This window comes from Nerophis ophidion, linkage group LG24 (genome assembly GCF_033978795.1).
Source record: "Nerophis ophidion isolate RoL-2023_Sa linkage group LG24, RoL_Noph_v1.0, whole genome shotgun sequence".
Classification (NCBI taxonomy): domain Eukaryota; kingdom Metazoa; phylum Chordata; class Actinopteri; order Syngnathiformes; family Syngnathidae; genus Nerophis; species Nerophis ophidion.
The window spans coordinates 21622057-21694145 of NC_084634.1; the positions used below are offsets into that span (position 1 = coordinate 21622057).

Below are 72089 nucleotides of genomic sequence, written 5' to 3' on the forward strand. Positions count from 1 at the left end.
TGTTGGTGCAGTTGACCTTGTGACCTCACTCCAGTTCTCTTTCCCCTGCAGTTCCCGTCTCTCTCGTGGGTGGAGCTGCGAGACGTGCACAGCTGTTTCTAATTTTGATTGAGGATATTTAACCTGCAATTTGGCAGCTGGATGGCACTTGGCGATTCAACCTTGTGGCTTCACTCCGAGATCTCTCCTGCGTTTTGCTACGCTTGTTCCTGACTGCTCCTGGTGCCATCCAGCCTGTGTCTTAGTTTGTAGTTGCACGTCTTGCAAACTCCAGCCCAAGTTTTAGTTTAGATTGGATAACTTTTGTTGTTTTTGCCACGAAGCCCTTTTTGAGTTTACCTTTTTGCTTCGTCGTCCTTAGTTATCTCCTTTTTGGAGCACCCTTAGTTGTAAGTACATTCTACTGAGTAAAGACTGTTTTACTCACCCTTCGTGTGTCTGCATCCTTGGGTTCCTCGCCACACTTGTAATACCAAACCGTGACAGAAATGTCACAACTGCAGATATCGATGAAAATCTTGGTTTTGTAATATATATGTCCTTTTCATAGTTTCAAAACTAAGCATTTTTTTATTTTCCATTACACTACATAAAGCTGTTATACCCTTAGATATCCAGTCCTTAAATCTTGAGTCTAATTTATTAGGTGCAAACTCTGTATCATAGGCACACCACTTAAGAACTGCAATATCACACTTGAGTTTGTGTTCCTTTATGATCTTTTTCCATACTTTAAGGGTCCATTTCACCCATGGATTATCAATGTTATTTATGTGGGCTTGTAAATTGCTATCTGCCAGGATTGCTTGTATGGGGATGGAGGCCATTTCTTCTTCAATACTTTTCCATTGAGCAACATATGACGGGTTGCACCAGCATATCACTGCTCTCATCTGGGCTGCAAAATAATAATATCGGAGGCAAGGTAAACCCCATCCTCCTTTTTGTTTGACCAATTGTAAAGTTTTGAGACGAACTCTTGGCCTTTTACTTTGCCATATAAACCTTGATAGCATTTTGTCCCATTCATTGAATTGGTTTTGGTTCATCTCTATTGGAAGGGTTTGGAACAGGTATAGCAGTACATTCATTTTAATGGAATCAATTCTAGAACTATGGCTAAAAAAAGGAATTAAGTTCCATCTTGCTATATCATTTTTTATTTTATTATGTATGGGTAGATAATTGTATTCTGATCATTTTGTTAGATCTTTTGACAAATTAACAGAGGTGGGACCAAGTCATTGTTTTGCAAGTCACAAGTAAGTCTCAAGTCTTTGCCCTCATGTCTCAAGTCAAGTCCCAAGTCAAGACAGGCAAGTCTCAAGTCAAGTCCATGTCAAAACTGAAAAGTCTCAAGTCAAGTCCCAAGTCCTGCATTTTGAGTTTCGAGTCATTTCAAGTCATTTTAACCACAGACTAATATATTTACACGGATTGTGTATGCTTTTAAAACGCTGTATGTATTTATTATAAAAGAAAATAGTGCTGACATTGCACTTCATAATAGCACTATTAACCAGTTATTTTAAACATGAAACTCATTCCTTTAAAGAATAAACACGTTTGAAAAAACAAGTGCAACTTTAATTATTTGCACAAAAGTGTTATCATTGTATTTCGATGGCATATTGCATTGGAACTAATTCCACAGCAGTTTCCATCCTGTTTTTACCTTATCTCATTGATCTCATCTCATACTGTATGTGTTTTAAAGTGTGCGTACGCATGAAAACCATGCATACATGAATATAACAATGAACAGAGTTGTACTTTTTAGATGTCAGGGCCCTATGGAATTTGTACACATATTCTTAATATAGTATACATTTTAACTGACCTTTATTTGACTATGTTTGTCTTTCTGTAGGTGGCTAAAATACGCGGTGCTGCTGACCGCCGTCTAACGTTACGTTACTGTGTGTGATACATTCACGAACGTAACATTATGTGTAGGTACCTCATGCAGCCCTGCTTAAAAAAAATCACTTGACAAAAAGTATGAATAAGGTAGCGAGCTGCAGTGGACGCAACAGATTGTAGTGTTTGCAATGACTTATAACCATAGACATATTATAAGTAGACCCAGCATTGGCTGCTGTGACGCGAGCAATTTGGCCGCCATCTTTAAGTGGTGATGAGGAGCTGGCGAGCAGCCTAAACTGACAGTTGAGAGGTAGAAAACAAAGATGCCGGGCTGGAGTTCAGCGTTTTCCTGCTCAAATGAGCGGACTGTTGAAAATAGGAATCGGGGGATTACTTTTCACAAGTAAGATTTAAATAAATAAATAAATAAATGGGTTGTACTTGTATAGCGCTTTTCTACCTTCAAGGTACTCAAAGCGCTTTGACACTACTTCCACATTTACCCATTCACACACACATTCACACACTGATGGAGGGAGCTGCCATGCAAAGCGCCAACCAGCACCCATCAGGAGCAAGGGTGAAGTGTCTTGCTCAGGACACAACGGACATGACGAGGTTGGTACTAGGTGGGATTTGAACCAGGGACCCTCGGGTTGCGCACGGCCACTCTTCCACTGCGCCACACCGTCCCAATTTAACATTAAGATACTATTGGTGGTATTTTGTGAAAAGAATATTATCACAGAGTTGTGAAGGAGCAAAGATCTTCAATATTTGGATGTGAAAATCACAAAGAAATCTTCTGGAGGAGGATGACCCCTCTACTGGTATTTGGTTTACAAACTTTCAGCCACACCTAAAACAAAATTCACCAGCCACCACTGATTATGATGCATTCATCTTTTTAGGCAAAACATAAGACAATACTCTCTTAACAGTATAATTGTAACCAGGAATAAGTCTTCAAGTAACAATATTCAAATACTAACATTGTTGGGTAAAACAGACTTTGGTTTTATTCTGAATCCAGTGAAACAGATTGGTGGCTTTAGCTGACATAAAGACTTTCAGGCTTTTATATATGTTTAGGTATTTGGCAGACACTTGTATCCAAAGCAACATACATGAAAAATACATATAAAACAATCACTGTAAACATGATTGTTTAGGGGAAGAATGTCCTACAAAATATCAATACAAAGTGTCAAGACAGAATAAACTCTCAGCTGTTGCAGCAACAGAGATAAAGTCTATTGGTCCGTAAGATATATAGATATCTAATATATTCATACATTGTTTATGTAGGATATACACATGTGTATATAACCTAATCATATTGTTTCTTCAACTTAAAAATAGCTGACCGTTTTTTTCCCCCTTCTCTGGGATTATTATTCCTAATTTTGATCTTGGACGTCTGGTCACTTATTGCATATAAGAATATTATATTACTGTTAAGCAAACTATGAACATGCCAAAACATGTGTCCTTTATCGTAGTTAAACGTATGACGAAAAAGCGTGTGAAAATCAGTGGTATTCAGTGAGGTAAAATGCGCTGACAGTTCATTGCTCCGGCCAAATGAATTGCACTGAGTGGAGTTGATCACCACTCCAAGATGGTGGCCAAGCGTCTCGTCTCGTCAGCGCCAATAGTGGTCGATGCTGCGTCTACTTATAAGATGTCTATGGTTCTAACGTTAGCAGTGAGTTTACAACCTCACTGATTTAACTACACAGCCAATAAAAGTTACGTTACTCAGCCAATAAACGTTAGCTTACATTCAAAACTTACCCTTGATTGTACCTCTTCAAGTGTCTAACGAAGTTGGAAGTTGTTGTGTCTCCGTCTGTAATCTTCCAACCACATGTTTTGCATACGGCAATTCTTTATTTGTTCACCAAGTCGTTGTTTTAATACCCGAACAAAACTATTTTTGGCATAATTTTTCCTCACTGGCGCTTTTGTTTAAGAGTTCTTCTTCATTGTTTTTTCTGCAATTTGATTGGATGAATGCTGTGTGACAAAAATAACGGGGATGTAATTTGATTGGCTGTTGTACTGACAGGTAGCGCGCACACTGTCACACACACTTGTACATGATGGAAGATACGGAGCGCTCCTGAATAACTTTTTATTCGTTGGGTTTTGGGGAAAGTAGCAAGTCATGTCAATTCAAAAGGCTCAAGTCTAAGTCAAGTTACAAGTCATTGATGTTAAAGTCTAAGTCGAGTTGCAAGTCTTTTTACATTTTGTCAAGTCGAGTCTAAAGTCATCAAATTCAGGACTCGAGTCTGACTCGAGTCCAAGTCATGTGACTCGAGTCCACACCTCTGCAAATTAATACCCAAATATTTAAAAGACTCTGTTTGCCATTTCAGAGGGTAACTACTTCAGATTTCCCCTGGTGGGTTATAATTATATGAGAGTAGATGGGTTTTACCTATACTAATTTTATATCCTGATAATTGACCATACATTTCTAGTGATTGCATTAACATAGGGTATGGTATGTGTCCAAGATAGACCAAAATGTCGTCCGCATAACAGGCCAATTTATACTCTCTTCCTTTAATCCTAATTCCCTTAATATCTTCATTTTGTCTGATAGACTGAGCTAATGGTTCCAAATATAATGCAAAGAGTAATGGTGACCATGCACATCCCTGTCTAGAGCCCCTTTCTAGGGTAAAACTGTTTGATAAGTATCCATTGACTTTAATCCTAGCAGTAGGATTATTATATAATGCCTGTATAGTTTTAATGATTGTATCCTGAAAGCCAAATTTGTATAGAACTCTGTAGAGAAAATTCCAACTGACCGAATCGAAGGCCTTTTCAGCATCCACACTTATAACAACTGCTTCGATGTTTTTTCTTTGTATATGATCCATAATATGTAGTGTCTTTCTTATATTGTCTTGTGTTTGGCGTTGATATATAAAACCTGTTTGATCATTATGTATTAACATAGGTAAGAAATCTTCTAATCGTTTGGCCATAATAGAAGTAAATAGTTTATAATCTACATTGAGGATTGATATTGGCCTGTAAGATCCACATTCCATTCTATCTTTGCCTTCTTTTGGTATAGCTGAAATAATTGCCTCCCTCCAACTAGGTGGCGTTTGAGCCTTTTTTAAGACCCAATTCAATGTGGGGAGTAAAACAGGTATTAATTAATTTTTGAGTTCCTTATACCACTCTGCCGTGTACCCGTCTGATCCTGGCGATTTACTTAATTTAAGCCTACTAATGGCAACTTTTAATTAATTTTCAGTTATATCTGCAGACATTGTTTTATTTTGTTTTTCATCTAAAATAGGTAAATTCAGGGAATTCAGGAAGCTGTCGATTTGGGTTATGCTCCTACTAGAGAGCTGGGAGTATAAAGTTTTATAAAAATGTTCAAAGGCTTCCTGAATTTCCTTTGGTTTAGTTTTTATCCCTTTTGTTCTTGGATCCCTGATTTTATGAATTATGTTTTCGCTATCTTTTTTTTTTTAGTTTCCAGGCCAATATTTTCATAGACTTAGAGCCACTTTCATAGTGTCTCTGTTTCAAAAACATTAGATTTTTTTTTTTATTTCTTGTGTGGCCAAACTGTTAATTTCATTCCTAATGTTTCTTATTTCCCTTAATGTATCTTGTGCCAAATCTAGTTTGTGTCTTCTTTCTAATTCGTTTAGTCTTTTTTTTAAGTCATCTGATTTTGTATTCTCATTTTTTTTCTTAAAAGAAGATATTGCTATAATTTTCCCTCTTAAAACAGCCTTCAAGGTGTCCCATAAAATGGGAGGCGAAACCTCTCCTGTCTCATTGAACTCAAAGAAGAGACTAATTTCAGATTTTATTTGTGTCTTAAAAGATAGGTCATTCAGCAGACTTGAGTTAAATTTTCATGTATTATTTTTTGCCCTCAAATTAAAGGCAATAGATAGGTATATAGGTGCATGGTCACTTAGATCTATCGTCCCAATTTCACAGGTACATATTTTATCTTTATCCTTCCCAAATGTTAGAAAATAGTCTATTCTTGTATAAAGACTTTGCGGAGCTGAGAAATAAGTATAGTCCCTTCTGTCTGGGAAAAGGTCTCGCCATATGTCAATTAAGCCTACTTCCTCAAAAAGTGTATTTACTTTCTTATAAAGGGGTTTAACATAATGTATTTTTATGCTAGATGAGTCCAGTTTTGGCTGTAAATAGATATTTAAATCCCCACCACAAATCAAAAAACCTTTGGTTTCCGTTACCATGATATTGGTGATTTTTGGGAAGAAGTTAATATCACTCCCAGGTGGTGCATAAACATTCAATAAGGTAATTGGGTTCCCATCTATCTTTCCCTTTACTAAAATAAATATACCCTCTTTATCACCAATTTCCAGTACTTTTTCAAAATGTACCTTTTTTGAGATGAGTATAGCAACTCCTCTCCTATGTCCTAATTTGTATGATGAGAAAAACAGCTGAGTGAAGCCCATTCTCTTTAATTTTACATGCTCCTTGTCAGTCAAGTGGGTCTCCTGTAAATATACTATGTGGGCTTGTTCTGTCCTCACCTTTGATAAAATTTTACTGCGTTTAATTGGGTTCAATAGCCCATTAACATTGAACGACACACATTTTACTCTGTCACTAACCATAAGTGTTTACTTGTAAGTGTACCAAAAAGGGCTTTTGTCTTAGCACCGAAAGTTGCGAACTTTATCTTGGATGTTCTCTACTAAATCCTTTCAGCAAAAATATGGCAATATCGCGAAATGAACAAGTATGACACATAGAATGGACCTGCTATCCCCTTTTAAATAAGAAAATCTCATTTCAGTAGGCCTTTAAGATGATGATATGCAAATCAATGTCCTTAAAAAAAAGAAAAGTGACACTTTAAAATTGTCTTGAGGACAGAAAAGCATGGTTGGCGATAAATTATTTAAAGATGGCAATGATTTTATTTTACTCGGAACAGAATGCTTACCCCAGTGACATGGACCCACTGGTGCCTTTTTTTAAATCCACAGTCACAAATCGTGGTTTTAAGTTTGACAATGATTTTAAATTGAAACAGCAGATTAACTATGTTGTATGATGTAGTTTTTATCATATAAGACTTTTAGCAAACATTAAATCAGTTTTATATTTTAAAAACATTGAGCGGGTAATCCATGCTTTTATTTAATCATGTTCGGATACTGCAACTCCCCGTATGTTGGAATGAACAAACGGGGACTAGCGGCAATCGCTCGATTGCAGCTAGTCCAAAATGCTCCTGCTTGCCTTCTAACTGGCACTAAAAAAACATGAGCACATTACCCTCATTTTAGCATCCCTTCACTGGTTACCAGTTCCCAGTAAAACATTGTTTTACTCTTTGGCTTTTACCAGAATTAGAGTTGTGTGATTTTCTTTTCTTTTATGTTTTCTTTTTTTTTGTCTTTGGAGTTATATGTTTCATATAATTGACTCTCCTTAGTTGTATCCTGCCCCTATATGTATGTTTTAGTCCTGTGCAATAATTTGTGAAACTTTTGTTGTTTTTTAAAATATCCATCCAATCATCCATTTTCTACCGCTTATCCCTTTAATGGGGGTGCTGGAGCCTTTTTCAGCTGCATTCGGGTGGAAGGCGCGGTACACCCTGTACAATTCACCACCTCATAATATTTTTATATCAGAATCGGAATCAGAATAGTTGTTATTGCTACTGTTTACAGAATTGTTTGAGAACGGGTTCACAAACTAGGAATTTTTCTTGGTGCAATCGTGAATATACATTAATTGGATTGGATTATAAAATGTGCATCAGAATAATTTACATTTATACTATCAATCTACTGGTGGAAGCTAATCTGAAATACAGACTTTATTAAATTTTTTATTGTGTTTTCATTGTCACCATTCCATAAGGTGGAGCCATATCCCCACGTTTTAAAAGCGATTTCACTGTTTTGAATTTTCTATAATTCTTTTTTAAACATTGTAACATTAGCATTTTACTATCAAACGATCCATTTCCTACCGCTTGTCCCTTTTAGGGTTGCGGGGGGTCGCTGAAGCCTATCTCAGCTGCATTCGGGCGGAAGGCGTCGTACACCCTGGACAAGTCGCCCCCTAATCCCAGGGCCAGCATTTTACTAATACAGAATAAAATACACAAACAATAAGTAACAAATAGAAGACAGTGTAAATACAAAGCATCCGGAAAGTATTCACAGCGCTTCACTTTTCCATTTTTTTGTTATGTTACAGCCTTATTTCAAATTGGCTCATCAACAGGCCAATTCAATATCTACAGGAAAGCATGGTGGTGGCAGCATCATGGTGTGGGATGTTTTTCAGAGGCAGAGGGAAAAATAGATGCAGCAATGTACAGAGACATCCTGGATGAAAACCAATGCTTGCCATCAAACCTGATAGAGCTTGAGCGGTGCTGCAAAGAGAAATGGGCCACACTGCCCAAAGATATGTTTGCCAAGCTTGTGGCGTCATATTAAGTTAAGTTAAAGTTAAAGTTACAGTACCAATGATTGTCACACACACACTAGGTGTGGTGAAATTTGTCTTCTGCATTTGACCCATCCCCTTGATCCCTGGGAAGTGAGGGGAGCAGTGGGCAGCAGCGGTGCCGCGCCCGGGAATCATTTATGGTCATTTGAGGCTGCAATTGCTGCCAAAGGTGCGTCAACAAAGTATTGAGCAAAGGCTGTGAATATACTCATGTACATGTGATTTTTGTCTTTGTTTTTATAAGTTTTGAAAAAAAATAAATCACATTGTCATGGGGTATTGTTTTCTGAATTTTAAGGACAAAAATCAGTCATTCAATTTTGAAATAAGGCTGTAACATAAAATGTAGAATACTTTGGATGTACTGTAAGTAAAATATGTACAAAGTACAAACACAACTACAACGAAAATTAGGACACTTTACATATACATCCATTCATCCATCCATTTTTTACCGCTTATTCCCTTTTGGAGTCACGGGGGGCGCTGGCACCTATGTCAGCTACAATCGGGCGGAAGGCAGGCTACACCCTGGACAACTCGCCACCTCATCGCAGGGCCAACACAGATAGACAGACAACATTCACACTCACATTCACACACTAGGGCCAATTTAGTGTTGCCAATTAACCTATCCCCAGGTGCATGTCTTTGGAAGTGGAGGGAAGCCGGAGCACCCGGACGGAACCCAAGCATTCACAGGGAGAACATGCAAACTCCACACAGAAAGATACCGAGCCTGGGATTGAACCCAGGACTGCAGGACCTTCGTATTGTGAGGCAGACACACTAACCCTCTGCCACCGCGAAGCCCCATATACATACAGTCACATCCAAATTGTTCTAAACACTTTAATCTCTAATCATCACAAGACTACAAAGTTACATTTACTTGTACTTTTGCTCATTTATACTCACAGGAGAGAACTAATCATAATATCGGTCCATCGCCCTGGTACTGATACCACACTGAAATCGATGTTGTCAATACTCGGATCGATCCGGTGCCTCCTTTTTCCCCGCCTTTCAATGCGCATGCGCACACGTCTGATAACTGGTACACTATTTTCGTTGCCAGACATAACGCTAGCTCCACCATCATCATCATCCTCATCACCACCTCCATCATCATCGCCACAGGTTGGTGTGAACATCTTTGTCATACATAAGGAGCATAGTTTCTTCGTCGGCGTCGTCGGACGACAAAAGGGGGCGGGCGAGCGGAAGCCGTAATAAGATGAAGAAACGTTATGCGGACGCGAGCAGGCTGCGGAAGATGAAGAAGCTGAAGATAGGCGAGAGGCTGTCGGAGAGGTAGTCCGCCTCGTTGGAGGATGCTTTTGTTGTGGTGCGAGTTGTTGTGGGTCTTTGTGTGTCTGCGAGTGCGTGACGCTCACCTGTCTGCATCACGTCACCTGCTTCCGAACTGTTGTTGTTTTTGTGCGTGTGCCTCGTACGCCTCATTGTTTACACACAAAAAAACACACACACTCAACAACAAAGCAGTAAGTTACCATCGGCCTGCACTCTTGTTACAATCATGTTTAAATATGTGACTGTGTCTTCTCACATAACACATTTTTTTACGTCAACATGAATCATTTCTTTGTCTTAAAAAAAATAATCCTGAAATAATAAGAGTCACACAAGTGTATTTCCTTATACAATTCAAAATAAATAGTAGGAAATATTTAAAAATTTGAATACGTGAATTCAAAGTATTTGTGTTTTGCGCAACACACCAATATGACTATTATAAAAAAATTGCCATTAAAAAAATTGGTTACAAAATGTATTTCGCTCATCTTCCTTATCCTAAAAAAAGCATGTTGCCGGAATTATCTTTTTAATTTCTACCTAATTCTATTTTGAAGTTAATATAATCTCAAAATAGATTGGAACCATTGCCATTTAAACCATGTGCAGGAGGATGCTGTGCCCCCCCCCCCCCAACCCCACCCCCACCCCTTTCTCGCTCCTCCAGATGAAATATCGCCATGGTTACCAAACAAAGAAGGGCCGATGTGCTAACCGCAGCCTATGGATGCGCAGAACAAAGGAGCTCTGCTTGTGGCCTAAAATGAAAAAAAAATTAAAAAAAGGAGACAGTTGCTGAAGTGGCTCCAATTAAAAATATGTCTAAGATACATCTGCATAATTCTGTGTTAACATCTGAAGGCTTTTTATTGTCTGCCTCGTTGGATTGAAAATGACATGCTGGCTACAATCTATTGATTTATGAATTCATTGATTGATCTTTGCAGTGCATACACCTTCCTGAAGTTTATGGCCATGTGGATGTTGGTGCTGTTGGCGGATTTCATCCTTGAATTCCGTCTGGAATACCTGTGGCCATGCTGGCTCTTCTTTGGGAGCGTCTACACTACTTTCCACTGCCACGGGCTGGTGAGGGACATTGCCACATGATATGAAACCGGATAATATTTATTTAACACGTAAACCTTAGGCTAAGGTGAGGCTGATTAGAAAAATAAATATGAACCAAATACACAGGAGACTCATAAATAACTGACCAAAATTTACTTTACATACAATTTTGTTGTGCTAGAATAAACAAACAAAATTAATAATGAATGTGTTTCTTAAAACTTTAGTCACTTTAGTCATATTTTTGGTGCTTAAGATATTTTTCTATTAATTTAGGTCCAGATTTCTTCTGTTTGTTTGAGATTGTCATTACTGCCATAAGTAATGGGAAAGTGTATTACACCTGAGGCCCCTACGGACTATAGCTGAAAAATACAGATATTTTTGGCAGCCGTTTAGCGTTAAGAAACACTGATGTACATCACATTTGAATTCTTTAAGCTTAGTTAATGGCAAAACAAAATGTTAAGTCCGAGCCCAGTTGCTATTTAAAGGAACCTTTATTTTATAATAAAATATTGCATGGGCCAAGAATAAGTCCTGAAAGTTTGATGGGGATCTGAATAAACAGCCCATCCCATCTGTTTAATCCTCCATTAACCAGGAAGTAACCAGCTAGATCTAACAGACCATTTATTGGCATTATTGCTGCATCCCAAAAAATTATTAAATAACATTGTTTGCCTTTTGGTTTAATTGCAATTTATTATAATCATGATGGCGGGCTCCCAAGCGAAACTCTACCCTATTGTGACCAAAAAGAGAACATACTGGATAACAATTAGTGCTGTCAAATGTTGTTTTTTTCCATCCATCCATCCATTTTCTACCGCTTTTACCTATCGGGGTCACGGGGGGCTGGAGCTTATCTCAGCTGCATTCGGGCGGAAGGCGGTGTACACCCTGGACAAGTCGCCATCTCATCGCAGGGCCAACACAGATAGACAGACAACATTCACACACTAGGAACCATTAATGACAACCTAGGTGCATGTCTTTTCAAATCAGATTAATCACACTTTTGAATTTGGATTAACCGTTGTATGATGGCATAATTTAAAACACATTTAAAAAAAAGCCCCAAACATGCAATTTTACTGTAAGAGGAACATTTATTAATGTTTTACTCGATTGTATGTCATTTATTTACTCACAGTTATATCTAAAATCCAGTTCATTTTTGGAGTTTTTTTTTTCTGCTGGCATACTGATTGTATTACAACTTGCTCCACCTTTCAGGTAACCATCCACGGTTAAGGGTAGAGGGCATGTGCGGTCAAACTAAATGACGTGATTAATCTACATACATACATGATTCATGCAATATTTTTTTGATTTGAGTTGACTTTTAATCCCTATACCCAAAGATCTTTCCCGCACATGTGCGAACACGGAAAATAAAAAATGTAGGACTGCAACGATCAATCGATTAGAAAAAAGCTTGGATGTGATATCCTGTTGTTTAACGAGTGGAAATAATAAAAACAAAAATCTAATTTAATAAGGGTCCCATGGAGTGGCTAAAACTTTAAATATGCGGACATCTATTGTAATAGAGCAGACCTGGGCAAATTAAAGCCCGGGGGCCACATGCGGACCGTTGAGCTTTTCAATCTGGCCCGCCGGACATTCCCAAATAATTTTTTTAGATGTTTAAGTTCGAAAGTGTAGCTGCCATTATAATGTGCAATGATGTTTTCTAATGACAACTATACGCAGTATTTCAATGGTTCAAATCTGTGCTTATGGATGATATACCAGTTACTATGGTAATCTAATTAGTTATAATGGCCATCTAATTAGTTACTATGGTCATCTAATTAGTTACTATGGTAATCTACGTCACAGCAGCTCAGACGAGGCACCAAGCAGCGTGGGCGGGAAGTGTTTCCACAGACGCGGAAAAAGATTTTCACAACAAAGTTCTAAAACTTAGTGATCTATAGAATAGAATAGAAAGTACTGTATTGATACCTAGGGGTAATTCAGCAAATATCAGATATATCAGATTGAAGGTGGGTTTATTTTGTACCCTTCGCGTTCATATTTCACTGTTTGTTGCATTTTCTGTTGCATTTCACTTGATTGTAAAATATGTCGATGGAAAGCAGGCGTAACATTCATATTTTTTCAATATTCAATGTTTTATCGTTCATAGAAAAATGTAAAAGTCCATTGCTTTTTTAAGGCGATCTGTCATAACGTTTTTAGCATACAATCAGACATTATTGTTAGGTTTTGTATTAGTGTTCCTAAAAATAGATATACCGGCCCCCTGACACATTTTTTTCTGTAAATGTGACCACCGAGTCAAAATAGTTGCACAGGCCTGTAATAGAGCGTACATGAAAGTGGTGGTGTGGGGGTGCAAAGATCAGTGTGGCATATTTTTATTTTTTTTTATTTCTAATAATGTGTCTTTAATTAGAGTAAAAGACTGAAGGTTATGGCAAGTGGAAATTTCTTTTGCACATTTTCGACTATTTCCCCCTATATTCGATTTCTCGATTAATCAAACATATTAATCGATTCATAAAATGTTCGATAGCTGCAGGCTAGGAATGTAGAAATATGAACTGTCAAAGTTAGTTTTTGACGAACCCCAAGATGCAGAGAAGGCGGCAGGAATTTTGCAGGTAAACATGATTTTATTAAACACTAAGACAAAAACAAACCAAAAGGGTACCAACAAAAGGCGCGCACGAGGCGGATGACAAACTTGGCTAAGAACAAAAACACTTACTGTGACACGACGGAACTATGGCATGAACAGAGTGAACAGAAGTAGACAAAGCTACAAGCGACAAGACAGGTAGTGGTGACATCGACACGACACCACACGACACGACAATAATCCAGCACTGACTGGAGGACAAAGTAGGTAAAAATAGGAGCGGGCTGATTGACACCATGTGTGGCCAGGTGCCAATCAGCCACAGCTGAGGGGAAACAGCGCTCAGGGAGAAAGACAGGAAACAGACTAAATAAGACAGGAAATACTACACACACAGAGGAAAAACTAAAACATAGACCAAAACTGTCAGGGACAAGCCTGACATGAACATTTCATATCACGGTTTTGGTGACCAAAGAGATCACGGTTATCATTAGTGTCACAGTTTTGTTGTATGTGCTTATTAAGTACTTACACACACACTGAAATCTTTGACCAAGTTATTCAAAAAAAGTTTTGTCTTAATATTTTATCTGTTTTAATGGCCAGGCTTTAATTAATAGAAATATTGGTTTGTACTGTAGCACGATAAGATTAATTTAAATAAAACGTGGATAATAAATAAAATCCATTATTATTATTTATTGTTTATATAAATAATAATGTATTTTATTATTATTAGCCATTGAGCTAAGGCAGGGCACTTGGCGGTCTAACCCTCGGATACACAAGCTAGCTCTTGGGACGTGGAACGTCACCTCACTGGGGGGGAAGGAGCCTGAGCTAGTGCGCGAGGTAGAGAAGTTTCGGCTGGATATAGTCGGACTCACCTCAACACACAAGGCTCTGGAACCAGTTCTCTCGAGAGGGGCTAGACTCTCTTCCACACTGGAGTTGCACGCATTGAGAGGCGACGAGCTGGGGTAGCAATTCTTGTTGCCCCCCGGCTCAAAGCCTGCACGTTGGAGTTCAACCCAGTGGACGAGAGGGTAGCCTCCCTCCGCTTCCTGGTGGGGGGAAGGGTCCTGACTGTTGTTTGTGCTTATGCACCAAACAGCAGTTGAGAGTACCCACCCTTCTTGGATACACTCGAGGGAGTACCGGAAAGTGCTCCCCCGGGTGATTACCTTTTCCTACTGGGGACTTCAACGCTCATGTTGGCAACAACAGTGAAACCTGGAGAGGCGTGATTGAGAAGAATGGCCGCCCGGATCTGAACCCGAGTGGTGTTTTGTTATTGGACTTTTGTGCTCGTCACAGATTGTCCATAACAAACACCATGTTCAAACATAAGGGTGTCCATATGTACACTTGGCACCAGGACACCCTAGGCCGCAGTTCTATGATCGACTTTGTAGTTGTGTCATTGGATTTGCGGCCTCATTTTTGGGACACTCGGGTGAAGAGAGGGGCGGAACTTTCTACCGATCACCACCTGGTGGTGAGTTGTCTGCGATGGTGTGGGAGGATTTGACCTGGCAGGCCAAAACGCATTGTGAGGGTCTGCTGGGAACGTCTGGCAGAGTCTCCTGTCAGAGAAAGTTTCAATTCCCACCTCCGGAAGAACTTTGAACATGTCACAATGGAGGTGCTGTACATTGAGTCCGAGTGGACCATGTTCCGTGCCTCTATTGTCGAGGCGGCTGATTGAAGCTGTGGTCGCAAGGTAGTTGATGCCTGTCGTGGCGGTAATCCTAGAACCCGTTGGTGGACACCGGCGGTGAGGGATCCCGTCAAGCTGAAGAAGGAGTCCTATTGGGTTCTTATGGCTCATAGGACTCCGGAGGCAGCGGACAGGTACCGACAGGCCAAGCGGTGTGTGGCTTCAGCGGTCGTGGAGATCCGCCCGGAGTTCCTCAAAGCTCTGCATGCTGTGGGGCTGTTTTGGTTGACAAGACTCTGCAGCATCGTGTGGACATCGGGGGCGGTACCTCTGGATTGGCAGACCGGGGTGGTGGTTCCTCTCTTTAAGAAGGGGAACCGTAGGGCGTGTTCCAACTATTGTGGGATCACACTCCTCAGCTTTCCCGGTAAGTTTTATTCAGGTGTACTGGAGAGGAGGCTATGCCGGATAGTCGAACCTCGGATTCAGGAGGAACAGCGTGGTTTTCCACCTGGTCGTGGAAATGTGGACCATCTCTATACTCTCGGCAGGGTTGTTGAGGGTGCATGGGAGTTTTCCCAACCAGTCTACATGTGCTTTGTGGACTTGGAGAAGGCATTTGACCGTGTCTCTCGGGAAGTCCTGTGGGGAGTGCTCATAGAGTATGGGGCATCAGACTGTCTGATTGTGGCAGTCCGCTCCCTGTACGGTCAGTGTTAGAGCTTGGTCCTTATTGCCGGCAGTAAGTCGGACACGTTTCCAGTGAAGGTTGGACTCCGCCAAGGCTGCCCTTTGTCCCCGATTCTGTTCATAACTTTTATGGACAGAAATTTCTAGGCGCGGTCAAGGGGTTGAGGGGATCCGGTTTGGTGGCTGCAGAATTAGGTCCCTGCATTTTTTGCAGATGATGTGGTCCTGATGGCTTCATTTGGCCAGGATCTTCAGCTCTCACTGGATCGTTTCGTAGCCGAGGGTGAAGCGACTGGGATGAGAATCAGCACCTCCAAGTCCGAGTCTATGGTTCTAAGCCGGAAAAGGGTGGAGAGCAATCTCCAAGTGGAGGAATTCAAGTACCTTTGAGTCTTGTTCACGAGTGAGGAAAGTGTAGATAATTAGATCGACAGGCGGATCGGTGCGGTGTCTTCAGTAATGCGGAGGCTGTAGTGATCCGTTTTGGTGAAGAAGGAGCTGAGCCGAAAGGCAAAGCTCTTAATTTACCGGTCGATCTACGTTCCCATCCTCACCTATGGTCATGAGCTTTGGGTTATGACCGAAAGGACAAGCTCATGGATACAAGCGGCCAAAATGAGTTTCCTCTGCCGTGTGGCGGGGACTTCCCCTACAGATAGGGTGAGAAGCTCTGTCATCCGGGAGGAACTCAAAGTAAAGCCGCTGCTCCTCCACATCGAGAGGAGCCAGATGAGGTGGTTCAGGCATCAGGTCAGGATGCCACCCGAACGCCTACCTAGGGAGGTGTTTAGGACACGTCCAATCGGGAGGAGGCCACAGGGAAGACCCAGGACACGTTGGGAAGACTGTCTCCCGGCTGGCATGTGAACGCCTCGGGATCCCCCGGGAAGAGCTGGACGAATTGGCTGGGTAGAGGAAAGTCTAGGCTTCCCTGCTTAAGCTGCTGTCCCCGCGACCCAACCGCGGATAAGCAGAGGAAGATGGATGTATGGTTTTTGGCAGGCGTAGTGGCGTTCTCCCCATAATGTTCAGTAGTCCTTGAACGCACTGTTGGGTGTTTTGCCGCTGATATTATTACCATTTATCATGACTTCTCCACTGAAGACCTAAATCAAAGCCAACATCTTATTCGGTCCGTGCAGAATTGTTTTACAAACGTTTGATCTTTTTTTAGTTTATTTCGAACATGAACAGACTTACAGTATAATACATCACACAATTTCATATGCCGTATTTTTCGGAGTATAAGTCGCACCGGAGTATAAGTCGCACCTTCCAAAAATGCATAAAAAAGAAGGAAAAAAACATATATACGTCGCACTGGAGTATAAGTCGCATTTTTGGGGGAAATTTATTAGATAAAATCCAACAAGATTAGACATTTGAAAGGCAATTTAAAATAAATAAAGGATAGTAAACAACAGGCCCTGCGATGAGGTGGCGACTTGTCCATGGTGTACCCTGCCTTCCGCCCGATTGTAGCTGAGATAGGCGCCAGCGACCCCCGCAACCCCGAAAGTGGTAGAAAATGGATGGATGGATAGTGAACAACAGGCTGTTAAATGACACATAAATAACCAACTGAGAACGTGCCTGATATGTTAACATATTATGGTAAGAGTCATTCAAATAACTATAACATATAGAACATGCTATACATTTACCAAACAATCTGTTACTCCTGATCGCTAAATCCCATGAAATCTTCGTTTTCGGTGTCGCTTCTAAACAATTCTGCCAACTCCAAAGGAAAACAATTCGCCGCTTCATCTTCTACATCGCCTACGTCAGAGTCATCGTCAGGTGCAGTTCCAATTATTTCAGCCTTTCTGAATCCGGACAGGATGGTTTCGGTTGTCACTGAACCCATGCTTTGTCGATCCATCCGATGACATCCAGAAAAGTTGCATGGCGTATTCTCCCGGTTGCCGTGAAGCTGTGCTCTCCTTCCATCATCCACTGCTCCCACAGGCTGCGCAGGACTGCCTTAAAGCTCCTGTTCACGGGGATGTTAAGTGGCTGGAGTATTTTGGTTAAGCCTCGGGAGATGATGGCAGGTATGGAGTTTACTCCAAACTTTCTTTCTGCTGCTCGATTGCCGTTTCCTGCTGCGTATTTCACTACTTCCAGCTTGTAACCTGCAGTATATGCTTTCCTTTTCGGTGCCATTTTTGTCCAGCCCTATGTTTTTATAAGTTACCGCCAATGTACCGTAGCAGGTAGCGTCTTCTTTCCCATAATGCACTTCTGCCATGACCCGCCTCCGCCGAATTTTCATTGGTTGAAGTGTGTGTGTGACGATTGCTGACATACGGCTAGTCTCATACATGAATGAGATAAATAATATTTGATATTTTACGGTAATGTGTTAATAATTTTACGCATAAGTCGCTCCGTAGTATACGTCGCACTATGAAAACTATGAAAAAAAATGCGACTTATATTCCGAAAAATATGTTAATTTCTTTTTACATCATGTCCGAAAAGGAGTAAGAAAAAGCAAAGCCTATTTAATCCTACCCCTTTCCCACTTCAGAGTGTTTACAAATACATATGTTTATTTACTGACTTCTTTTTGTGACACAATTACATCAGTCAATGATTAATACAGCAGTTCTTGTAAAAAATAATTAAGTCAGTCATGATAAACATACTGAGATGAAGAAAATCCCATTTTCAATAAGGTTGTAGGTATTTCTCATAATTCTTCTGTGTACTTTGCAAGCACTATTAATATGAACAACTATTACCTATAACTGTTATTGTTGCTTAAAAACTTTACTTGCTAATCGTGACGAATGTAAAAATGTATGGATGAAATCTCTACTCTTAAACCACTAAGCCAAATGAGATAGTCAGTGGTGTTTCTTGTTATATATTTTGGTTTTAAAAATTAAATTTGGGCAAATTACTCATTTAGATACTTTTTTTAGCCCCTGGCTGCAACAAATGGTGCCTAATTGCAAAGTGTGTTGATGTACCCAATGAATCAAATGCATTGCGATACATGACAAAACAACATGGTGTGTGTTTGCAGGTTATTTGTGCTGTTTTTGTTTGTGCCGCCTTCACCCTTGACGTCTTTTGTTTGATTTTCGTTCCGTTGCACTGGCTCTTCTTTGTGGCCAGCACCTACGTCGTATTCAATTACATCTGGCACACAGGTGAGCACCTTTTCACTCGCTTCCTTTCTGTTGTGCCGCCGCGTGACAAAATGTCACAACCTCTTCTGAAAATGTTGCCTTGTCTCCTCAGAGAAGGGCATCTGCATATCCACAGTGTCCTTGTGGATTCTTCTCGTGTACACGGAGGCTTCGCTTCGGCTCAAAGACCTTAAAAGCTCACACGCGAACCTCTCTCATCTCTTTGCTGCTCACTGGTAGGTTGACACAAACGTACATTGCCAACACATTGTCAGTGCCGCTGCTTGGCTCCAACCAGCTCAGACGCTTGTTGGTCCGTTGGTCTCAGCCAATTTGATGTCCAAAAAAGAACAACACAACATTAGCTATGAGAGGTTGAGGCATATCCACGACTGTGTGGATTATTTTGAGGCTGAGGCTCAACATTTACTTCTATTTTGCAAGGTGTCGATCACCATTAATAATTGGCAGGCGGAGCGATCACATACAGTCGTGGTCAAAAGTTTACATTCACTTGTAAAGAACATAATGTCATGGCTGCTTTGAGTTTCCAATAATTTCTAAAACTACAACTTTTTTGTGAAAGAGTGATTGGAGCACATACTTGTTGGTGACATAAAACATTCATGAAGTTTGGTTCTTTTATGAATTTATTATGGGTATACCGAAAGTGTGACCAAATCTGCTGGGTCAAAAGTATACATAGAGCAATGTTAATATTTGCTTACATGTCATTTGGCAAGTTTCACTGCAATACGGTGCTTTTGGTAGCAATCCACAAGCCTATGGTTGAATTTTTGACCACTCCTCATGACAAAATTGGTGCAGTTCAGCTAAATGTGCTGGTTTTCTGACATGGACTTGTTTCTTCAGCATTGGCGACACGTTTAAGTCAGGACTTTGGGATATCCATTCCAAAACCTTAATTCTGGCCTGATTTAGCCATTCCTTTACCCCTTTTGACGTGTGTTTGGGGTCTTTGTCCTGTTGGAACACCCAACTGTGGCCAAGACCCAACCTCCGGGCTGATGAATCTCGGTTCTCCTGAAGAATTTGGTGGTAATCCTCCTTTTTCACTGTGCCATTTACTCTCTGTAAAGCACCAGTTCCATTGGCAGCAAAACAGGCCCAGCGCATAATACTACCACCACCATGGTTGATGGTATGCCTGGTGTTCCTGGAATTAAAGGCCTCACTTTTTCTCCTCCAAACATATTACTGGATATTGTGTTGCGATCTGCTGCTCAGATCTACACTATTTATTTTTCTATTTTGTATATTTCTCCAACTCCTTATTTCCTGTTTGCTTTGTCACCATGGTCACTCATCAGTTCACCTGCTGCTCACGCCCCGCACACCTGCTACAGATAATCACCGTCACTTTATAAGCCGTCCTCTTTTGTTTGTTCAGCCTGGGTTCATAATTTGCTTTCACGCAACAAGTTACGCCTGCACTCTGTCATCGTATGTATATTCTCGCTAGCTTTTCACGCTCAGCCATTTGTTTATTCCAGCTCTCATGCTGTATGTTTTGTTTTACTCTTTAATGTGTCTATGTGCCAGTTTAGTTCTCATTTTTGTATATCCTAGCTTTTATGCTAGCGTCCTTTGTTTGTTTTATTCTACTAGCTCCAGAATTTTTGTTATATTGCTCTTTTTGTTATTTAAATAAATTGTGTATATCTTACCTTTGCTGTGTTCACTTGACGCATCCTCGAGGGAATCGAACTCGGCATCACAATGCCGAACCGGCGTAACAGTATAAACCCAGCAAAAAAGAATTCCCTCGCGTCGAACCAGAGGGAGGAACCCTTCGACTTAGGGTTGTGGTTGGAGCTCATGGCTTGGGAGCAGGAAAGACTCGGCTGTGGGCCTGAAGTCTCCTCCGAAGCCGTTCGCGCTGCCCCGAAGAGGCGGGGGGTCCAGTGGAGTGGTCCCCCGCGCGGCGGTAATGTTCCAGCACCACTTATTCCTCCCCATGGACACAGCAAGTTTCACTCCGTCCAGGATTCACCCATCATTACCGGTAATCCTGTTTGTTTTTTTTCAAATCATTCCTTCAGCTGCCATGACACTTTTTCTGACACATGCGATGACGACATTTGGGGAACGCCCACCGGTGACGCAACACCGGCCTCTGTTGATGACATTTTTTCAGAAGATTTTTATATTGTGGACAGTAATTCTCATTCCCAACCTTTTTCAAATACCAATAACATTTATGATAAAATACATAATTATCAGGATATTTTTTCTCATTATTCTAGTCAACTTCAGTCACCTAGTTTTTCTTCTACTCCACCGGTGTTCTGCACTTCTCCCAGTCTGGTTCTCACACCAGCACATGACTCTAACCTGGTTTTCACGCCAGAATCCAATTTTCACCTGGTTTTCACACCAGAAATTTTTTCTAGCCTGGTTCTCACACCAGTTTTAGACTCTAGCCTGGTTCTCAAGCTAGCACCAAATCTGAGGCTGGTTCACACACCAGCACCAAGCTCTAGTCTGGTTATCGCACCAGAAACTGACTTTAGCCTGGTTCTCAAGCCAGCACCAGTTCCTAAGCTGGAGCGCACTCCACCACCAGTTCCAAAGTTGGAGCGCACTCCAGCACCAGCTCCAGAGCTGGAGCATACACCTGCGTCGACGACAGGGCTGGAGCCCACTCCAGCACCTCGACAAGTGCCGGTACCAGGACCTCGACAGGTATCTGTACCAGCTCCACGCCGCCAAGCACCGGTACCAGCTCCACGCCGCCAAGCACCGCCGACGAAGGGGCTGGAGCCGACACCGACGACGAGGCTGGAGTCCACACCAGTCACGCCTACGACGACGTCGCCGTCTGCTTCTACGCCGACGACTCCCGCGGCTACCACGCCGCCTCCGACGACTCCCGCGGCTACCACGCCGCCTCCCACGACTCCTGCGGCTACCACGCCGCCTCCGACGACTCCTGCGGCTACCACGCCACCTCCGACACCTTCTTCGGCTGCAGCACCCGCATCATCCTCGCCAGCTGCACTCGGGCCTGCTTTGGCTGCAGTCCCCGCACCCTCGTCTGCTGCTTCCAAGCCTGCTGGGATTTCGGTGCTGAGGCGTCGTCCACCACGTCGACCACGGGTGTGGCCTCTGCGAGGTCGTCCTCCTCGCCAGACACTCCCTCCTCCATGTCGGCCCCGGATGTGGCCGTGCCCGGGTCATCCGCCTTGCCGGGCACCTCATCCTACGAGGCGGCCACTAATGGGGCCTTTTCGAGGTCGCCCGCCAAAACTTTTTCGGCAGCGGCGTTCCACCCGCCGCCGCCACATGATGTGTCCTCGGTGGATTCGGGGACATGCGATCTGGCGACCCTCCACCGTGGCCTCCCTCCGCCCTCCCTTCGTTTGTGAACTTTCTGGTTTTGGGGAGGGGGTTCAAGTTTTTGTTTGTGTTTTTTGAGACATCTGGTATCTGTCTTTTGTTGGGGGGAATACTGTTGCGATCTGCTGCTCAGATCTACACTATTTATTTTTCTATTTTGTATATTTCTCCGACTCCTTATTTCCTGTTTGCTTTGTCACCATGGTCACTCATCAGTTCACCTGCTGCTCACGCCCCGCACACCTGCTACAGATAATCACCGTCACTTTATAAGCCGTCCTCTTTTGTTTGTTCAGCCTGGGTTCATAATTTGCTTTCACGCAACAAGTTACGCCTGCACTCTGTCATCGTATGTATATTCTCGCTAGCTTTTCACGCTCAGCCATTTGTTTATTCCAGCTCTCATGCTGTATGTTTTGTTTTACTCTTTAATGTGTCCATGTGCCAGTTTAGTTCTCATTTTTGTATATCCTAGCTTTTATGCTATCGTCCTTTGTTTGTTTTATTCTACTAGCTCCAGCATTTTTGTTATATAGCTCTTTTTGTTATTTAAATAAATTGTGTATATCTTACCTTTGCTGTGTTCGCTTGACGCATCCTCGAGGGAATCGAACCCGGCATCACAATGCCGAACCGGCGTAACATATTGTGGCCAAACCGTCTAATTTTTTTTTCATCTGACCACAGAACTTTCCTCCAGAAGGTCTTATCTTTGTCCATGTCATGTCAGATAAAAGAAAAATTTAGCTGTTTGGCATTTGACATTTAGCTGAACTTCACCAATTTTGTCAAGAGGAGTAGTCAAAAATTCAACCAGAAGTTTGTTAGAAGCTTGTGGATGGCTACCAAAAGCGCCTTATTGCAGTGAAACTTGCCAATGGACATGTAACCAAATATTAACATTGCTGTATGTATACTTTTGACCCAGCAGATTTGGTCACATTTGCAGTAGACCCATAATGAATTAATATAAGAACCAAACTTCATGAATGTTTTTTGTGACCAACAAGCATGTGCTCCAATCACTCTATCACAAAAAAATAAGAGTTGTAGAAATGATTGGAAACTCAAGACAGCCATGACATTATGTCCTTTACAAGTGTTCGTAAACTTTTTACCACGACTGTATTTACCACTCTATGTACTCTACAATATGTTTGTGCATTGTGTGTTTTGACTTTGTGAGTTGTTTCAAGTCATTTCTATTGTGGATAACTAGCGGGAGGACCAATCACAGTCATTTTTATTTTATTTAGAGGCTACCTAATCCCCATTACACATTTTTCCACACTTATTTTACGCCAAGCGATTTTCTTAGTATTTTTTTAAATCAAACTTACATTTTATTTGATACATGTATTGTACTGAAGCGAATTCATGGGCTATAACTTCTGTTTTTAGTGCAATATAACAAATTGAACTCGTGCAAAGTTGCGCATGTTCCTGGCATAACCCGACCATCCCTTAGACTTAGACTTAGACTTATACTTAGGCATTAGATTTACACAATGATCCACAAGGGAAATTGTTCCACACAGTAGCTCAGTTACAAAGGATGGAAAGGATAATGCACACAAGGGCACAAAAAGAGGGTGAAAACTGTAGGTATAAAGTAGACAAAAAATTTACCAATGTAGCAATATAAAATATAACATATATGTAATATTTACATGTTATATATACAGTATATATGTACAATTTATAACAAATCCCAGTTACCATGTACAATATTACAGTATATGTTACAGCTGCAGCAAAAAAGCATTAAATAAATTAATAAAAATTCCAGCAATGTGAATGTTTAGACAACTTTGCCATTATGTTATTTTCGATGGCAGAGCAGGGAGGGTCATTTATTCATTGAAATTTTTGTGTTGATAGGGAGTAGTGGCCATGATTATGACTCATGTGCATGTGTTTCTGTCTCTTGGAGTTTTGACTGTGTGGACTCTTTTCAGCCTAAAAAGTTATTTCTATCGTGCAAGGTAACGTTTATCATTATGAACCGGCGGGACCTACACCGTCCCTCTCCAATTAGACTGAGGGTGTCAAACTCAAGGCCCGGGGGCCATATCTGACCCACAAAATCCTGCAAATGATATGTGTCAGTAAAGCACTCAATATTTTCTCATTAATGCAATAGATTTTTTTCATTTTGACAGAAAAAATATATGTACTGCTTTAAATTGCATGCCTTTTAAATTTTAATTCTAGATAGATAGATAGTACTTTATTGATTCCTTCAGGAGAGTTCCTTTAGGAAAATTAAAATTCCAGCAGCAGTGTACAGAGTTGAGATCAATTTAAATAAAAGTAAAAAGTAAATAATGGGGGTTTAAAAGGAAACAAAATAGAGAAATATTACAAAAAGAATAAAAACAAAGGGAATAACAATATAACAGTAAAATAAGAATACAACAAGACAAAGTAGGCAGTAGTGACCATGTTATGAAAACGTATTGCACTGTTATTTTTTGCATCCCCTGTCATCCTAGTACCCCCCGCACCCCGCCCCAGAGAGGAGTTGTACAGTCTAATGGCGTTTGGGACAAAGGAGTTTTTGAGTCTATTAGTCCTGCACTTGGGATGAAGCAGTCTAGCACTGAACAGGCTCCTCTGGCTACTGATAACGCTATGCAGAGGGTGACTGGCATCATCCAGGATGCTCACTAGTTTGTCAACAGTCCTCTTCTCTGCCACCGTCACCAGTGTGTCCAGTTTCACTATCCATTACTATCCATTATTGCAACAAATATTACAGTATGGTATCATACTTTCCAAACATTTTTTGTCTAAATAAAAATGAATACTTAAATATCTGCTTAAGATATGATTGTATAGCAAACTGTACAAATTACTAAAAATGACAATACATTTTACTGTGTTCTTTACAGAATATTACTTTAATCGAAAAAAACTAAACCATTTTTGCGGTAAAATTCTGTTGACTGAGCTGCCATACTTTTACTGTAAAATCTTGTTTTTAATGGTGTATTACTGTAAATGGAAAAATATATACCTTTGTTTTTATGGTTGAAAAACTGGCAGCTAAGTTGCCAGAATACTGTTTTTCATTGAACAATTTAATGTTGTAAAAAACAATAATAGTACAATTCTGGCAACTAAGCTGCTAGTTTTTTCTGTAAAAAAACCAAAAACAAAACAGTGGTACTGTTTTTATATTTACCGTAAAAAAACACAATTTTACAGTAACATGTTGTAAATTTAAAGTTTTTACTGTAAAATTCTATAAAACAAACAAACAAAAATAAATCCAGAGGCAAATTCATACATTATCCGCTCTTTCAACCGGCTCTCTGATGGCAGCCATAACTGCTATGTGGCCCTCAATGAAAACAAGTCTGACATCCCTGGACTAGACCTATCCCGTCGACTCTCCAGCATGAACCGATGAAGCCTACTCGGACGAGAGATGAAACCGTCCAATTGCGATGGATTCCATCCTCTTCGAATGAAATGAGCATATTCACGGGCTCGTTTATGATGTCATTACTTGCCTCCGCTCTGTCGCCGCCATTTAGCATCGGATATCCCGTGGTATATCTGGGCTTTGACGCCACCTGCTACTTCACCAACATCTTCAAGCTGCACATACAGAAAGCCGTGCAGAGCGACAACAACTTCCACATGCACCTGCTGCAGGACTCGCTCCCGCCAGGTCTGCCGCTTTACCCCAAGATGGCAGCTGACAATTGCCGTAAGTCAACAGTCCGTATATGTTATTTTTAGAAAGTCTGGGTCTTATATGGGTACATATTTTGTAATCCTTTATAGACTCTAAATGGAAGACCAAGGCTGAGTCCAGTCAGTATCAGTGCCCAAACGGCGCTGTTCTAGTTGCCGATGAGTCCCACACCACAGGCTGCCTCCAGATTGCTAGCGAGGAGAAACCGATTGAGAAAGCCGCCCCAGAAATCAGGTCAGCTGACTTGAGCCGGAAGCCATTGTCGTTCAAAAACTGCTCAGGCGAGTCCAGAGAGCAGGTCCCTGGCGGGACACTGGGACCAGAATCCTCTGTAACCCTAGAGAAACTACCTCAGGAGGAGCAGTGCAGCAAAGCCCCCCGGGCAGCGAAGAACTCCTCGCCAAAGGCCCGTGGGACCAACGCCACGCCTTCGCCCCCTGCTGGCAGGGCGGAGAAGAAACAACGAGGCAACTGGAAGACAGTCAGCCCAAACCAGGACGCAGCAGACAAAAACGCCACATCGGCTCAGAATCAGCACGCTGAGCAGTTAAGCAGGTGAGATTGTTTTTATTTTATTGTTCATTGTGGTCCGGTCTCCTCTTTTTTCTGACTCCGCCCACTCTCCATGGCTAAGGCTGGAGCAGGAGGTGAGGAAGCTCAGGGGTGAGCTGCAGGTGAGCCGTCACAGCGAGCAAGAACTGCGCAGTCATGTCTGCAACCTGACCAACAGCGAGAGGAGCCTGAGGCCTGAAGTGTCTCTGCTGAGACAGTCCAACATGCTGATGCAGAGCAAGTCAGTGGTCTCCTTTTTTTGGGGAGGGGGGTCTGCACTTCGCTAAACTGCGGTGACATTTCCTCACAAAATAATGCATGCTAAGAAATCAGGTCGCCAAGCGGAAATAGTAAAGGCATGAATAGGTAAAAGAGGACTGTAATGCTGTGAATATTATTCCAGAACATTCAATTGTGTGAATTATATTTATATAGCGCTTTTTTCTCTGGAGACTCAAAGTGCTTTACAAACCATTATCTTCATTTAAGCCAGTGTGGGTGGCACTTGGAGTAAGGGTGAAGTGACACAACGGCAGTGACTAGGATGGCAGAAGCTGGAATTGAACCTGCAACCCTCAAGTTGATGACATGGCAGCTCTATCAGCTGAGCCATGCCACCCCGATTGTACCACCTAGAGGCCGTGGCGCAATATTCCTTGTGCTTGTTGCAGGGACAATTCATTTATTATATCATTGTTTATACATTTGTGTGTTAATTCATCATCAGATTGTATTGGCCGGCATCAAAAATGTCCGAACTCTGACACGATTGTCTCTTCTGCTCTCACAGACAAATAACAGGTTGTCTCAATTTGAGAGCCTTTTAAGAGTCGTTACTTTGAAACCCTATACAATTGTACCAACAGAAATCAAGTTTGTCAATATAACTTACATGACATGCAAATTAACTTGTCTGTGACAAGGAATGGCTTAAAACAAAAGCGTTAGCCTGATGCTAATTGGATATGCCATAAGCAAGATAAAAATGGCAGTCTTGTCTTTTGTTGAGCCATACAAAGTGTTAATACTGTATTTATGACACACCAGCTGTTTGATTGTAACATCCAATTTAGTTGTAGTTTTCATTCCCAAATTTTAAAGAGTTGAAATTGCAAATGCTAAAAGTAATAATAATAATAATAATAATAATAATAATAAAATGTATAGGCTCCAGCACCCCCCGCATCCCAAAAAAGGCACACGCGGTAGAAAAATGGATGGATGGATGGATGGATGTAGAGCCCCTTTCATACAAGAATTGCGGCTCAAAGTGCTTTACAGCAGTAAAAGACAGGATTAAGTAAAAACATGGTAAAACGTATCACAACAAATACAATATAAGTTAGCATCGCGCTGGTGTATTTTGACAATTGGAGCCTTACTGTACTTCTGAGTGCTTTCTTCATGCTTGGCATGGAAAATGGCAACATTGCCTCAAGGCAGTCCAGATGAGTCCGCTCTTAGTGCTTGGCTACTTGTTTCCCGGCCAAATGTGTTAGCCGGTGTCGAACAAACAACAAAGGTATCGAAATACGCCACCCTTTGATTTTACGTGACTCGATACCTGACGGACTTCTGCCAAACTCGGTACCGACCCCAATGTATACTTGGATGGCCAAATATGGTCCTTAGCATAGATTCCGATTAAATAGGACAAACTTTATACTTTTCTACCTTCTGGAGGATCCTGTGTTTGACAAAAACCAAGCAGCGGGACAAGCAGACCAGCGCCATGCTGGAGAAGAAGACGCGAGCCGAGACGGAGGCCAGACTGTCGGTGGAGAGGCTGCTGGTGGAGCTTCAGGCGCACAAACCAGACGAAGCGGCGAGGAGTCTGACCAGCAGGTACAAGAACCAAGCAAAAAAGTGTGCTACTCCTAATGGAATACCATCAATGAAGAACTCCTTCCTGTCTCCATCTCTTGCACCAGACAGGAGAGCACTGAAAGCCAAATGTTAAGGAAAAGAGTAAAAGATCTAGAGACAGAATACAAACAACTACAGCTGGAGGGTCAAGTCAAAGAGAGTCGAGTGGTAGATCTAGAAAATGATGTGGAGGTATTTATTGATCTACTTGGGAATGTTTATGTGAGTTGTTGTTGTTGTTCTTGTAACATTTCTTTCTTTCTTTTGGAATTGGCGTGGTCGTAATGGAATATTGTTGTATTATTTCCATCTTCATCTGCTTGAGTCACATAAAGCATGCAGACACAGCTTCCACATCTGATTAAAAAAAAAAAAAAAAAACATCTGTTTTGTGTTTTGACGTCTTCTGAGGACGCTTTCCGTCTTTGTGCTCCATTCGATGGGATAATTCAAGCCAAAGTGTTCACAGCAAGAATTGATCGTTTTGAAAAAAAAAAAAAACGTAAAAACTGTTGTTTGTTTTTGCACTTGTAGGCTTTGGGAAAGTACCGCTGCGTGGAAAAGGACACGGACCTGCTGCTGTCCACGCTCTCTATCCTGCAGGAGAAGGCTCAGCATCTGGAGTACAATCTGAGCGCGGAGACGCGCATCAAGCTGGACCTGTTCTCAGCGCTGGGAGACGCTCGCAGACAGCTGGAGATCGCCCAAGGTTCGAAGTTTTACCTTCTCTTTACTGCACTCAGTATGAAAATTACTTGGACAAAAGGCAACGTTAGGACCAACAAGCATCAGATGAGCAGAATTTACGTTGGTAATCTAGCACCCTCTTGTGGTCATGAGTGTTAAACACGGGTGACACCAAAGCCAGAGTGATGCATTTAATTACAAATTGAATAAATGATACATGTTCATATTTCCTCAAAAAAAACAAAAAAAAAACTACTGCAGAAAGTACAAAGCATTTATAAAAAATAAAGATTTTATTGAAGAGGAAGCCTTTGTTTGAACAAATGCATTTTATAATACCGTAGCATTATTTCATACAGTCACTTAAAAAAAATACAAACTGAAAACAGAATACAAATGCTATACATATCATTTTACATCTCCACATTTTTTAAATATTTTTTTTGACCCCAAAAGACAAGTCAAACATTTTTTTACTTCATAAAATTGTACACACAATTTTTTTTTTAATCTAGACACTTAGACTTCCTTTTATTGTCATTCAAATTTGAACTTTACAGTACGGATAACAATGAAATTGTGTTGCATTCGCTCGTTGGAGTGCAGGATAAAAGAGCAATAAGGTGCAGATACAAATACACACAATTGGTTTTGTATTTTGGTTTCCTATTAGCAATATATATCATATATAATATAATGTCATATATTAAAATATGTAGAATGTGTACAATATTCTTCCCCCAAAAACAAATACAATATAAATGCACACATTATAAGACAAAGAAAAACAAACATAATATTTCTGTATGAGCAATTTTTTATTTTATATGTAAGCCTTTATTCGATCAAAAGCTTTTTATAATATTTCATATATTTTAAAAACATTTAATAATATAAATACAACCATGACAATATTATACACATTAAAATAAAAAATAAAATATGTACAATTATGTGTATTCAAATAATTGTATTTTGTTTTATTCATAAAAATGGTTCCCAAAAAGATTTAAGACTGATTGAGAAAGTATCCTGACGTTTTGGGCTGGAGATCGCCCAAGGTTCGAAGTTTTACCTTCTCTTTACTGCACTCAGTATGAAAATTACTTGGACAAAAGGCAACGTTAGGACCAACAAGCATCAGATGAGCAGAATTTACGTTGGTAATCTAGCACCCTCTTGTGGTCATGAGTGTTAAACACGGGTGACACCAAAGCCAGAGTGATGCATTTAATTACAAATTGAATAAATGATACATGTTCATATTTCCTCAAAAAAAAAAAAAAAAAACTACTGCAGAAAGTACAAAGCATTTATAAAAAATAAAGATTTTATTGAAGAGGAAGCCTTTGTTTGAACAAATGCATTTTATAATACCGTAGCATTATTTCATACAGTCACTTAAAAAAAATACAAACTGAAAACAGAATACAAATGCTATACATATCATTTTAAAAATGTGTGTTTTACACACATTTTTACATGTCCACATTTTTTGAATATTTTTTTTGACCCCAAAAGACAAGTCAAACATTTTTTTACTTCATAAAATTGTACACACAATTTTTTTTTAATCTAGACACTTAGACTTCCTTTTATTGTCATTCAAATTTGAACTTTACAGTATGGATAACAATGAAATTGTGTTGCATTCGCTCGTTGGAGTGCAGGATAAAAGAGCAATAAGGTGCAGATACAAATACACACAATTGGTTTTGTATTTTGGTTTCCTATTAGCAATATATATCATATATAATATAATGTCATATATTAAAATATGTAGAATGTGTACAATATTCTTCCCCCAAAAACAAATACAATATAAATGCACACATTATAAGACAAAGAAAAACAAACATAATATTTCTGTATGAGCAATTTTTTATTTTATATGTAAGCCTTTATTCGATCAAAAGCTTTTTATAATATTTCATATATTTTAAAAACATTTAATAATATAAATACAACCATGACAATATTATACACATTAAAATAAAAAATAGAATATGTACAATTATGTGTATTCAAATAATTGTATTTTGTTTTATTCATAAAAATGGTTCCCAAAAAGATTTAAGACTGATTGAGAAAGTATCCTGACGTTTTAGTCCGTAATGTGATTTTTTTTTTGTGATGTAATAATAAGGATGTGGATAATTGGATCTTATGATTTGATTCGATTCCGAATTTTAGGGTAACCATTCAATTCAGAATACATTCTAGATTCTCGCAATATATTATTTGAAATAAAAATGGTTACAGGTTACAAAAGCGCCTTGGAAGCTGACGTCTAAAGTAAAAACGCGCCGCGAGTAAGTATATGTATATATATATATATATGTACATATATATATATACATGTATATATATATATATATATATATATATATATATATGTATATGTATATATATGTATATGTATATATATATGTAATATATATATATATATATATATATATATATACTTATACATACACACATACAGGTATATATTCATCCATCCATTTTCCCACTGCTTATTCCCTTTGGGGAACATATATATATATATATATATATATGTTCCCCAAAGGGAATAAGCAGTGGGAAAATGGATGGATGAATATATATACATATATATATAAAAAATATACATATATATATATATATATATATATATATATATATATATATATATATATATATATATATATATATATATATATATATATATATATATATATATATATATATATATATATATATATATATATATATATATATACATATTTATTTTTTTTTTTATTTTTTTTTTTTTTTTTTTTTAAATACTGTGTGAACAAATCGATTATTGAAAGGGACGGCGTGGCGCATTGGGAGAGTGGCCGTGCCCTACTTGAGGATCACTGGTTCAAATCCCACCTAGAACCAACCTCGTCACGTCCGTTGTGTCCTGAGCAAGACACTTCACCCTTGCTCTTGATGGGTGCTGGTTGGCGCCTTGCATGGCAGCTCCCTCCATCAGTGTGTGAATGTGTGTGTGAATGGGTAAATGTGGAAGTAGTGTCAAAGCGCTTTGAGTACCTTGAAGGTAGAAAAGCGCTATACAAGTACAACCCATTTATAACCCATTTAAAGTGTTGAATCCAATTTACAATGAGAACCAAAAGAATCACCGTTCGGATGTAAATCGATTTTTTTCCGAGCACCCCTATTTTCTAAGATAAGAAGTTTGTCATTGAGCCTGCTTGTGTTTCAGGTAAGCTGATGAAAATGGAACAGGAAATCCGCAACATGAAGCAGAAGATCGCTGAGGTGATGGCTGTCAGCCCCGCCGTGTCCTACCTGGCTCCTCGGCCCGCCGTGCCGCAGTATCTCACCAAGCTGCTCACCTCAGAGCGCTACATGCTCAACCCACGAGCCCTCATGTACCAGTGTCTGAAAAAGTAGACATGTGTGAGAGGAGCTTGACGTGGAAGTGACATCACCGTGTTGGCGGCTTCCAGCCGTATACTTACAGACCTCAAGACAGCTTCCACGCGTCACTGCGCCTTTTTGCTGCGCGACTGGTGCTAACCATTAATGTACTACACCACACATTTTCAATGACAATAGCCCATAATTGGATAATTGTGAATCATATAAATACAATCCAAACATGGATTTATTTAGTTGCTTTGCTTTTAAAAAAGACTAACATAACTGAAAAAAACTAACAAAAAAAACATGTATCTCCACATTTAGTTGGAAAAAATTATGTTTTTAATTTTTCTAAAATCCCAAACAAAACTAAAAAATATAACTTAATGTTTATATTTATTTTATGTTAATAAACAGTATTATTTAAATGCATATTATAATAATAAATTGTATTATTATACAATATATTGTATAGATTACATTACTATAATTACATTTTTAAATAATAATTATTTTTACTATTTATTGTATTCAAATTTTTTGAAAAAAAACAATTAAGTGTTTTGCATCTAAAGCCCCCTAGCAAAAATGTTATCAAGATTCACTTTAATATTTTTTTATTAGTTATTATAAAAAATTGTAGCATATTATTGCCATTTATCTTTTTGGGTAATTTGTTTAAGTACTTTTTAATCCATTCAATTCCAGCACAAATGTTATTAAATATAATTCAATATTTATGTTTGTTATTAAATATTTTGGTATATCATTGCTATGTATTCTATTATTGTTTTAGTAAAAAAATAAAAATAAATTAAGTATTTTTAATGATTAAAACAGGAAAACAAATTAAATTTTAATTTAATTGAAAACAAGGGAAAAATGCTTTGTTTATGAGATTCTTTTTTATAATGTGAGTTTCAAAAAATAAACAGTGCTTGTAATTCATTTAGTAAAAAAGTAACATTGTTAAAGATACATATTTTTTGTTTTTCAGATGGAAATTAAATTGCAGATATTTAAAAAAGTTGTGATTTTTCAAAAAGAAAAATAAATCAAAAATATACTTTTTGGGGGGGGGGGTGATAGAAATCCTCAAAGTTTGATTTGTAAAAAAAAAAAACTACACAAAAAAACTAATCCAGGGAAGAGAAGTTAAGTCCCTACCTTTAGTCAAAAGTGATTTATGACCCCCCATAAAACAATGATTTATGACCCTCAAGGTCAAAGGTCAATGATTTATGAGGGGTCAAGTTCAAAGGTTAATGATTTATGAGGGGGTCAAGGTTAAAGGTCAAGGTTAAAGGTCAGGTTCAAATGTCAGGTTCAAATATCAAGGTCAAGTGGGTGTGGCTTACCCGGAAGAGGGTGGAGTTAAGACCTGCGGTGGGAGTGGTTAAACCAGGAAGAGGGTGGAGTTTTAAACAGAAAGAGGGCAGAGTTAAGACCTGCGGTGGGAGTGGTTAAACCAGGAAGAGGGTGGAGTTAAGACCTGACAGGGAACAGAGGAGGGTTCAGTTTTTTTAAGAAAGCAATGTCATCTGAGCAGCATGTGACCATATATTTGATAGTTTAAATGTTTACGATCGTTTGAAACAACTTCCAGATTTCGATGTATTGATGGCTGGGAATGTTACGTGTGGAGATGTGGACACGCACGCACTTCACACACACACACACACACACACACACACACACACACACACACACACACACACACACACACACACACACACACACACACACACACACACGCAGAGGATGTGTACAAAAGGGCAGTGTAAGGCTTAGTCATTATTTGGAGCTTTATACGTTAGCGTAAAGACTTTGTTCGATTCGGTCATGATTAGTGAAACGCCTGTTTCGATTTATAAAAATAATAAAACTTACATTGACGCTCCGCAAAAAAGTCGAGTGTTTCTAAATCGTATTCAGTTTTCAGCTAAAAGAAAGAAGAGACGGAAGCCCTTTCTCGATATTTTCATCGTTATCTACCGTGGATTGGGAAGTTTTTGGTGGACACGCACACACGCACACACACGCACACACACACACACTTCACACACACACACACACACACACACACACACACACGCACACACGCACGCACACACGCACACACACACACACACACACACACACACACACACACACACACACACACACACATTCGTACGCACTGAAACAACTTCCGTACCTCACGAAAACATATTTAAACAGATGGAAAAAACTATCGCAGAACACAGTGTCACGTAGCAACTGGTCTTTACGGTCGTTTGAATCAACAGGTCAGTTTGGGGGACAAAAGGAGGGTTCAGTTTTTACTGACTTCCCATCTGACAGTTTAAATGTTTATGACCGTTTGAATCAACAGGACACGCACGCACACACACACACTCACGCACGCACACACACACACACACACACACACATACACACACACACACACGCACACACACACACACACACACACACACACACACCATTACCTCTGCTTTACCATGTTATTAGACATTGGTTTAACTCCATTTAAGCATTTAAACGTTAAAAGCATTGCACTTGTACGACGATGTAATACCTTTTTTTTTTTAACAGCCGATGACGACGAAGTGAAAGACGATGAACTTTGCTTAAACGGTCTTACAAAGTTGGAAGATGATTTTCGAGGTGTGTTTAAACCTTCAAATTATTTAATATTATGTGTATTCATTATTTAGTTTCATAGAGGATTTGCCGTAAGATCCTAACGCGATCGTTTTAACACAATCGCAGTCTGGTGAGTCAAATGATTCTCATTTTACAAGAAAAAAAACATGCGGTATACGATACATATATACATATATTTACTTACAGATTTTCCGTTTACATCTCTTGCTCACTGGTCTCCCTTAAAGCTGGCGGGTCCGTCAACGGCCGTTCCAGGCAGAGGAGAAGGCTTGATTGCGCCAAAGACTCCAGACATCTAATCCTTGCTCCGAGGGGAAATCATCGAAAACGACGGTGAATGTCCGACAGGCACCCGCTGTAAGTTTTTCTCGTTTTCTGTAAGCTTTTTAAGATTCTCAGGAGCTTTAAAGAGCTCCTCTCATTCCAATGTCTTTCGCTCAAATGAATTTCGCGCCTAAGGGGAATGGGCGGGGACTGATTCCGGAGGTGGGCGGTTGTTTCCGCCAAGCAACCTTCTGGTTGAAATGGAGTGTGGATCAAGATGGATCCCTACTCTATATTCTTTTATTTAACCCAATGTTTTTTAAATACGTGTATAATGCTTTATATCCTATGGGTTGTGAATTCCATCCTACAATATCTTCCAAGGAACCCAAAGAAATGTTACCACACCTCCCGCTTTATTTATTCTATAGATTGCCTGAACTATTTCATAAACTAAATCTTGTCTTGTTTCTGATGCTATGTTTTTTATGCTCATCAATGCACTGTTGGACTGCGAGCACACAACTACTTTCCTTGCTTTGTTTTCCTCTATCCAGTTAACTGCCATATAAATTGCTACCAATTCCCCCGTAAAAACAGATAGTTTATCACTGATTATTTTATTTAATACTATGTTTCCTTGTGGGATAACTGCTACAGCTCTTACCTTTATTTTTTTTTATATAGTTTTTGATGCATCCGTATATATCATATCTCAATCCATTTTTCTATCCGGTAACTATTTAAATTTCTATTCTTTAGTAATTGCATGTTTTCTTTTGGGTTATCAAACATCCACGGTGGTATTGCAGGCATTGGTACTGTAGGACTAACTTTAATATTGTCAATTTTAACTTTATTACATATGTCTCCTATAATCCACCCAAAACTATTCTTTTTTGTTTTCTCTTTTTCTTGGCAGATTGGTAGCACTGGACAAGTCGGATATCCTTGCTTGGATCCTTTTAAAGTTGCCCGATAAACTGCTGAGAGTTGATCTCTCCTCTTGTCCAAAGGTTTTTCGTTCATTTTTACTTGTAATACTGGCACTAGGGTTGATGTAGTAGCTCCACAACATAACCTTAAAGCCTGTGACTGGATCCGGTCTATTTTCCCAAGTCATGTTTTTGAAGCAGATTGGTAAATAATGCATCCGTAATCAATAACAGATGGAATTAAAGTTATAAATATATACATGTATTGTTTTCAACGTTAACCTATCAGCCCCCCAATCATTACCCCTCAAAGACCTCATTATATTTAACACCTTTTTACTTTTTCCCCTATTTTTTTTATTTTCCGGAAGGAACACTCCTGAAGGAATAAATAAAGTACTATCTAATCTAATCTAATCAAATCTATTTTGCTGATGTGGGTTGACTAGTTCATATTTTTATCAAACCATATTCCTAAATATTTAAATACTTGTACCTCTTCTATATTTTCACCTTAGAGTTTTTATTTGGAGCTTGTTTGGTACTTTTGTCTTTGTAAAATGTATGACTTTTGTCTTTCCAACAGAGAATCTTAAACCTCAAGCCGTTCCCCAGTCTTGAACATTATTTACCACTTTGTTAGTTTTTTGATTATTTCTTTTGACTCTAAATAATATACTAGTCTTTCATTAATCTTTTTTTTTTTTCCATTACTTTTCCCCAAATTTATAATTTCCTGCCTCTTCCGGGTCTTACCCTGACTTGCATATTGGAATTGTTACCGCTAATTTTCCCCTCTGCCGGTCATTCTCCTTCTTCATATATCCTGTCATATCATTTCAAGACCACTTCTTTGACGATGCCACCTAAGTTTTTGATCATTTGATAACCCGCTAGGTCTTTCCCCGGTGACGTATTTTTAACCTTTTTCAAAATTCGAACCATTTCATTCAAAGAAAATGTCATATCCATAGTGTTGGTAAAGCTATTAACGTTGTCTTCCATCATTTCCCCAATATTTAAACTCATTGTTTTTTCTCTCTTTTGTTTTTCCACATTTCTCAAATTATCATTACTGTGCACTTTAACAAATGTTTTTGCTAAAGGTTCTGCTGTTTCTTTACCCGTGACTACATCTTCTTTGATAAATGTGGCACATCATCCTCTTTACCCTTCATTCCTATCTTTACGAATCGTTATATATCCTTTTATTATAAAGTTTAATTTTGGCTTCAGCCCTGTTTCTTGAATACAAATTATACGTGGTTTAGTTTTCATATTTTTAATATATCCCTTTAATTCATGTTCGGTTGCTATCAAACTTCTGGCATTCCACCGGACCATTAACAGGGTGTTGGAATGTGGTGACATGATTCCGTCACGTCTACTCTCCGTAGTACAGCTTGCACCCGGTACCAAGATAGTTCTTTCAACAACTTTGATGCTGCTTTGACAATTATTTTGATCTTCTCAGTCTTATTTTTACTTTCATTTTGTATCAAAGCTGAGTTGTGCTCTCTGGTTTATTTTGCAAATGAACCGACAGAACATGATCATGTACAAGACTCGCCTACCCACAATGCACTGCAACCCAACGCTCCTGGTCGGATGTTTTTTTCGGGGTTCATGGAGAGATGCGGTAAAGAGTGGTAGCCAAGACACACGGTCACACACGGTCACACACGGTCACACACGGTCACACACGGTCACACACGGTCACACTCGGCAATTATTTTGACCTGGGGAGCAGATATAGAGGAAAAAAAATTTGTCTGGGGGGCCGGGATATCTGATTTTCAGGTACAAAAAACTTCACAATGACACAAAATAAACACAACAGTTAAACCTCACACTAAAAACAAGACATTGACTTGTACGTTCAAAAGACAGAATAGAACAAGTCAAGACATGCAATGCCATCTACAAAATGTTATGTAAATGTTAGTCATTACACACGCGGCTATGGTTTTGATGTATTTGTTGCAGACATGTTTACGTCAAGTAACATCACATGGTTCCATTTGCACCTTTCAACAAATCTGAAAAGGAATATTAAGAAGTAAAACTTATATTTAATCCTACCTCTTCTCCGAGCACACGGTGACCGTACATACGGGTCGAAAAATGTTGACCTAATTCAGCATTTCTCAAAGTGTGGGGAATAGAGACATGACAGGTGGGGCGCGAGGAAAGGGAGGACATTTTTTATTTTTGATTTTTTTTTACTATGCTTTCATTTTCTATACACACTGTAAATCACTTTGTGATTCTGTCTGTGAAATCCGCCGTATAAATAAATGTAAATTACTTATTTTTCCTGTAGGCTTTAAATTTCTCGGCAGGAGCGAAAGTTTGACAGACATAGCAACAGTAACTTTTGCAGGCAGGTCTAAGAGGAACAAATTTTCGCGCGGATGGGTAGCAGGCTAATGTGCGAACCACAATTACACAAAATGGATACATTTGCAACTCGCACCTCAAAGGTCTGCGGAGAAACAAAAATATGACGGGTCTAATCAACCAAAAAGTCAACCTAAAAGAAAATATGGCGAAGGGTATCTTGCTCTTGGATTCACGGCAGCGGAGGTGGGGGCAGAGGAGAGACCCCTGTGTGTTCTTTGTCTAAAACGGCTAGCAGCAAACAGCATCAGGCCCAACAAAGTAAAGAGACAACTCGAGACCACACATGATGTCCAATAAATTGTTTTGTTGGGGCGATGGGGGTAGGTGGGCCTTGAGTCTAAAGTGGTGATGACGGAAAAAAAAAAAGTTTGAGAAGCCCTGACCTAATTGTACGGATCTCACTTTAAACGGCAAACCGATCATTTAAATGTTTTCACTTTGAATATGAAACGAGGAGTAAAATGTACAATGTACAATATTATCAATTATTTCACAAGGACATGTTTTAAGGATATTGTACAGTATAATTAAATCTAAAATGAATGTGATCACTTTCAGGATCATTTTATTTTTAGCCAGTAAACAACTGTTATGTACTTTTGAATCGGGTTTTCAAAAAAAAAAAAAAAGGGAGGGACAATCAAGGATCAACAATGGCACGACTTTAACTAACTTGCGTGAGGTCAAAAGACAAGAGATTTTAGACCAATGCTGCTTTGGATCTGTTCCTGCTAAACTAGTAAGTGACTTTCAATGCTCAAATCAGAATAATAATACTAATTTTAGCTACTGGAAATTTGTGTGGTAGCAATAAATACCCACCAGCGCGATACTTTGCAGTTCCACACTGACCAACCACGCAACAAACTCAAAAGAACTGTACAAGGAAAAAACAATGCAGTGACTTCAAACTGCAAATATAAGGTTTGAGTAAAATATGTAGGTTGGTGTGAATGTTGTCCGTCTATCTATGTTGACCCTGCGATGAGATGGCGACTTGTCCAGGGTGTACACCTCCTTCCACCCGATTGTAGCTGAGATAGGCGCCAGCGACCCCCACGTCCCCAAAAGGGAATAAGTGGTAGAAAACGAATGTAGGTTCCTACTGTGGAAAGTTCAGTAATACAGAATCATTGTGGCATTATCGTGTCAGTTGGACGCTATATGCGCTAGTCCTCATGGTAAATGTGGTTTTCCTTTTGGGAAAACGCCATCGCTTTGGTTCACTGGTGCGGCCAATATAAACCAAAACTGAAAATTCTTAAGTGGGGCTTTAAGTAGAGTTTATAAATCTTGTATCTGTGCCACATATAGCCTTATTTCAGTGTCAACAGTCTCCAGCTTACTTGCTACACATGTTTTGGCTCTGCCCATCCCTGTGCAGTTATTGGACCGACATTTTTAATACTTTGTCTGATGTTGTAATTACCTACTAGGCCTTCTTTGCCTTTATTTGTTGTTGTATCTTTATGTTAGCAATTGGGACTTTTTGAATGAAATTGTCTGTGGCTCCATGTTAACGAAGTTGCCTGTACTATTTGACTGATGCATTTTATTGATTGATTTATTAGCAGTAATTGCACAAAGGCATTCTTCTTATTTTAGTTTTCTGACAGCACGTAGGCGTTCGCATCAACTTTCGTCTTTTTAACAAATGGGTAAAGGGGGAATGATGTATGCCGTAAAACTAGTTGGCACATTTAATATTTAATAATAATGAATATTGTAAAATTCTATAATTTTTGTTATTTAAAGGGGAAAACCCGATTCAAAAGTACATAACAGTTGTTTACTGGCTAAAAATAAAATGATCCTGAAAGTGATCACATTCATTTTAGATTTAATTATACTGTACAATATCCTTAAAACATGTCCTTGTGAAATAATTGATAATATTGTACATTGTACATTTTACTCCTCGTTTCATATTCAAAGTGAAAACATTTAAATGATCGGTTTGCCGTTTAAAGTGAGATCCGTACAATTAGGTCAGGGCTTCTCAAACTTTTTTTTTTTCCGTCATCACCACTTTAGACTCAAGGCCCACCTACCCCCATCGCCCCAACAAAACAATTTATTGGACATCATGTGTGGTCTCGAGTTGTCTCTTTACTTTGTTGGGCCTGATGCTGTTTGCTGCTAGCCGTTTTAGACAAAGAACACACAGGGGTCTCTCCTCTGCCCCCACCTCCGCTGCCGTGAATCCAAGAGCAAGATACCCTTCGCCATATTTTCTTTTAGGTTGACTTTTTGGTTGATTAGACCCGTCATATTTTTGTTTCTCCGCAGACCTTTGAGGTGCGAGTTGCAAATGTATCCATTTTGTGTAATTGTGGTTCGCACATTAGCCTGCTACCCATCCGCGCGAAAATTTGTTCCTCTTAGACCTGCCTGCAAAAGTTACTGTTGCTATGTCTGTCAAACTTTCGCTCCTGCCGAGAAATTTAAAGCCTACAGGAAAAATAAGTAATTTACATTTATTTATACGGCGGATTTCACAGACAGAATCACAAAGTGATTTACAGTGTGTATAGAAAATGAAAGCATAGTAAAAAAAAATCAAAAATAAAAAATGTCCTCCCTTTCCTCGCGCCCCACCTGTCATGTCTCTATTCCCCACACTTTGAGAAATGCTGAATTAGGTCAACATTTTTCGACCCGTATGTACGGTCACCGTGTGCTCGGAGAAGAGGTAGGATTAAATATAAGTTTTACTTCTTAATATTCCTTTTCAGATTTGTTGAAAGGTGCAAATGGAACCATGTGATGTTACTTGACGTAAACATGTCTGCAACAAATACATCAAAACCATAGCCGCGTGTGTAATGACTAACATTTACATAACATTTTGTAGATGGCATTGCATGTCTTGACTTGTTCTATTCTGTCTTTTGAACGTACAAGTCAATGTCTTGTTTTTAGTGTGAGGTTTAACTGTTGTGTTTATTTTGTGTCATTGTGAAGTTTTTTGTACCTGAAAATCAGATATCCCGGCCCCCCAGACAAATTTTTTTTCCTCTATATCTGCTCCCCAGGTCAAAATAATTGCCGAGTGTGACCGTGTGTGACCGTGTGTGACCGTGTGTGACCGTGTGTGACCGTGTGTGACCGTGTGTCTTGGCTACCACTCTTTACCGCATCTCTCCATGAACCCCGAAAAAAACATCCGACCAGGAGCGTTGGGTTGCAGTGCATTGTGGGTAGGCGAGTCTTGTACATGATCATGTTCTGTCGGTTCATTTGCAAAATAAACCAGAGAGCACAACTCAGCTTTGATACAAAATGAAAGTAAAAATAAGACTGAGAAGATCAAAATAATTGTCAAAGCAGCATCAAAGTTGTTGAAAGAACTATCTTGGTACCGGGTGCAAGCTGTACTACGGAGAGTAGACGTGACGGAATCATGTCACCACATTCCAACACCCTGTTAATGGTCCGGTGGAATGCCAGAAGTTTGATAGCAACCGAACATGAATTAAAGGGATATATTAAAAATATGAAAACTAAACCACGTATAATTTGTATTCAAGAAACAGGGCTGAAGCCAAAATTAAACTTTATAATAAAAGGATATATAACGATTCGTAAAGATAGGAATGAAGGGTAAAGAGGATGATGTGCCACATTTATCAAAGAAGATGTAGTCACGGGTAAAGAAACAGCAGAACCTTTAGCAAAAACATTTGTTAAAGTGCACAGTAATGATAATTTGAGAAATGTGGAAAAACAAAAGAGAGAAAAAACAATGAGTTTAAATATTGGGGAAATGATGGAAGACAACGTTAATAGCTTTACCAACACTATGGATATGACATTTTCTTTGAATGAAATGGTTCGAATTTTGAAAAAGGTTAAAAATACGTCACCGGGGAAAGACCTAGCGGGTTATCAAATGATCAAAAACTTAGGTGGCATCGTCAAAGAAGTGGTCTTGAAATGATATGACAGGATATATGAAGAAGGAGAATGACCGGCAGAGGGGAAAATTAGCGGTAACAATTCCAATATGCAAGTCAGGGTAAGACCCGGAAGAGGCAGGAAATTATAAATTTGGGGAAAAGTAATGGAAAAAAAAAAAAGATTAATGAAAGACTAGTATATTATTTAGAGTCAAAAGAAATAATCAAAAAACTAACAAAGTGGTAAATAATGTTCAAGACTGGGGAACGGCTTGAGGTTTAAGATTCTCTGTTGGAAAGACAAAAGTCATACATTTTACAAAGACAAAAGTACCAAACAAGCTCCAAATAAAAACTCTAAGGTGAAAATATAGAAGAGGTACAAGTATTTAAATATTTAGGAATATGGTTTGATAAAAATATGAACTAGTCAACCCACATCAGCAAAATAGATTTGATTAGATTAGATTAGATAGTACTTTATTTATTCCTTCAGGAGTGTTCCTTCCGGAAAATAAAAAAAATAGGGGAAAAAGTAAAAAGGTGTTAAATATAATGAGGTCTTTGAGGGGTAATGATTGGGGGGCTGATAGGTTAACGTTGAAAACAATACATGTATATATTTATAACTTTAATTCCATCTGTTATTGATTACGGATGCATTATTTACCAATCTGCTTCAAAAACATGACTTGGGAAAATAGACCGGATCCAGTCACAGGCTTTAAGGTTATGTTGTGGAGCTACTACATCAACCCTAGTGCCAGTATTACAAGTAAAAATGAACGAAAAACCTTTGGACAAGAGGAGAGATCAACTCTCAGCAGTTTATCGGGCAACTTTAAAAGGATCCAAGCAAGGATATCCGACTTGTCCAGTGCTACCAATCTGCCAAGAAAAAGAGAAAACAAAAAAGAATAGTTTTGGGTGGATTATAGGAGACATATGTAATAAAGTTAAAATTGACAATATTAAAGTTAGTCCTACAGTACCAATGCCTGCAATACCACCGTGGATGTTTGATAACCCAAAAGAAAACATGCAATTACTAAAGAATAGAAATTTAAATAGTTACCGGATAGAAAAATGGATTGAGATATGATATATACGGATGCATCAAAAACTATATAAAAAAAAATAAAGGTAAGAGCTGTAGCAGTTATCCCACAAGGAAACATAGTATTAAATAAAATAATCAGTGATAAACTATCTGTTTTTACGGGGGAATTGGTAGCAATTTATATGGCAGTTAACTGGATAGAGGAAAACAAAGCAAGGAAAGTAGTTGTGTGCTCGCAGTCCAACAGTGCATTGATGAGCATAAAAAACATAGCATCAGAAACAAGACAAGATTTAGTTTATGAAATAGTTCAGGCAATCTATAGAATAAATAAAGCGGGAGGTGTGGTAACATTTCTTTGGGTTCCTTGGAAGATATTGTAGGATGGAATTCACAACCCATAGGATATAAAGCATTATACACGTATTTAAAAAACATTGGGTTAAATAAAAGAATATAGAGTAGGGATCCATCTTGATCCACACTCCATTTCAACCAGAAGGTTGCTTGGCGGAAACAACCGCCCACCTCCGGAATCAGTCCCCGCCCATTCCCCTTAGGCGCGAAATTCATTTGAGCGAAAGACATTGGAATGAGAGGAGCTCTTTAAAGCTCCTGAGAATCTTAAAAAGCTTACAGAAAACGAGAAAAACTTACAGCGGGTGCCTGTCGGACATTCACCGTCGTTTTCGATGATTTCCCCTCGGAGCAAGGATTCGATGTCTGGAGTCTTTGGCGCAATCAAGCCTTCTCCTCTGCCTGGAACGGCCGTTGACGGACCCGCCAGCTTTAAGGGAGACCAGTGAGCAAGAGATGTAAACGGAAAATCTGTAAGTAAATATATGTATATATGTATCGTATACCGCATGTTTTTTTTCTTGTAAAATGAGAATCATTTGACTCACCAGACTGCGATTGTGTTAAAACGATCGCGTTAGGATCTTACGGCAAATCCTCTATGAAACTAAATAATGAATACACATAATATTAAATAATTTGAAGGTTTAAACACACCTCGAAAATCATCTTCCAACTTTGTAAGACCGTTTAAGCAAAGTTCATCGTCTTTCACTTCGTCGTCATCGGCTGTTAAAAAAAAAAAGGTATTACATCGTCGTACAAGTGCAATGCTTTTAACGTTTAAATGCTTAAATGGAGTTAAACCAATGTCTAATAACATGGTAAAGCAGAGGTAATGGTGTGTGTGTGTGTGTGTGTGTGTGTGTGTGTGCGTGTGTGTGTGTGTGTATGTGTGTGTGTGTGTGTGTGTGTGTGCGTGCGTGAGTGTGTGTGTGTGCGTGCGTGTCCTGTTGATTCAAACGGTCATAAACATTTAAACTGTCAGATGGGAAGTCAGTAAAAACTGAACCCTCCTTTTGTCCCCCAAACTGACCTGTTGATTCAAACGACCGTAAAGACCAGTTGCTACGTGACACTGTGTTCTGCGATAGTTTTTTCCATCTGTTTAAATATGTTTTCGTGAGGTACGGAAGTTGTTTCAGTGCGTACGAATGTGTGTGTGTGTGTGTGTGTGTGTGTGTGTGTGTGTGTGTGTGTGTGTGTGTGTGTGCGTGTGTGCGTGCGTGTGTGCGTGTGTGTGTGTGTGTGTGTGTGTGTGTGTGTGTGAAGTGTGTGTGTGTGTGCGTGTGTGTGCGTGTGTGCGTGTCCACCAAAAACTTCCCAATCCACGGTAGATAACGATGAAAATATCGAGAAAGGGCTTCCGTCTCTTCTTTCTTTTAGCTGAAAACTGAATACGATTTAGAAACACTCGACTTTTTTGCGGAGCGTCAATGTAAGTTTTATTATTTTTATAAATCGAAACAGGCGTTTCACTAATCATGACCGAATCGAACAAAGTCTTTACGCTAACGTATAAAGCTCCAAATAATGACTAAGCCTTACACTGCCCTTTTGTACACATCCTCTGCGTGTGTGTGTGTGTGTGTGTGTGTGTGTGTGTGTGTGTGTGTGTGTGTGTGTGTGTGTGTGTGTGTGTGAAGTGCGTGCGTGTCCACATCTCCACACGTAACATTCCCAGCCATCAATACATCGAAATCTGGAAGTTGTTTCAAACGATCGTAAACATTTAAACTATCAAATATATGGTCACATGCTGCTCAGATGACATTGCTTTCTTAAAAAAACTGAACCCTCCTCTGTTCCCTGTCAGGTCTTAACTCCACCCTCTTCCTGGTTTAACCACTCCCACCGCAGGTCTTAACTCTGCCCTCTTTCTGTTTAAAACTCCACCCTCTTCCTGGTTTAACCACTCCCACCGCAGGTCTTAACTCCACCCTCTTCCGGGTAAGCCACACCCACTTGACCTTGATATTTGAACCTGACATTTGAACCTGACCTTTAACCTTGACCTTTAACCTTGACCCCCTCATAAATCATTAACCTTTGAACTTGACCCCTCATAAATCATTGACCTTTGACCTTGAGGGTCATAAATCATTGTTTTATGGGGGGTCATAAATCACTTTTGACTAAAGGTAGGGACTTAACTTCTCTCAGGGACCAAAATTAAAATATATTTCTGGTAAAAATGTAAAAAAAATCTCAAATATAGTTCATGCTGTTACTATTAAAACATAACTAAAAAATACTTACATTTGGAGATATCAGAAGTTTTGTGTTGTATCAATACCATATATCAAAAATTTAAAATAAATGCAATTTTGGTGTCAAAGATTAAAATATCTTTTTTTTTCAGATAAAGATAAAAACTTGACAGAATGTGTAAATATTAGGGCTGTCAAATGAATATTTTTTCAGATTAATCACATTTTGGAATTTGGATTAATCATGGTTAATTAAAGGCGATTACTTGCTTGTAAATTCTAATTAAGAAAATTTTTTACACCCAAATGGGTGTACAAAATTGCAATTTTATTGTCAGAATGTCATCCAGGAACATTTTTAAAGGTACTTAAACGCATGTCATTTATTTGCACACAACTTGGTAACAGTTTTATTTTAAGTTCTTTCAGGAAGTTTGCTAGTCAGTCTACTCACTCATTTTTGTACTGACATATGCACTGATAGCGGTTATGGTAAAACACCATGTACGGTCAAAAGAAATTGCATGATTCATTTGTGTATATACATGATTAATGCTATTATTTGTTTGTGATTAATCACGAGTAAACTAATTAATTTTGACAGCCCTAGTAAATATTAATATAGGACATTTTTTTGCGTAAAAAATAAAGATGTGGTGATACATGTTTTTATTTAATTTTATTTGTCGTTCACTGTTGGTTTATTACACTAAGGCAGCTGGGGTCAAAGACCAAATGACTGAATGAATGAATGAACAACGTACCAGTGATCCGTTTTGCCCTGATTGACTTTTAAAAGCTGTTTGGATTTGCCAACAGTTTTTCCTTACAAGACAATTATTTTCTGCTGGTTGCAGAAGGAGTTTGTAAGGATGTTGACTCTGCGAGGTGTAGACTGAATGACGACGTACTGTACGTACAGTACGGACCAAACGAATGATTGTGCCTAAAGACATTACCTTCAAAGTGGATGTCATGTGTTCTGCAATGAAGTGCTACAGTTTGTACTGTTTGTGGACTTCATTTGGATTTTCTACTTACCGTGTACAGAATTGATCTGGAAAACACGCCAGAGAACTAGAACAGTCACCTTTTTTGTTGTTGTTGCTTTTTATTTAGAGTGTTGTTTCTAGGGTGTTTTATATCAAAACTATTTTTTAGTCTCGCTGTACTTTTTATTATTATTATTATTACTGTTATACTTTTGTCAGCATGAACGTGTAACGGAGGAGCACACATTGTGACGTTGAAAAGTACGTATTTGGACAAGGGCTACTGTTTCTTCAAATGTTCCTGAAGGACGTTTTTTTTGTTTTGTTTGTATAAATAATTGCAATTACTCTCATTTCCATTAATCATTTCACACAATGCCTGCTTTTTGTCAAGAGGCAGAAAATATGAGTGCCTATTCATAGTGCAAAAAAGCAAGAGATTCCAAAAACATTTGATTATAAATGAGATGTATTAATAGATTTTACCTTAATTTGCTTTGTCACCAATAACACACAGCTAAAAAAATGTTTTATTCAAATAGCTTCGAATTGACTTTATAGCATTGCTTATGTACCAAATGTGTTTGTGTGTGATCATGCGGCAACAAAAAAGCTGCCATGAAACGGGCATTCAAAGATCCGTAGAGAGTCATTTTAAGATGACATATTGATCATCAATTACTGACATTATAGCAGCATCTTTATATAACGAGATGTATATATGTTAACCTTTATTTCGACAAATGTATTTTATAAGATTAGTTTATATAATTTAAATGTAAAAATACAAAATAAAACAAGAAGACAAATGCCATACATAATAATTTATCAAAAAATATGTACTATAGTATGATTTTTTTTTACTCCAAAATAATTGATCATCTTTTCTTAAAGGTGCCATATATAACATTTTTATGTAAAGTCATCATTAAATGGCCCTGATATGTCAAAAGGCATTAATAAACCATGTTATTTTCAAATACCTCTATAACTGATAACTGTAGTTAAGCCAGGACATGCTCATTTGAAAATTAGATTTACAGCCCCGATATCTTATTGTTTTCATTTTAATGTCCCGCCCTCTACTGTTTAACCAATTAAAAAGTCAGCGAGTGTGTCACATCCAGGTTGCCAGTTACGCATAAATGTGTATAAGTGTGTGTGTATGTAAGTATCCATCCATCCATCCATCCATTTTCTACCGCTTATTCCCTTTCGGGGTCGCGGGGGGCGCTGGCGCCTATCTCAGCTACAATCGGGCGGAAGGCGGGGTACACCCTGGACAAGTCGCCACCTCATCACAGGGCCAACACAGAGAGACAGACAACATTCACACTCACATTCACACACTAGGGCCAATTTAGTGTTGCCAATCAACCTATCCCCAGGTGCATGTCTTTGGAAGTGTGAGGAAGCCGGAGTACCCGGAGGGAACCCACGCATTCACGGGGAGAACATGCAAACTCCACACAGAAAGATCCCGAGCCTGGATTTGAACCCAGGACTGCAGGAACTTCGTATTGTGAGGCAGACGCACTAACCCCTCTGCCACCGTGAAGCCCTATGTAAGTGTATATATATATATATATATATATATATATATATATATATATATATATATATATATATATATGTGTGTGTGTGTGTGTATAGATATGTATATATATATATATATATATATATATGTATAGATATGTGTATATATATATATATGTATATATATGTATGTAAATGTGTATGTGTATATATATATATATATATATATATATATATATACACACACACACACATTTACATACATATGTGTGTATCCTGCCTTCCTAAAGCACTCTTGTACACGAAGGCAGTAAGTTCAATACCTTCCGCTCATCAAAACTCTGAATACCAAGTTGACTGATGGAGGCCAGGTGTATTAACAATTGAAAGTGTGAAACTGTAGGACACAAACTTTGTAAATGTAAATGCATGAATTAAATGAACTTAATAATGTCATATCACAGACCACAGATTATCAATTATTCCATTTGAATTAAATATAATTTCAATTTTGTCACACACCACTGTATGTGTTGTTATAATTACTAAATACCAGTGACAGATAAGGCGTCTATAATTTAAATTGTCTTAAGTAACAGTACAACAAATTGCCACTAAATAGAAGCAGATGACAACAAATGAAAGTTAGCCTACATGGACAAATGATGTAATCAGAGATCGTCTAACATCATAAAACACACACATTTCACAGTTAAATATGATTCACTGTGTACTATAAACATTAAAGATAGGTACATAGTATGTACCAGACAGATTTCGCTATCTGCAGTGCCCCAGTAAAAATTTCACCAATAAAAAAAAACGCTTCAGAGTTTTAAGTCTACATAACATAGACAACAGCGCACATACTACTTAGTATGGTAATGGTTTGCTACTGTATTCACTCCACAGAACAATGAGCACATGGCTATTTAATATGGTAATTTATTCAAGTGTAGATCGAGACTTCAGTTGAGAGAGGGGGGTGGCGGGATGCAATCACCGCAGAGGCAACAACATTTTTTTTAATTATATTCTTTTGATTTTGATTTGACTCAAACTGTAACTCCTAGATGGATATCAGAAAGTTATTCGCCCGCAGCAGGGAAGAAGCAGCGAGGAATGAGAGATGTAAGTGAAGTCCTAGCTAGCTAGGCAACATCATTGTCTTAAGTTGATGCTAAGTTAGCTATCGTTATTCCTTGTATCAAGACAAACATATTCATTTGCTGTACGAGCTGTCGGGGGAATTTCCAATGAACATGAAACATAATGTTGGTTATTGTCTGCTGGTTCTGCTCTGGACCTCTGCATCAATGATGATTTGGAGTAAGCATGTGTGAGTTGAGTGCTTCTCAAATGGTTTATCTTCAGGAAGAAAACCCTTCTTCCATATCATCAAGTCGTGAGCCACATTTTTAAATCATTCATGTTTATTTCACAGAAAAATAGCACAGTAGACTTGTCTCGTTAATCGGTGTGACTTTGACTAAAATAATCTTGTTTTGTCACCAGAAAAATGGCTACAGCTGAAGCATTTGGTTTTGTCTCCAGAAGAAATTGTAAAATTTCTGTATTTGTTTTCAGAAAGATGGCTGAAAATATCGGGTTTTGTTGCCCCATTTAGATTTAAAAAAATATATATTTCCATGTCTGTCCTGAGTCCTCCTCCAACTTGTTAGTCGGTTTGCCTTTTGCTAAAATACTCACTATTAGTCACTAGAAAAATGGCTAAAAATATCTGGTTTTGTTGCCACAATTTGATTTTTTCCTTCCTAAACTTTTTTTTTTTTCATGCACACATCTGACTGCGACTCACTGAAAATGAAACACAATCCACTTTTATGACACGACCCACCAGTTGGGAACCGCTGGTCAACTGTATAACAGTTACAGTAATATTTCCATGTCTCTCCAGAGTGATTGACCACTTTGCAAAAATGAAAACGATACGTTACAGTTTACTTCTCAGAAAATTATTCCCTGAACAGACACACAACAGTTGTTCATTTATTTTACTACTGTGGCTTTATTGTTTTGCCACGAACAGCATAAGATGTGATAGTGGTTTGCTGAGAAACACGAGGAGTGAAGCGGAGTTGTGCGCACCATTTTGAAATGCTTCCGGAGTCTAAACACGTGACCTATCTACGCATTTCTTAAAGGTACAGCTCACTTAGCAGAACCAATTGAAATGACTTGGCAATAAACACACACTAAATAGAGTAATCTTAATAACTGAGGCAGAACAGTGTGTATATATATATATATATATATATACATGCATATGTAATTTTATATATATATATATATATATATATATATATATATATATATATATATATATATATATATATATACATACACATTTATATATGTGAATATATATGCAGTATATACATATATATGTATATGTGTGTGTATATATATTAATGAGTGTACAAAGTAAACGTCCTGATCTCAATTTGGCTCAGTGTGCCAAACACTGCACTAACAGGAAACAGATGCTTGAGCAACAACCAACTTAACAGGAGATCAAGGGAGGTTCCTAGACACGAGACACAGAGCAACTGACATCAGTCAGTAGACTGACAAATCAGATAACTACTGGCACAGGGTATATAGATGCTGTACAACAAACTCTCAGACAGATCGCTTTGGGTTTTCCTGGTACTACTGTTCAAGTGTACTAAACGATCTCCGCTCTCTGCAGACTGCGTTAAATAAAATACTTCTACTTGACTCAAATAGACTCCTCGAATTGTTTTCCTGCTCCCGGCCCGGGTGAGACGGCACTAAAAATGCGTCTCAACAATTTGGGGGCTCGTCCCGGTATCGAGGGAGTTGTGAGGAGAACATCGAGAGGACCATTCGGACCTAAAAATTTTCTTCATGGACAAAGGACAAAGACACTAGCCGGCACTTACAAATAAGGTAAGCAGAAACCTGTTAAAACAAATTCTGCATATTGGAAACTACTAAAATAGTGTCCTGTCCTATGTACTTGTAAGAAAACATAAAAACTAAAAGAGTCAGTAGAAGTGTAACCCTAACCCTAACTTCGATACAGGAGGAATACACAGTAACCTCGAGAGTGGCGTAACTCCCCCTGAGATCCGACGGGGTCCAGGAGCGGTTAGTACCGCGGGTGGGTTAGAGTCCCGGGGGTTGAGGTCCCTAAATTCTAGTTGTAACCTCGAGAGTGGCGTAACTCCACCTGAGATCCGACGGGGTCCAGGAGCGGTTAGTACCGCGGCTGGGTTAGAGTCCCGGGGGTTGAGGTCCCTAAATTCTAGTTGTTGTTACGATATGAAAACTCCAAAAACGTTTGGGAAAATGGGTTTATAAACCTTGGAGAGATTGAAATATCGCTGTATAAAACTCCTCAAAACAACAAAATGGGTTGTTTTACGTGGGAAAAATGAGGGGAGAAGAAAAAATACAGTCGAAGGAAACTGCAGTTTAAAACAGAGACTGAGTAGTCTTTCGATAACACAACTTTAAGCTAAAGAAAATACTGTGTGGGTATCGAAAGTGTATGTGCAATAACTTTGTGTGTGTATTTTAAGTGTTGTTGAGGTAAGAAGGGAAGTGGGGAGAATAAGACTCTGAGTAAATCATTGTGTGAATACTCGTTGTGTGCTGGGTCTGCGGCTGATGAACTGACGGGATACCTAACGGTGCCAACGAACGTCGTTCATTCGCTACAGTTTAGGGCGGGGTGGGCGGTGAAAACCGTCCATATCTGACCAACAGACACTCAGCGAGGGCTAAATCACCCAGTTAATAAGCGAGACATCTTATCTTTGGAGTAAACGCTGTGGTTCTTGTGAAAGGACACCCAGTGGGAGACCGGACCGACCTTTAGGGCCGGCCTAGAAGCTTGTTTCTCAGAGAACCGCAGTGGGCTAACACAGCTATCTCCGGGAAGATTGTTGTCGCAATAAAACTGTGGAGCTCAGAGTCTAGTTAAAAAATGAAAGAAGAGTTTGATAGAAAAATAGATGATGATGGGTCAGCCCATATGTCACCCTATTGACCCAAATTGGATCCACAGCTAATGCCCTAGCTGCCACATCAAAGCCAACAGATAAAGAGAAGAAAGTAACAAAAGCTAAACAAAAATTAGAACAACGTATTCAGGACATGGGGAAAACATTGGAACATATAGGGCCCTTAGGACAATTGACACTTGATAAGCTGAACACAGCAGCTATAAAGAGAGATGAAGCGGAAGAGCAGGGAAAGATTGTAGGTTTATTGCAGAAGTCCAGTTGGAGGAAAAAGGAGCGCGACTGGGAGAAGGAGCGACGGGAGTGGGCTGAACTGTTGATCTGCTGGCAAAGCACCAAACATCTGCACCAAAAGGAGCTTCACTCCAAATCGGTAACTGCACCTCATGTCCCCACATGTCCTCCACCCTATGCGCCTCCAAACCACGGCATGTATCCCACATTTTACATTGAAAAAGGCACACTGAACATTGATCCGCCTGGCGGTCACGTAACCGACAAAGAATGTAGTTCGGACAAAATCTCGCTGCGCTCCATTAAATCCTCTACACCTGCGATGATCTCACTGCCGTTTCCACCGGCGCCTCCCTTATCAGCTGTACGTAAATCACCTCAACCTATTAAAGAATGTAGCTCAGACAAACTCTCGCTGCGCTCCATTAAATCCTCTACACCTGCGATGATCTCACTGCCGTTTCCACCGGCGCCTCCCTTATCAGCTGTACGTAAATCACCTCAACCTATCGTAGTAACTGAGTCCGGGGAGGCTGGGTACACTGAATTCATGGATAGACAACTCAGAGAGAGATTTAAGGAAAAGGTAGAAAGCGCTAACAAACAGTTAAGTGGTATTGCTTCCCTTAGAGGTATAGGACAGTGGGAAGCAGATAAAGAGCAAGATCTCTTGATACAATTAATTAGATGTCGAATTGAACCAGTTGGATCAGGCTTCGACGGAAGGTCATGATAGCCGATATCTGTTGACAAGCCTGCTTGAGCAAAATGAAGGAACAGTAGAGGAAGCGATGGGTGTGTTAAACAGGCAGCGGGAAGAACGTCGACAACGCCGAGAGCTAATTGCTCCGGTGGCTGAATTATTAAAAAAGAAAAGAGCAGAAGACCCTACTGCAGATACGCACCCATATAACCTGAGGTCTGGCCGGCATGTTGCATCTGCGTACCCACTTGTGCCCACAGCTCAGGGACAAGTAGCCAGGTATAAACCATTCTCTTTTGGTGATGTGCAAGCAATGGTAGATAAATTACCTCCTGTAACCGATGGAGGAGGGCTGTGGATGAATAAATTAGACACCTTAACAGCCGGTCACACTCTGGCATTGGGAGATTTCCACGCTGTTGCTGCTCGGTGCATGACCCAGACTAATCTTAGAGATGTAGAGACGGACGCAAAAACTCTAACACTATCCGATGAGGTCAGATTCACCCAACTATGCACTGCTCTTGGTGCTGCAATGCGTAGTCATTTCCCACTGCCTAATTCAGCCGTTATGCCTAAAATTAGATGGGACCCCAAACAAAACCCCAGACAAATTTTATGTGAAGCCAAAGAGGCCTGGACCAATCAAACCGGCCAGTACCCCGGTAACACTGGGTCACAGGCCGAGTGGTTCCGACAAGCAGTTCTGAGTGGAGTGCCTGAGTCAGTGCAAACAGCCATGAAAAGTAACCCTGACATGTTAGGATGTCAACTTTGTACATGGGAGAAGCATCTCGTTCATCACCTTACCACGGCTCAAGACAAAACACAGCAAGATGAGAAAGACAAAGCAGATTTGCAGGCACAATTACTGAAATTACAACTAGCCAAAGCTAGAGATGACTTAAACGACAAAAAAAAGGGCAAGAAAGATCAGGTCAAGGTTATGTCTCAAACTGTACAGCAGTGGGACGGCGATAACGTTCAGGAGTCTGGGACGCCACATTTCAGAAGAGGGGGAGGACAAAATAGGGGAAGGGGAGGCCCACGGGGTGGAGGAAGGAGAGGGTTTTCCGGGGGAAGGCCTCAAGGAGGAAACCAAGGCTGTTTCCTGTGTGGGGACTCCTCCCATTGGGTGAGGGAGTGCCCATATAACCCTGCTCAGTCACAAAGAGGGTTTCCACAGAGAGGAGGAGTTCAGAACCGGGGAGGAACACACCCTCCTCAGTTTCAAGGGAGAGGACCCGCACCACAGTTCCCCTTGTGGCAGGACACTGAGTGACACGCCCCACAGAGAAGCCCTGCAGAACCGGTGCTGTCAGTGACAGAACCGGTGCTGTCAGTGACAGTAAATCAGGACTTGCTGCCTTTCTTAGTGGATACCGGCGCCACCGTCTCCACTATCAAGACTGTGGAAAAGAAGCTGCTTTCATCAGACGTCATAACAGTCATGGGCTTCTCTGGGGTTCCTACTATGCTGCCTTACACCAAGCCTCTCACAACAAGGCTTGGCAATCAGACTGTGTTGCATCCTTTCATCTACTCCCCTGAGGTACCTTCCAACCTGCTGGGGAGAGACCTCCTGACTCGATTGGGAGCTACTATTCTCTGCTCGCCTGACGGACTAACAGTCTCATTCCCTGATGGAACATCTCTACCCTGCGCCAGTATTGAGTCTTCACATTCAAGCCAATACATGATTCAGCCAGTTGCAGACAGATCGGCTGACATCTACTGGGGTCTCCTACACAGTGAAACTAGTGATAAAGGTGGAATCCTGTCGGCTTACCTGACTTGGAAACCCTGGATCTCCCAAATACACCCCTATGTGGCCCCTCCTGACCCTCCACATATGACATTGTTTTATGATAGAGAGGATACACAGTGGTATGAGGAACAGTTTAGCAGGGACATAGAGGGTACTAATTGGGCTCTTTCCACTAATAACATTTATGTGGCTCCCATAGGTGTAGCGGCAGAAGTTTCTCTCACCCCAGAACAACTACCGTGGTACATGATGAGTGACGAGGCTTCCCCCCATGTGTCTTTAGCCTTACATCCAGAGCACCAAGCCAAAGAGCTGGGTTCTATAGTTAAAACAGCACAACTACAAACTGATTGGCAGAGGGTTGGCTCTTCGTTGTGGTATTCACCCGCAACTCAAATCTACAAAATACAGGTTTCTTGCACTGACCATGCTCTCCTTGAACACGCTCGAATCTCCCGCCACCATGGCCGAGAGAAAACAGATCACCCCGAAGCAGCATTGTTGTTAGATTCACTGCCTGACTCATTATGGTCCACTGGGCCCACGGATGTTGGCCTAGTCGACTGCCCCCCAGTTACTTTCAAGCTGAAAAATAACAATCCAGTGTGGGTTCCCCAATACCCAAGTAAAAAAGACGCCGAAATCGGCATTGCAGATACCATTGAAGGTCTATTTGAAAAAGGGGTGTTGGTAGAAACATCCTTGGAATGGAACACTCCCATATGGCCCATTGAAAAGAAGGGCACTGGTAAATATCGCATGGTTCATGATCTTAGGGCCATTAACTCTGCGTTATGCACGCAAACCATCCCAGTTCCCAACCCTTACGTTGCGTTGACTAATCTTGATCCTCGCCACCAATGGTTCACCTGTATCGACCTCGCTAATGCATTTTTCTGCCTACCACTAGCCGAAGAATGTAGAAACATTTTTGCCTTCACCTACCCAGGGGTCCAACTGACCTATTCTCGTCTTCCTCAGGGATTTGCTCTATCCCCTGGCCTATTTAATCAGGTATTAAAGGATGTTTTGACTGATTGCGAGCTGCCACCGGAAGCTACTCTTGTCCAGTACGTTGATGATCTCCTTCTTGCTGCACCCACTGCCTCACTCTGCTTGAAAGCCACAAAACAGGTACTACTACATTTAGCTGAGAAAGGTTTTAAGGCCAGTAAGTCCAAACTACAGGTAGTCCGGAGAGTCGTTTCCTTCTTAGGCAGACAGATCTCACAGGAAGGGTCCGGTTTATCACCAGAACACAGGGACACGATCCTACACCACCCTAAACCCAAATCAGTTAAAGACATGCTTTCTTTCCTTGGGCTTACGGGCTACAGCAGCAATTATGTCGCTAACTACACAGGCCTTACGTCATCCCTTCGGGACCTCGTTCGCGAACACGGCATGCGAAAACTGTCTGCACAGCTTAATTGGACTACGGAAGCTGAGGTTTCGTTTATATCCCTCAAACAGCAACTTTCCCATGTGGCTGAATTTGCGATCCCCGACTACTCCTCCACCTTCTATCTTGATGTTTCTGGTACATCACACTGTGTCAACGGTGTGCTGTTCCAGAAAAAAGGGGGAGAGAGGAAAATATTGATGTACATCAGTACGATGCTCGACAGCATGGAAAAACGTCACCCAACGTGCACACATGTCGCGGGAATAGCAAAAATCATACAAAAAACAGCACACATTGTCATGGACCACCCACTGCACATTCTAACCACTCACAGCGTTGTGGCATACGTCAATTCTGCAACATTCACGCTCACAGCGCTCAGACAGAGGCGACTAGCGAAAGTACTAGAAGCGCCAAACCTGACATTCACACATGAGGGGGTTAACATGGCAGACCAAATGGGTACAGGTACACCACATCTATGTGCAGACAAGGTTCAGAAAGAGGAAAAAGTCAGACCAGACTTACAGGCAGAATCATTTGAGGGAGGAAGAAACTTGTACACAGATGGGTGTTGTTTCCGACATGAAAAACAAGGCCTAATCTCAGCCTATGCTGTAGTGGAAAAAACAGAATCAGGCGTAAAAACAGTTGTTGCAGACAAAATTGAGGGACCCCAGTCAGCACAGAGAGCAGAAATAATTGCTGTAATCAAAGCGTTGAAAGCAGGAGAGGACCAGGTAATCAACATTTACACTGACTCAGCTTATGCAATAGGGGCGGTACACATAGAATTGCCACAATGGCAAAGAACAGGATACCTTACGGCAACCAACAAACCCATTAAGCATGAGGCAGAGATGAAAGAACTAGCGGAAGCACTGATGTTACCACAAAAGGTAGCCGTAATCAAATGTAAGGAACATGAGAAAGCACACTCGCACACGAAAATAGGAAATGATGCGGCTGATGCAGCTGCGAAAAAAGCAGCCGGATATGTATATAATATGATGATGCTCTGCTCTGACACTGAGACAACCTCAGATACCGATAGGGAACTTGTACATGTAAAAACGGAACAGAGTAAAACTTCACCGGAGGAGAAATCACTATGGCTGGCCAGAGGCTGCACAAAAACCGACGATTTGTGGCGAAGTCCGGATGGCCGGATTGTGCTACCACCTGGAATAAAAACATAGCACTGAGGCGCACGGAGTGGGACATGTCGGGGCGGCACAGATGCAGAGAAACCTCGAAAATTGGTGGCACCCATTTTTGAAAGATATGTGTAAATATCATGTACATACTTGCCCTGAATGCACCATGTATAATGCACGACCAACAGTCAGACCGCATCCTGGACGTTTCCCTCTCGAGACGAAAACAGGGAAAGAAATCATCATAGATTACACAGATATGGTGAAATCCGTAAAAGGGTACAGGTATATGTTGGTATGTGTGGATGCGTATTCAGATTGGCCAGAGGTACTCCCTACAAAAAGGGAAGACAGTAAGACAGTGGTGAAGTTTTTGGTAAACCAGTATATCCCCAGACATGGTTTTCCTGAGAAAATCCGATCAGATAATGGTACACATTTCAAAAGCCATGATCTGCAAAAGGTTGAAGAAATGCTGGGGTTGAAACACAGGTTTGGTTCGGTCTACCACCCACAATCCCAAGGAAAGGTTGAAAGAATGAACCAAACACTCAAATCTAAATTGGCAAAAATCTGTGCACAGACCAAAATGAATTGGCTAGATGCGCTACCCCTTGCCCTCATGTCTGTTCGAAGCTCAATAAACAAAAGTACGGCCTTTACTCCCTTTGAGCTGACCACAGGCAGGAGGTTTCCAGGGCCCCAGTCCAAGCTTATTGGAATCAAAGGTGATGATCAGTCATTAACCCACACGCAGTATTTCCATGCTTTACAAACCCTTGTTGCAGAGTATGCCAAGCAGGTGGGGGAGAGAAACAAGGAAGACACAGCGACTCCACCAAGCACAGAGTGGGTCCTACTGAAGGTGCTCAAGCGAAAGTGGACCGAACCCAGGTGGACGGGTCCATATCGAGTGACAGAACGCACCTCGCATGCTGTTCGGCTGAACGGCAAGGGAGACACGTGGTTCCACTGGAGCCAGTGTGCAGCGGCGGACGCCCCTGCACGCATGTTGAGAGGAACACGTACCGAGTTACGTGAACAACAACAACGGGAGAAGACCACTAATCAACAAGGGGCAGAATAATCCCCTGGTGGCATCAGGGTGAGGTAGTCTACCCAAAATCCCTGTGGGACGAGGTGAAATAGCGCTCCTCTCCTACACGTGGTGTGCCAAACCACCAACCAGATTCGTCGAGGGACCAAGAAGATCGTGACAACCATCGACCTCCTTATTCTCTGTTGGTTTGGGGTACTCATGATCTTTCTTTGGGCCCTGATACATCTGTCCATCACGGGTACAACTCAAGTTTAAGGTGCCACTAAGTATTAGTACTTAGTCGAATTTTCAAGTAACTGGTGTACATTAATCAATTTTTACAAACGTGCTATTGCTAAAGAGTTGTGTGACCGAGATATTAGAAGGTATAAAACTGTCGATATGGGCCATATGGGAGTGTTCCATTCCAAGGATGTTTCTACCAACACCCCCTTTTCAAATAGACCTTCAATGGTATCTGCAATGCCGATTTCGGCGTCTTTTTTACTTGGGTATTGGGGAACCCACACTGGATTGTTATTTTTCAGCTTGAAAGTAACTGGGGGGCAGTCGACTAGGCCAACATCCGTGGGCCCAGTGGACCATAATGAGTGAGGCAGTGAATCTAACAACAATGCTGCTTCGGGGTGATCTGTTTTCTCTCGGCCATGGTGGCGGGAGATTTGAGCGTGTTCAAGGAGAGCATGGTCAGTGCAAGAAACCTGTATTTTGTAGATTTGAGTTGCGGGTGAATACCACAACGAAGAGCCAACCCTCTGCCAATCAGTTTGTAGTTGTGCTGTTTTAACTATAGAACCCAGCTCTTTGGCTTGGTGCTCTGGATGTAAGGCTAAAGACACATGGGGGGAAGCCTCGTCACTCATCATGTACCACGGTAGTTGTTCTGGGGTGAGAGAAACTTCTGCCGCTACACCTATGGGAGCCACATAAATGTTATTAGTGGAAAGAGCCCAATTAGTACCCTCTATGTCCCTGCTAAACTGTTCCTCATACCACTGTGTATCCTCTCTATCATAAAACAATGTCATATGTGGAGGGTCAGGAGGGGCCACATAGGGGTGTATTTGGGAGATCCAGGGTTTCCAAGTCAGGTAAGCCGACAGGATTCCACCTTTATCACTAGTTTCACTGTGTAGGAGACCCCAGTAGATGTCAGCCGATCTGTCTGCAACTGGCTGAATCATGTATTGGCTTGAATGTGAAGACTCAATACTGGCGCAGGGTAGAGATGTTCCATCAGGGAATGAGACTGTTAGTCCGTCAGGCGAGCAGAGAATAGTAGCTCCCAATCGAGTCAGGAGGTCTCTCCCCAGCAGGTTGGAAGGTACCTCAGGGGAGTAGATGAAAGGATGTAACACAGTCTGATTGCCAAGCCTTATTGTGAGAGGCTTGGTGTAAGGCAGCATAGTAGGAACCCCAGAGAAGCCCATGACTGTTATGACGTCTGATGAAAGCAGCTTCTTTTCCACAGTCTTGATAGTGGAGACGGTGGCGCCGGTATCCACTAAGAAAGGCAGCAAGTCCTGATTTACTGTCACTGACAGCACCGGTTCTGCCGTAAGGTGCTGTCCAGGGCTTCTCTGTGGGGCGTGTCACTCAGTGTCCTGCCACAAGGGGAACTGTGGTGCGGGTCCTCTCCCTTGAAACTGAGGAGGGTGTGTTCCTCCCCGGTTCTGAACTCCTCCTCTCTGTGGAAACCCTCTTTGTGTGTTTTTAATTTGGTCATTTGCGACGCTGTGTTTTCTGATCATATGCCGATCCTGTTTAATATTCCCACTCAGTGTCTGGTTAAATTGTGCGCTCCACCTCAACGCTCTCGCATGTTTAATTTGTCGTCTCCTGCTCTGTTCTCCTCCATTTTTTCAACTCTTTGTGATGATAATTCTGCAGCCTATGTATGTCTGAATACTGAAGAATTGGTTTCTGGGTTCAACTCTATTTGTTTACAAACACTGGACACAATCGCTCCTCTCAAGTGCCACCGCTCTAAAGCCACGCCTCAACCCTGGTGAAAATTGTCTCCATTTTTTCACTAACAAAATTGTGTCAACTAGAGCCAGTTTATCCCAGCCTTCATATGACCCTTCTGTTAATCTGCATTTCTCTTCTGTTTTCCATCAGTTGGAACCGGTGTCCTTTTCTTTTTTAAATGACAATTAGTCATATGAAGCCCTCTGGTTCTCCTGCAGATGCCTTCCCACCTCGTCTGTTTAAGGAGGTACATGCTACTATTGGATCAAGTGTTCTTAACATTATCAATAGTAGCCTCTCTCCTGGAATAGTTCCAGTAGAGCTTAAACATGCAGTAATGCCATGGTCAGTACACCAGTTACTGCTGGTTTTGGCACTGTGAGCAGGTGCCAGATCATGCTGGAAAATTAAATAATCATCTCCATAGAGCTTTACAACAAATGGAAACATGTACACAGCTGCATTGACTCTGAACTTGATGAAACACAGTGGACCAAAACCAGCAGCTGACATGGCTCCCCAAACCATTGCTGACTGAGGGAACTTACGTTGTCTAGAGTTCAGGAGTGGCTTGACCATGGGAATACGGCTATTGAAGCTGTATTTGTTGAAAAGCTCTATGGAGATGATTATTTAATTTTCCAGCATGATCTGGCACCTGTCCACAGTGCCAAAACCACCAAGTAACTGGTGTACTGACCATGGCATTACTGTCCTCCATTGGCCTGCCAACTCCCCTGACCTGAACCTCATAGAGAATTTGTACGTTATTGTGAAGAAGAAGCTGAAAGACACCAGGCCCAAAAAATGCAAATGAGCTAAAGGCCGCTATTGAAGCATCCTGGGCATCCATAACACCTCAGCAATGCAACAGGCCGATTGCCTCCATGCCACGCCGTATTGATGCAGTAATCTGTGCAAAAGGATTCCCAACAAAGTACTGAGTGCATTAATTGACATTTTCAAATGTTTGATTTTGTTTTGCTGTTATAAATCTTTTTTTTTTACTTGGTCTGAGGAAATACTCAAATTTTTGGAGATAGGATTTTTGAGTTTTCTTAAGCTGTATGCAATAATCAGCAATATCAAAATAATAAAAGGCTTGCAATATTTCAGTTGATGTGTAATGAATCCAGAATGTATGGCATTTTCATATTTTTAGTTGCATTACGGAAAATAAAGGACTTTGTCACAATATTCTAATTTTCTAAGACAGTCCTGTATATACACACAGTGTGTGTGTATATGTATATATCTATATATATATATATAGATATATACATATATATCAATATATATATATGTATATATATATATTGATATATATATATATATATATATATATATATATATATATATATATATATATACCTTTATATAGACACATACATATGCACACTATATATATATATACATATATATATATATATATATATATATATATATATATATATATATATATATATATATATATATATATATATATATATATATATAAACACACATATGTGTGTGAAAAATCACAAGACTACTTCATCTCTACAGAACTGTTTCATCAGGGGTTCCCTCAATCGTCAGGAGATTTTAATGGGAGCATTCACATACAATGGTTTGTATAGAGCACAGAGTGGGTAGGTACAGGCAGGCGTAGGGGCGTGGTGATTGGCTCATGTGTTACCTAGGAGGTGTTTCCGTCAGTGACGTCATGCTGATATGATTTCACTGCGCTTGTTGAGTGATGACAGGTCTGGGTGATATATAATAAACAGTTTCTCTTTTAAGCATAGGTTGCATCTTTTATTACCACTGTTGAAAGGTGTGGTGGGTGCAAGAATTTGCCATGTTATTGAATATTCAACATTATTGTCTTTGAGGTTCCAAATGTGCTTGCAGAGTTCTGTAGAATTCCGCAAGGTCTGGTTTCTAAAGGAGGCCTTGTGATTATTCCATCTGGCTTTAATCTCTCTTTCGGTTAATCCTACGTACGTGTCGGATGTGTTAATGTCCTTGCGTGTTAATTTTGCTTGGTAAACGACTGATGTTTGTAAGCACGCCCCACCCCCCGTTAAGAGGGCAATCGGGTTTCCTGCGGCAGTTACATTCCTCATTGGTTTCGGAGTCGTCCAGTCTGGGGTCAGGCAGTCCTTTTGTTTTGTTGTGATTTGAAATGATTTGTTGTATGTTATTCATACAGCTGTAGCTCAATTTAATGTTGTTCTTGTTGAATCCTTTTTTTAGTATGTTGCCTTTGGGGAAGTGTTTGTCGATCAGAGGAAGGGAACTTGTGGCCGATATTAGTTGAGACGTTTTTGCTGAATGGGAGGTTGTACCAGATGATGTTGTTTCTTTTTCTGCTCTTTTTTGGTTGGTTTCCTGGCGTGGGTTCGTAGGTGAGGGTGAAGTTGTATCCGCTTTCATCAAGTGCTTTCTGGTACGGGGGGTTGCTTGGTCGAATTCAGCTTTGCTAGATGACAGCATCGATAGCCTTTTGTTAATTCCGGTAGGTATTCTTTTCGTGGTGGTGGGTGGGTGGTTGCTGTCATGGTGCGCATATTAGAGTGTTGTGTTGGGTTTTGGGAATTGTTGGTAGCTGTTATTTCCCAGGTTGAAAGTGACGTCAAGGAAGTTGACGGTTTGCTTGTTGGCTTCAATCATGATTCGTAGGCCGTTCTCTTTAAAGATTTGGCATATGCGCTTCTTGGTATTCTCGCTGCTCCTTGGCGAGGCGCGGCACACTGCCAGTCCGTTATCACGGTAAATACCAAGGTTCAGGTTGAGTCTAGGAGCTGGGAGAGTAGGAAACTCCCAACGAGTTCACACGTTTCTGCTCCGTCAAAACTCCCCATAGTAACGTCAAATGTTGAATTGTTATTTTTTTGCCATGGTGTACTGTTGCGGATGAGTATGGAGTTCTTTGCGTGGATGATGATGTTTCTTTCGTTGCCTGTGATTGAGTCGTAGTCCGAGGCGAAGTTTAGTGCTTGGGTCAGTAGGTTTTGCGTGATGGAAGGGTACAATTCTTCGATGTCGAAGGAGATAAAGTTGTGCTGCTGTTTGTCTTGGATGTTGTTAAACCATTTGATTACTGCTGCTGTATTTCTCCATTGGTTGAGTGGTGTTTTGTCCTTGATTTTTGTGTTGATTCTGTCCAGGATTATTTTGCTGATTTTTCCTAATTCAGATTTAGTCGGGTTTATTAGTCGGCATGTTGAGTTATTTGCGATGTTGGGTTTGTGGTCCTTCAATGTGATGAAGGCTTCCTTGTTGGCTGTGGCATCCACCCTGTCCTCAATATCCAGTTTGGTTGCAATCCGTTTGTTTTCCAGCTGGATGTTCTGTAAAGTGCTGGGTTGCGCTTTATTGTATAATCTGGTGAATCTTTTGTCCAGTAAAGTGTTATGTTCTGGTATGTCCATTCTGTAGAAGTTTGTGGTTTTATTGGCGGCTATGATGAGGTTGCTTACATTCTTGATGCGCTCCGTGTCATTTTTCAGCTTGGTGAGGAATGGGTTGCGGGCTGGCTTGAATTTGACTGATTGTATCCTCTTGAGCATGTCTTTCTCAAAATCCTTTAATTCCTTAACTGTGGGTGGGTTCTTGGTAGATTTGAATCCGTAAGTTTCCTTTTGTGTTCCTTTTGTTTCAGGGTGGAGGAAAAAGTGTGCTTTCCACCGCATCCTTCTTAGGAAGTGTTCTGTCTTTTCTATGAGTCTTAACCTGTAGTCCTTCTGCGCGGGTATGGGAATGTTCTTCGTGAAGTATTCGATGCTGAATTTTTCCATTTCGGATCGTCATACAGTGCTCAACAAATGTCAATTTGGAGCGGAATATGTCTTATTTGGATTATCTAGAGAATAGTGCTCGATACCGTGGTAGAGCGCAATATGTATTTGTGGGAAAAATCACAATACTACTTCATCTCTACAGAACTGTTTCATGAGGGGTTCCCTCAATCGTCAGGAGATTTTAATGGAAGAATTCACATACCATGGTTTATATAGGGCACAGAACGGGTAGGTACAGGCAGGCGTAGGGCCGTGGTGATTGGCTCATGTGTTACCTAGGAGGTGTTTCTGTCTGTGACGTCATGCTGATATGATTTCACTGCGCTTGTTGAGTGATGACAGGTCTGAATGATGTATAATAAACAGTTTATCTTTTAAGCATAGGTTGCATCTTTTACCACTGTTGAAAGGTGTGCTGGGTGCAAGAATTTACCATGTTATTGAATATTCAACTTTATTGTCTTTGAGGGGTCCAAATGTGCTTGCTGAGTTCTGTAGAATTCCGCAAGGTTTTGTTTCTAAAGGAGGCCTTGTGATTATTCCATCTGGCTTTAAACTCTCCTTCGGTTAATCCTACGTACGTGTCGGATGTGTTAATGTCCTTGCGTGTGTATATATACATATATATATATATATGTATATATATATATATATATATATATATATATATATATATATATATATATATATATATATATATATATATATATATATATGTATATATATATATATATATATATATATATATATTTATATATATATATATATATATATATATATATATATATATATATATATATATATTTATATATATATATATATATATATATATATATATATATATATATATATATACACACACAGGTGCTGGTCATATTATTAGAATATCATGAAAAAGTTTATTTATTTCATTAATTCCATTTAGGAAGCCAAACCTGTAGAATGTATACATTCATTCCAAACAGACTGACATATTTCAAGTGTTTTTTGCTAAAAAAAAAAAAGGAGATGATTATAGCTGAGAACCAATGAAAACCCTAAATTCAACATCTCAGAAAATTAAAATATGATGAAAAGGTCAGGTATTGAAGACACCTGGTGCCACACACTAATTAGCTAACTAACTCAAAACACCTGGAAAAGCCTTTAAATGGTCTCTCGTTTTGATTCTGGGGAAGACTGCTGACTTGACAACTTTCCAAAAGATGACCATTGATACTTTAAAGGAGGGCAAGACACAAAAGTTCATTGCCAAAGAGGTTGGATGTTCCCAGAGCTCTGTGTCCAAGTGTGGTAGAAAAAAGTGTACAAGCAAGAGGGATAACCGCACCCTGGAGAGGATTATCAAACAAAACCGATTAAAAAAATGTGGGGGAGATCCACAAAGAGTGGACTGCAGCTGGAGTCAGTGCTTCAAGAACCACCACGCACCGACGTATGCAAGTTATGGGCTTCAGCTGTCGCATTCCTTGTGTAAAGCCACTCTTGAATAAGAGACAACGTCAAAAGCGTCTCGCCTGGACTCAAGACAAAAAGGACTGGACTTCTGCTGAGTGGTCCAAAGTTGTTTTCAGATGAAATTAAATGTTGTATCTCCTTTGGAAATCAAGGTCCCAGAGTCTGGAGGAAGACAGGAGAGGCACAGAATCCACGTTGCCTGATGTCCAGTGTCAAATTTCCACAATCGGTAATGGTCTGGGGTGCCAGGTCATCTGCTGGTGTTGTCCACTGTGTTTCCTGAGGTCTAGGGTCAATGCAACAGTCTACCAGGAAGTTTTAGAACACACTTTATGCTGCCTGCCGCGGACCAATTTAATGGAGGTGAAGATTTCATTTTCCAACATGACTTGGCACCTGCACACAGTGCCAAATCTACCAGTACCTGGTTTAAGGACCATGGTATCCCTGTTCTTGATTGGCCTGCAAACTCACCTGACCTTAACCCCATAGAAAACCTATGGGGTATTGTGAAGCGGAAGATGCGAGATGCCAGACCCAACAATACTGAAGAGCTGAAGGCCACTATTAAAGCAACCTGGGCTCTCATAACACCTGAGGAGTGCAACAGACTGGTGGACTCCATGCCACGCCGTATTGCTGCAGCAATTCAGGCAAAAGGAGCTGCAACTAAGTATTGATTGCCGTACATGCTGAAACTTTCCATGTTCATACTTTTCACTTGGCCCACATTTCTAAAAAATATTTTTTGGGTCTAGTTGTAACTAATATTCAAATTTTCTGAGATACTGAATTTGGGATTTTCAGTAATTGTCGGTACTAATCATCAAAATTTAAAGAAATAAACATTTGAAATATATCACTGTGTGTAATGAATTGATATAATATGTAAGTTTCACGTTCTGAATATAATTACTGAAATAAATCAACTTTCTCATGATATTCTAATAATGTGAACAGCACCTGTATATATATATATACATATATATATATATATATATATATATATATATATATATATATATATATATATATATATATATATATATGTGTGTATGTATAAATATATACATACATATATATATATATATATATATATACATACAAACACATATATACACACACATATATAGACATATATATCCACACACATATATATATATATATATATATATATATATATATATATATATATGTATATATATATATATACACACACACACACATTGATATGTGACGAATAACAGATTTAGTCCTTTAGCTAGTCCTATACCCCAGTCTACGGAGCACTACATTTTAGTCATAGGGGACTCCATCACCCGAAACATAAAGCTTAGCAAACCAGCCACAATTAAGTGTATTTTCGCGGGGACCAGAGCACCTGACATTGAAGCTAATCATCCAGGAATGCAGCCACGTGGGGGCACAGCACCCGGTCCATGAGGCGCTGGAATGTGGCGGGCGCACCAAAAAAAACAAATGGAAGTGTCACAAACTGGTACAAACCTTCCGGAGTGGAGAAGACTATTTTTTCTTGGACTCTGGTGATAAGGGAATCTGCTAGTAGCCCTTGGTTAAATCCAGTGTCGTGAAAAAACAAGCAGTGCCCAGCCGATCCAGGAGCTCGTCGACCCGAGGCATTGGGTACGCGTCAAAGCGTGAGGTTTCATTCACCTTGCGGTAATCCACACAGAAACGTACGGACCCATTCTTCTTCCCTACCAGAACAATGGGACTGCACCATGCGCTGTGGGATTCTTCTAGTACACCCAATTCCAGCATGGTTTTTAATTCTTCCCGAACTACTTTGCGCTTGTGTTTGGGGAGTCTGCATGGCCAAGATCGCACCGTAACACCCGGGCTGGTCTCAATATGATGTCGGATGAGGTTCGTGCGGCCGGGCCGAGAGGACAACACATCAGAAAAGCGACGTTGCAGCGCAGCAACATCCGCTTTCAGCGCCAACGTGAGCGGATCGTCACAGGGAATGGGAACGGGAGGCACAGAGAGCGGGACCTCTGGCCCCAACTCCTCCTACTCCCTCACTACCGTCACCATGGAAACAGGCTCCGCCTCCTTCCATGCCTTCAGTAGGTTAAGATGGTAAATTTGGGTGCCTCCACCCCGGTCCGAGCGCCGAACCTCGTAGTCCACATCACCCACTTGCCGGGTGACCTCAAAAGGACCTTGCCAGCGCGCAAGTAATGTAGAGCTGGAGGTTGGAAGTAACATAAGCACTTTTTCTCCCGGTGAAAATTTTCTTAGCTGGGTCCCCTTGTTATACGTGCTCTGCTGACGTTCCTGGGCACGGAGCAAATTCTTGCGTGACAAGTTCCCCACTGTGTGGAGTTTTGCGCGCATGTCCATAACGTACTGGATTTCATTTTTCCTGGAGCCCGGACCCTCCTCCCAGCTTTCCTTAATTATGTCCAGCACTCCGCGCGGTCTCCAGCCATACAATAGTTCGAAATGCGTAAAACCTAGGGAGGCCTGGGGTACCTCCCGCATTGCAAACATGAGGGGATCCAGCTATTTATCCCAATTTGGTTTGTCCTCGTGCGTAAATTTACGGATTATGGTTTTCAGCCTTTTGTTTAACCGCTCCACCAGCCCATCTGTTTGTGGGTTGTACACACTGGTGCGGATCACTTTAATTCCCAGTAACCCGTATAGTTCCTTTATTGTGCGTGACATAAAAGACATGCCCTGGTCAGTCAGAATCTCTTTCGGGATTCCGACTCGGGAGATGACCTAAAACAGTGCTTGCGCTACACTCTTTGCAGAGATGGAGCGCAGGGGCACTGCTTCGGGATAGCGTGTTAAGTAATCCACCAGGACTAACACAAAGTGATATCCCCGTGTGCTCGGGTGAAATGGTCCGATAAGGTCCATCCCAATTTTTTCGAGTGGCGGCAATGGGCGCAAGGGCGCCTTCAGGATGGCCGCTGGATTCACCAGCTGGCATTCCGGGCAGGCAGCGCACCAGCGGCGCACGTCTGCCCAAATGCCCGGCCAATAGAATGGGACCATCACACGATAAAGTGTCTGATCATAGCCCATGTGTCCAGCCACAGGGTTCACATGCGCGGCCTGGAAAATCATTTCCCGGCAGTGTTTTGGCAACCTACAACTAGGTGGATTCTTCTCCGGTTTGATTGTCACGACTCACTCTGTATAACCGGTCTCTAATAATCGAAACGTGGGGGCAGACCCTCGCTTTTCCAGGGCGCATCGGCTGACCGTCTATGTAATCTACCTGGTCCTGGGCCGCACGTAAAGTTTCATCATGGGACTTCTCGAGGGGAAAATCCTTCGTAGGGTGCCAATGGAGCCCCGGTGGGGCTTCCCGCGAAACTCCCACCGGTTCCCGCTCGGCAGTGTCCGATGAACCCGTGTCGCCACTGAGAACTGCGCGGATACTCCCCTTTCGAACCCCTCGTGAACGCATCCCCACACATTGCGTCACTAGAAGATGAAATCCCGGCCAATTCGTCCATAGTATTATGGGGTGCATAAGGTGCGCGCTTACAGCAACCTCGACATTATGCTTTTGTCCCCGATACCAAATGTCCACTGGCACAGAGGGATACGTGTGTACACCCCCATGAATACACCTAATTCGGCTCTGTGTCGCTTGCCTCAAAGCCCCGGGTCGAACCAGGTTTTGGTGCATCATGGACTGTTTGCAACCCGAATCCACCATTGCCAGGTATGTACTCCCTTGTACCCTTAGCGGGACACAATACGCCTCCCGTGGATCGGAGGCGGCTGCTGGGGGTCCGACAACCCACATCACTTGTCCCACCTCCATCAGGGAGCAATCCCTCCTCACGTGACCGGGTTTTCTGCACGCCCAGCACACCGGCCCTGGCGTTCGAGGTGCTGTCTGCGGGGAAGCCCCCTCTGCGCAGCGCCGGTATCCTGGACAAAAAGAGGAACAGAGAAAATTGTACAACCCCCATACCCCCCCGTTCAATGTTGCTGGTGGATGGTGTTTTGTGTGTATGTGTGTGTGTGTGTGTGTGTGTGTGTGTCTCCATGTCCGGGCCGGGAACCTGCTGGCGGTTCGCTGTCATCTCCCAGGGGCGGGGTCTTGGCACCAGCACAGCCTTCTGCGTGTGCCTGCTTTGTGTTCGGGGTGCTGGGGTGGGCCGTTCGGCTGCCCGTGGCACTGGGGTGGGTCTTTTGCCGTTTTTTGGACTCAGCTCTCGGTGGACCACCAGGTGATCGCGGCCAACAGGTCCCGCGGGCGATGGTACCGCACCCAAGCTGCCATTCTGGGTGCGATGGCCTCGATAAATTGTTCCAGGAGGATCCGCTCAAATATTTCGCTGTCCGGCTCCTGGGGTTCGAGCCAACGGGTGGCCGCGTCTTGGAGCTGCTGCGCTAGCGCAAACGGGCGGCCCTCGGGAACCGGCGACAGTGGTCCTCGGGATGGCTGCCGACCCGGTCCAGTATTGCACGGCGTAGGCTGGGGAAGTGCACCCTGGTGTGCGCCGGGGGACAATGCGCCGCCCGCTGCGCCTGCCCCGCCAAGAGCACCAGCAGTTTAACACCCCACTCGGGGTCTGGCCAGCCACATGCTGCTGCTGTGGCCTCGGAAATGTCGAGGAACACCTGTGGGTCTTCTTCCTCCGTAGTTCGCAGCATGGAGCTCCTCCCGTCTGGCTCACCAGCGTCTGTAAGATTTGGGTCTGTTGGCGGCCCATCTCCATTTGCTGCTGTGTGGCTGCTGACACCTCCGCCAACACTCTTCCGAGGGAATCCAAGGGGTTTGGGGCCATCCTCCCTCCTCGGTCCTTGCTCGTTCGGCACCAAATGTAAACGACTTGTGCCGTGGGGTTCTTTTTGGACCGATTGAGCACAGTCAGGCTGGTCGCCAAGTTTACAATGTCTTTTATTTTTTCTACCAAAATGTCTTTCTCTCTCCCAAAGTCTTTTTTCTTTGCTCGTGCTTTTCAGCTCAGCCGTCCATTTTTCTTTCTGGCTTTTCAGCCCCAACGCTACTAATAAAGAGACAGGTGATTAGATAACTCGTTCCAGCTGAGGTATCCACTCACCTGTCATCTGCTTCCAGCCGGCTCCTCCGCACGCCCTGCCCACAGGCGGTGCGTGGACCACGCCCACCTTCCACATATGGGCTTTTTAAACATAAGATCATTGTCTTCCAAAACGTTATTAGTTCATGAGATCATTAGAGACAACAATCTCGTCTAAGCCAGCGAAACCTGGCTTAAACCAGACAATTTTTTTTTGCGCTAAATGAGGCATCTCCTCCTAACTATACGAATGCCCACCCCCTTAAAAGGGGTGGGGGGGAGGAGGGGGCACTAATATACAACGAAAACTTTAACCTTAGTCCTAACCTAAATAATAAATATAAATCGTTTGAGGTGCTTACTATGAGGTCTGTCACACTGCTGCCTTTATTCCTGGCTGTTGTCTACCGCTCCCCAGGGCTCTATTCGGACTTTATCAGTGAATTCTCAGAGTTCGTTGCTGATCTAGTGACGCACGCCGATAATGTAATTATAATGTGGGACTTTAATATCCATATGAATACCCCATCGAACCTACCGTGCGGGGCGCTCCAGACTATAATTGATAGCTGTGGTCTTTTACAAATAATAAATGAAGCCACGCATCGCAACGGTAGTATTACCGTTTTTATTATTATTAGTAGTATTAGGTCTATCGTATGATATACCTAGTGCTTGTCAGGGGTATCACTGTTTTCAAAGTTTTGATACTCCGGTATACTAAAGTAA

General features: G+C 40.8%; 1 protein-coding gene across 2 annotated transcripts; it reads left to right on the forward strand.

Annotated features, from left to right (window-relative positions):
- The first annotated feature begins 9407 nt into the window (after nt 1–9407).
- si:dkey-12h9.6 (macoilin-1) lies at nt 9408–33586 on the forward strand. Of its 2 annotated transcripts, none has more exons than XM_061886091.1 (11): nt 9408–9519; nt 10644–10785; nt 18772–18898; nt 18990–19113; nt 25780–25955; nt 26033–26498; nt 26578–26736; nt 28179–28340; nt 28427–28553; nt 28896–29070; nt 32284–33586. In XM_061886091.1, exons 2-11 carry the CDS (start codon nt 10666–10668, stop codon nt 32472–32474), a joined length of 1827 nt encoding a protein of 608 aa, XP_061742075.1. In that variant the 5' UTR covers nt 9408–9519; nt 10644–10665; the 3' UTR covers nt 32475–33586. The 2 variants fall into 2 exon arrangements, with proteins under 2 accessions (XP_061742075.1, XP_061742074.1); XM_061886090.1 differs by having other exon boundaries at nt 9440–9693.
- The last annotated feature ends 38503 nt before the right edge of the window (nt 33587–72089 follow it).

Excerpts from the sequence above, each read along its gene's own strand:
- si:dkey-12h9.6 (XM_061886090.1), top strand. The coding sequence starts at position 9,617 with ATGAAGAAACGTTATGCGGACGCGAGCAGGCTGCGGAAGATGAAGAAG. Across the intron at positions 26,737-28,178 it reads AACATGCTGATGCAGAGCAA|GATCCTGTGTTTGACAAAAA; the intron begins GTCAGTGGTCTC and ends TACCTTCTGGAG. Across the intron at positions 28,554-28,895 it reads ATCTAGAAAATGATGTGGAG|GCTTTGGGAAAGTACCGCTG; the intron begins GTATTTATTGAT and ends TTGCACTTGTAG.